Source organism: Alosa alosa, chromosome 9 (assembly GCF_017589495.1).
Source record: "Alosa alosa isolate M-15738 ecotype Scorff River chromosome 9, AALO_Geno_1.1, whole genome shotgun sequence".
Taxonomy (NCBI): Eukaryota; Metazoa; Chordata; class Actinopteri; order Clupeiformes; family Clupeidae; genus Alosa; species Alosa alosa.
The window spans coordinates 19261803-19332973 of record NC_063197.1 but is presented as its reverse complement, the minus strand read 5'-3'; the positions used below and the strand labels follow the sequence as shown (position 1 = coordinate 19332973).

The 71171-nt window shown below is 42.7% G+C and overlaps 5 protein-coding genes across 7 annotated transcripts in view; 1 reads left to right on the top strand and 4 right to left on the bottom strand.

The window, feature by feature from the left end:
• Positions 1-16073, bottom strand: part of LOC125300223 (cadherin-11) — a 26562-nt gene extending 10489 nt beyond the window's left edge. The window contains exons 1-6 of the mRNA XM_048251954.1: positions 15947-16073; positions 9918-11028; positions 3993-4287; positions 3383-3502; positions 2954-3121; positions 1-164 (exon numbers count right to left, since the gene is read on the bottom strand). The exon at positions 1-164 is cut by the window's left edge and continues 18 nt beyond it. Coding sequence (XP_048107911.1) covers positions 1-164; positions 2954-3121; positions 3383-3502; positions 3993-4287; positions 9918-10742 — 1572 coding nt within the window. The 5' untranslated portion in view covers positions 10743-11028; positions 15947-16073. The remainder of the gene's footprint in view (positions 165-2953; positions 3122-3382; positions 3503-3992; positions 4288-9917; positions 11029-15946) is intronic.
• A 1043-nt stretch (positions 16074-17116) lies between these two features.
• Positions 17117-19273, bottom strand: LOC125300226 (proteasome subunit beta type-5-like). Its single transcript, XM_048251958.1, has 3 exons — positions 19006-19273; positions 18070-18376; positions 17117-17578 (listed from the first exon to the last, which is right to left on the bottom strand). The coding sequence occupies exons 1-3, from the start codon at positions 19216-19218 to the stop codon at positions 17292-17294; spliced, it is 807 nt and encodes a 268-aa protein (XP_048107915.1). The 5' UTR covers positions 19219-19273; the 3' UTR covers positions 17117-17291.
• A 1014-nt stretch (positions 19274-20287) lies between these two features.
• LOC125300225 (protein sel-1 homolog 3) lies at positions 20288-35073 on the top strand. Of its 3 annotated transcripts, none has more exons than XM_048251955.1 (24): positions 20288-20436; positions 22518-23076; positions 23188-23314; positions 23964-24085; positions 24344-24459; positions 24820-24884; positions 24985-25108; positions 25282-25414; positions 25554-25691; positions 25827-26044; positions 26445-26624; positions 27538-27660; positions 27749-27889; positions 28254-28316; positions 28535-28699; positions 28820-28947; positions 29274-29357; positions 29604-29685; positions 30925-31000; positions 31252-31361; positions 31564-31691; positions 31860-31983; positions 32362-32425; positions 33706-35073. In XM_048251955.1, the coding sequence occupies exons 1-24, from the start codon at positions 20347-20349 to the stop codon at positions 34005-34007; spliced, it is 3462 nt and encodes a 1153-aa protein (XP_048107912.1). In that variant the 5' UTR covers positions 20288-20346; the 3' UTR covers positions 34008-35073. The 3 variants fall into 3 exon arrangements, with proteins under 3 accessions (XP_048107912.1, XP_048107913.1, XP_048107914.1); XM_048251956.1 differs by lacking the exon at positions 20288-20436 and adding an exon at positions 21634-21930; XM_048251957.1 differs by lacking the exon at positions 20288-20436 and having other exon boundaries at positions 22986-23071.
• An 8401-nt stretch (positions 35074-43474) lies between these two features.
• On the bottom strand, positions 43475-49576 carry slc34a2b (solute carrier family 34 member 2b). The gene is made up of 13 exons (XM_048253744.1): positions 49492-49576; positions 48795-48852; positions 48559-48696; positions 48338-48466; positions 47994-48137; positions 47750-47861; positions 47369-47564; positions 46882-46977; positions 46432-46552; positions 45285-45452; positions 44827-44943; positions 44535-44659; positions 43475-44279 (listed from the first exon to the last, which is right to left on the bottom strand). The coding sequence occupies exons 2-13, from the start codon at positions 48847-48849 to the stop codon at positions 43746-43748; spliced, it is 1935 nt and encodes a 644-aa protein (XP_048109701.1). The 5' UTR covers positions 48850-48852; positions 49492-49576; the 3' UTR covers positions 43475-43745.
• Positions 49577-61352: 11776 nt separating this feature from the next.
• On the bottom strand, positions 61353-69812 carry LOC125300478 (chymotrypsin-like elastase family member 3B). The gene is made up of 8 exons (XM_048252447.1): positions 69736-69812; positions 69288-69376; positions 68784-68881; positions 68377-68505; positions 63296-63432; positions 62567-62709; positions 62054-62206; positions 61353-61451 (listed from the first exon to the last, which is right to left on the bottom strand). Exons 1-8 carry the CDS (start codon positions 69776-69778, stop codon positions 61434-61436), a joined length of 810 nt encoding a protein of 269 aa, XP_048108404.1. The 5' UTR covers positions 69779-69812; the 3' UTR covers positions 61353-61433.
• Between the last annotated feature and the right edge of the window lie 1359 nt (positions 69813-71171).

Genomic DNA, 71171 nt, shown 5'->3' with positions numbered 1-71171 from the left:
AGCCTCTTGGTTTAGTCCACTGATGTTAAACGTGTCCCCTCCATCGCCATCCACAATGGAATATTCCAGCTTGGCATTCTCCTCCAGATCAGCATCTGTCGCTGAGAGATGGCCGACCTCCACCCCTGGCATGGCCAGCTCTGACACCGAGAATGACCACACACCTTATAACACAACAGAGTGCAGAAGGGTGGAGGTGGGGAGAGCGAGAGAGGGAGAGGCAGAGGGAAGAAAAGATGAAAAGAAAAACAAAGGGAAACAGTGAGCCAGGCAGGTAAAAGGTGAGCACAAGAAAAGATGAAAGAGCTTTGGCCCTACACCTGAGAAGCTGCACGTGGCCTAGTGTGTGTGTGTGTGTGTGTGTGTGTGTGTGTGTGTGTGTGTGAAAGATTCACTCATGTGTTAGCATCCCAGTTTATGTCACAAACACGGACCCTTGATCATTAGTGCGTAGACTGAGCTGGAGGCAGCAGGGGGGGGGCGGATGCTGGTTGGTTTGATTTACCCAGGGCAATCTTGTCAACTAATAAGTCACGACCTTCATTAATGCAGTACAGAAGAGGGAGATATAAAGGCTAATAAAAGTCCATTGCACTCTGGGAATACAATATGGCTGGAAGAGCTGTATATTAACAGTGCATACAACAACAGAGAGAGCGAGAGCGAGAGAGAGAGAGAGAGAGAAAGATGGGCTGTGAGAGGAGGAAGAAAGATAGTAAAACCAGAGTGAGTGCGACAGTCAGAGATTGAAAGAGGAGGGGAACGCGTGAGCGAGAATGAGAGATAGAGCAAGGGAGGGGGCAACAGGGAAAGAGAGAGAGAGAGAGACAGACAGAGAGAGATGTATTGTATGTCTTGAAGCGTTATTTTCTGCAGAGATTTTTTTCGCTGTCTACTGAAGCAGAAAGCGCTGAACTTTAGATGAAATATTAATAGAATGGATTAGAGACTCCCTAGTATGGGAAGAGACTGATATTATCCGTCTCTGTTTTTTTTCAGTGGGGGGGGGAAGACGCCTGACTGACATTCAGACGGAGAGACCTGGCAATTAGTCAACACTCATTACCCTCTTCATAATCATCGCCTGTGCCACCCTCGTCGCTGCAGTCACCATCACCATCACCATCATCATCATCCTAGTCATCATCATGAGAGCTATCACTTTGATCTCGGAGATAAAAAAAAAACACACAGCGAGCGAGACGAAAAACGAAGCAGATAACATCCGTCATTCGGCTAATTACTTTGAGCAGTGTGGGACGCTGGAAGAGAGAGTAGTGTTCACGGGGAGACGACGTCCAAAGAGGACTTTTCTCCACCACGGGAGGGTGCAGTCATCAGGAGTGATGTATAGTTTCAATTAATGAGCTGAAATGAGGGCTCCTATTAGAGTTAGGCCCTCTGATAACCCCTGCGGTCATGCATGCTGGCGATCGAATCATTACGAAATCTTTTCAGGAACTGGACAAACTGATTACACACACAAACACACACATATACACACACACCCATGCACACACACATACACACACGCACACATACACACACACAGACACACACACACACCACACTCACGCATACAAACACACACACACTCATCCACTCAACACCCAGTATGCTTTTAGCACTTTGGGGGAGAGGCTCGGTCCAGGCTCGGGAGAGGCAGAGGACAGCTGTATGTGGGTCACTGAGCAGGGTTCACGTCCGCAAGACTCTTGATCCATAAGAAATAGGCAAGTTGGAGTGTCTGTGTTTGTGTGTGTGTGTGTGTGAGTGTGTGTATGCGCCTGTGTGTGACGGGGAGTGTGTGTGTGGGGGTTGGTACTCGTGATATGGCTTCCAGCAGGGCAGAAACTGACACCTGCTATGACACCAGGCTGAGGAGATGACAGCGCGCTCCACACGAGCCCGCGATGCATGAGCGACGCCTGGGCCGTGCTCACAGATCACACGCACGGGGACATCCCTCACATGTGTGCCTCCATGTCTTACATCCCCCCAACATGCGATGCCATTTACTGCATATGGACATCCAAACGGTGCCTCGGGGCGATAATTTCCACTCAGGGATCCTGACTTTTTGCTTGAAGGGCCTGGCGACATGACTGCATCAATATTGAATGTGTGTTTCTTGTTAGCACTTCCTGGATACATGCTGGTGGTAATGGCTGACTAAGCTGTTCCCTTTCATTTACTGTTACAGAAGCCTGTGTGGGCTCGTGCTCCCGTTTGCACACTCATGCTCATTCATAGTCACATGAAAAGGCAATCTACCAAAAAATGCTGTCATTCCAAGAAGGGGCTAATTGGAGTTTCTTGGGGTTTTTTATGTTTGTTGTTTCCCTGACGCTCTTTCCGTTGCAGTGAGTGTGTGTATGTGTGTGTGTGTGTGTATATGTGTGTGTGCGGTGTACCCATGTGATGCTAGACAAAGCCACAGCTTTCTTGTCACAGCCCAGGGATGAATACGCTGATTAGTATAGCAGCCTCGAAATGTACGCATAATGAGGCAGCCTGGAGAATGCTAACTGCGCAACAATAATGAAGCACTGTTCCCGTTTGTAGTAAAATAAATGCTTAATTTCATACAACTCCGGACTCTTTGGAGAGTCCCCTCGGAGAGATGGAATAATGCATTCACACAATGACACTTCGGGAAAGGAGTGAAAGAGAGAGAAAGAGAGAGAGAGACAGAGAGACAGAGAGAGAGAGAGAGGAGAGAGAGAGAGAGTGCTCTCTTTGACAAAGTACATGGGGGAAAATAGGCAGTGGAACCGAGGGAGTCCATTACCAAAGGTTACATCATGCTGATACGGAGACACACAGCAGCCTCGCAAACACAAATAATGCGCGCGCGAGAGAGAGATGACGAAAAAACTGGCACAAAGGAGAAGCCATTTTGACGTTTTAACGTGAGGCAGGTGCAACAGTCCCCCCGGAAGAGGACACTCACTGTGAGCGAAGCGCGGAGGGTTGTCGTTGACATCGCTCAGATAGACGGTAACGGTGGTGGTGCCCGTCAAGCCCCCCTGGTGGCCCCCCATGTCTCGGGCCTGGAGGACGACGTTATACTGGTCCTGCGTCTCCCTGTCCATCTCCGGCACAGCGGTGCGGATGATACCTGCAGAGCCAGACGAGGAGGATGAGGAGGATAAAAACGGAAGAGAAAAACCTCTTTCACCAACTCTTACTGTGATCTTCTAAAAGCGCTGTGAATATCCGGCGAAAAAGAAGCAGTGGGGGATGTGACAGCCTCATCCATCTGTGTCAGTTTTATCAATTGGTACAGAAATCAACGTGCCGACGTGCGTCTAAAGTTGTGTTCGCTGTGCTGTACACGTGGATATTTTTGTCAGGGGAGAAACAGGAACAGGAGGCCCACCTGTCTGCGGATCCACTGAGAAATACTCGTGGCCGTGAACGAGAGTGTACACCAGCTTAGCGCTGTTCCCATACGTAGGGTCATCTGCATCTGTTGCTGTCACCTGGATTACAGATGTGCCTGTGAGACAGAGAGAGAGAGATATGTAAGGGATAATGGACGATGCGGTTCATGAGCTTTCAAAGAGGAAATACAGCCACAACGCTGGGCTAGAGAGATGGATAGATATACGCATGAAAGGAAATAAAAAAGACAATAAGATCATAGATGGATGTGGTTGATACAGATAATTCATGCCATAAAGCCATTGCAATGCTTGTGATTTGTTTTTAATGAAAACTGACTTGGTAAACATTTTAGACATAATTAGGGTGGGTTTCTGGTATGTTCTTTGCAATGCTGCAATGATTAATGAAGTAGTTGTCAACTATTGAATTAATTACCAATAATTTGAGAATCAATTAATAAAGAAATAGAGTTCTGCCTCCAGCTTTCTTTACTCTCCAATGACAGTAAACTCAACATGTTGTGTGGCATGCTGACAAAATGAATAGACCAAACAACTAATTAGTTGCAGCCCTGGCTCGCTGTAATAGGAGGGCAGCCGTACCGATGTTGGCCATCTCCGGTACAGTAGCACTGTATGGCCCATCCAGAAACAAGGGCGGGTTGTCATTGATGTCCTGCACACGGATGATGAACTGCGAGGATGGCTCCAGGGCACGTCCAGTCTGATGGTCAGTCGCCGTGGCGATGAGACGATACTGGTCCTTCTCCTCGCGATCCAGGGGCTTTGTGACATGAATGTTGCCCGTCCGCCCATCAATCACAAACACAGACCCGGCCCCTTCCCCTTTCAGAGTATACTTTGTGCTGCCATCACCTTTGTCCACACTTGAGTGAAGCTTTGGAAAAGAGACAGCAGGGGAGAAAAAGAGAAACGAGAGAGTGAGAAAGACAGAAAGGAAAATGAACAGAGTAGGCATCACCGAATCGATCCCCTCAATTAGGAGCGCCAGACAAAATCGAACAATCTATAAACCCTAAATAATAGTGGACTAAACCTTGGGGCTTCGCAAAAGTGCTGGAGAAACTTTAAAGGGACACCAGGCAAGCCTGATGCTTTTTCTCTACGAAACTCCCCCTCGCTCGGTCTGAAGCTCTTTTCCTTTTCTTTGCGTCTTCTGTCAATGGTTTTCGCTGCTTCTTCGCAGGCTCTGCCATTATACACATGTTTGCAACAATCTCTAGCGTTTCGTTAGCCTCCCTCTGTGCTGTAAACTGATCCTGCTTCGGTCGGCGGGTAGGATACACCGAACTTGCAAGTGGGATATTCTTCCTACAGGCTGTAGGGGCGGGCGAGAGAGCCTTCATTCGCCCCGTAATGAGTCATTTAACCATATACCGACTTACGAAGATGATTAATTAACACGAAAACGTTGCCTGGTGTCCCTTTAATTTGAGCATTTAATGCACTCAAACGAACAGAGCGGAAAGTTCTGGAAACTTTTCAGCTTTGAGACGTGCTGTCCATCCGGTCCAGCCCACAGTGAAATGCACCAGGTGTGTGGAGACCAACTGGGACCTCCGTGAGTGATGAGGCATGGCGCTAATTAACTCACTGGACCAGGCCGGCCACTAGGGGATTGTTTGGAACATGAACACACAAATGTAGAGAATCACCCTGAAACACTCAGGTGTGGCATTATGTACACAGAACACACACAGGACACAAACACAAACCCCACACACGTGCACATGAACAAACACACACACACACATGCATGGACACACATACACACATGCTCATGTGCACACTCTCACACACAGAGAAAAACACACGTGTGGGTGGCACATGGAATTGAAATCACATACACACACATTCTGACAGCCTGCACATCCATCTGTGTATCTCTCCAACTCTCTTTCTTTCCCTCTCTCTCTGTCCCTCTCTCTAACTCTCCTCTTTCTTTCTTTCTTTCTTTCTTTTCTTTCTCTCTCTCTCGCTCTCCTCTCTTTACCTCATCTGTTTGCCTCCATGTTTTTGCTCTCCATCTGCCTGCATCTATCTTTTCCCCTCTCAGTTAGTCTGTGTCTCCGTCTGTCCGGAAGATTCCACTCCTCATTCTCTCCAGGAGACTTGCCATCGCTCTCCCCCTCCTACCCTAATGTAGCGCTTGGCTCCATCTTTGTGGCAGTCTCTCTACCTCTGTCGTATATGTGTCAGACAGTCCACTCCACTAACATCCTCTCCTCTTTCTTCTCCCCCTCCTCCATCCTCCCATCCTTCCTTCCTTTCTTTCTTCCTTCCCTTGCTTTGCTAGCATGGGAGGCTGCTGCATGTTGGGGGAATTAAGATCTTGCTGCTGAGCTGGGTCAGGCTAAAAGCCCACGGACAGGGAGAGAAAGCTGAGAAGATTACACAGCCCTCAGCCTCAGCTCACTCTCTCTCTCTCTCTCTCTCTCCAAGCTGAGAATCTCAACTCCTCTCACCCACAGCCACACATGCACATAGACACACATACGCACACACAAAAACACACACACACACACACAACACAACACAACACACGCACACGCACACACATGCACAAAGCCACATACACACACCCACACATTCACACAGACTGACACACTCACACAGACACACACACTGACACTCACATGCACACATTCACACTGACACACATGCAATATTCCTCTCTCATGCACTCTCTATCAGTCTCACACACACACACACACACACACACACACACACACACACACACACACACACACACACACACACACACACACACACACACACACACACAACCTCCCTTTGTTTCTTTCTCTCATGCACGCATGTGCACGCGCACACACACACACACACACACATTCACAGACAGACAGACAAACACACAAACGCACATAGACAGACACACGCACACACACTCGCACACACACACACACACTGAACCCCCCTGAGACTGACTCATGCGCTGCACTGCAGACCTCCCCAAAAAAAAAAAAAGTGGAGACATAAGCAGTCCATCCAGCCGGCGCCCGAAGCCCTGTTCGCAGTAACGGAAGATGGCATTTCTGAAATTTGACTGAGTAGTGCGGTCTTCCTGCATCTCCTGTCCTCTCCAGTGGCTCTCTCTTTCTCTTCCCCCTCTCTCCACGCTTTATGGCCACCTGGCTATCTCGGGCGCACAACAATCTCAGCATCACAGGCTCCACACACACACACACACACACACACACACACACACACACACACACACACACACACACACACACACACACACACACACTGTAATGTGACAGCACGTATATTTAGATCAATGGATTAGCTGGATAAAAAAATCTCTTCATTTACATGCATCAAACTGTTTAGCAGGCTATATGCAGGGGGGTGGGGGATAAATGGAGTATTAGACAGTGGAAGCTACATGTGGTATTTGCAGATGCTGTCACCAGGCTTGGCACTCGGCAATGTGTGTGCAAGTGTGTGTGCATGTGTATCTCTCTCTCTCTTTATCCCTCTCTCTCTTTCTCTGTGCATGTGTCTCTGTGTAAGTGTTTGTGTCTGTTTGTTTCTCTCTCTCTCTCTCACTCTCTCTCTGAACAACGGCAGAGGAGATGAGGATGGCTGATGAGGAGTATGGTCATATTTGACTTATGCTAAATAAATCAATAAATTAATCATTTAATCTCCAACTACAAGAATAATATGACTAATAACACAAGTTCTGATACTAATCGAGTAGTAGCCTAACAATAATAATTATTATAATGATAAAAATTATTCTAGTATCTTTATGATGTTGCTTAAATAATTAATTGAAATATAAATTATTACAGGAAAAAACTACATCAGGAGGGAAAGGCTTTAGGTAACAGACAGGTGGGAAGATGCTATTTTTATTCTCCCCAACCTCACCTTGCATTCACTTAAGACACTGGGGGGCCCCCGATTCAGCTTCCCAGCGCAGTTCAAGGTGAAATGCCCATGCATGTTTCATTCTCTTAATGTTCTCGCCTCTTTAAAAAGAGCCATTTGCCGCTCCAAACGGAGGATATGCAGCACCTTCAAAGCCAAGGGGTCACAGTGAAGACCATTTCAGTGAGGTTCCATGGCTCGAAGGATTCACATGACTGATCTCAGGATAGGGCTAAGATGACCTAGCTTTGAGTCAGGGAGAGAACACTTTGCTGCCAGATTCCCTGAGAGAGACACACAGCAACTCTATACCCTTGTGTGTGCGTTTGTGTGTGTATGTGTGTGTGTGTGTGTGTGTGTGTGTGTGTGTGTGTGCTGTGTAGGTATGGAGGCGACCACTGAAGCTCTCTGTGGCCCTATGCGTCCGCATTAAAACTGTGAGTCACAGTGTGTATCATGGCCCTCCAGTCATCATGTGTTTGTCCCGCTTGCTTGTGCATATTTTCCCAGCCAATCCCAGGTGGTGAGACGTCATCATGTTCTTGCAGCCTTTTCTGCCCTTCGTGTGTTCATGGTCTGCGGAAGAAGTCACTGTAGCAGCCAGCCTGAGAGCCCCTTTGCATGATGCGTGGGAGTTAGCCAAACGTGTCAGCGTGCATGCTAATTTGTTAAGGCTAGCTGGATCTGGCAGGATGGGGGGTGGGGGGAAGGAGGGCTGGTTAGCCCACTGAAAGACTCAGGCGCGCCAGTTTACAGTGGGGAGGAATCACTCAGACATGGCCAAAGAGAACAAAATGCTAAAAAACGCTAACTCAGGATGCTAGGGAGATAAACACATGCCTAGTAGATACACTTGCTCAGTATATCCCTACTGATCCCTCACCCTGCTTATCCTGTCTGTGTCTTGCTAAGAGTTTTCCTTTCACTGCCAGCCCAAAACACACCTTGGGATGCCTTGTTTCTTCTGCCCCGGGGATTTGTGGTAGAATAAAGTGATGACTTAACTCCTGTAACCCCTTCGATTTTCCCATCACCGCGGTCCATAACTCCCTGCCTCCACTCCACTTTCTGCTCAATTTTTCAAACCAGCCTTCCCCCCGTCTCTCAGCCCCTGCCTCGACCTCTCGCAGTCCAACCTGCTCTCTGTGTGCTTACAGTTTCTTCACATTTGCCTTGAGTCCTCAACAGTCTCCTCAGAACGTTCTCTGTTTTGCTCATCCTCCACATTCTCTGTCATCTGTTATGCTTTTCTGTCTCTCCTCTCCCACTCTTTCTCTCTCCTTCCATCTCTCTTTCACTCTCTCTCTCTCTCCCTCCCTCTGTTTCTCTCTCTCTTAGTTTCTCTAATTGCTCACTCAGTCCTGCTGTGCATCAGCCCATACGGTAAAATATTTTCACTGTGGGGATGAAATTAATCCAGTCCATATGAACAAAACAGAAAAGGGAAAAAAATGTTAGAAATTATCTCTGATGAAGTTCCCAGCAGGCTACTCCCACTCCTCCTCTTCTTTTTCTCTTTCCAAACCAAACCAAAATGCCCTCCCCCTCCCCACCTCCGTCCTTCTCTCTCTCTCTCTCTCTCTCCCTAAGTCATCTTCACACTTTCATTTGCAGTGTTATTTTCATCTTCGGTCTGTGCATATCTCCCCTTTGGTTTCCCACTACTGGGGATTCTCCGCTCAACTCATTCAACAGACTCTACTTTTATCCGGCCTCTGAAAGCCCCCGCATCCCTGCAATACCCCCCTCCTCCAACCCCTCCAAGCATGTTGATATATCAAGTTAAGCCCACTCTCAGATCACAGCTCAATAAAACGATCCTAAGCAATCTGTGTGATACAAGGCTGTTACGAGGCCCTGACATCACCGCTCTGATGAGCAAAGTGCTTGGGAGAGCCGTGAAATCTCTGGACAAACAATGAATAAATAAATAAATAAATAAATAAATAAATAAACAAACACAAAAACGCAAGCTATTTCCCCCCACCTGTATCTTCACACAATGCCAAACGGGAACAAACAAACAGGCATAAATCTCAGCCTACTGGATGAGTCCCCCGTAACGATATGTAGGCATACAGTCCGACAGCCAGGAAGAAGAATTTAAAATTTATAAGGCATTCACAACGCTGGTAAGATTCCAAACAGCTTAAAATACAGTAGGCTGCTCCACTGACTTGGCAGGAGTCCAAGCCACAATTGCAGCTAATACGATCCATCAACAGAGCTTGTTTCTCATCTGTGTACAAGTTGCTTATGGGTATCCACAAGGCATGTAATTGGATACACTGCCATGCCATATCTACATATAAATCAGTTTATTTTTATCCCTTGCCATACACTGAGTTTAGTGGCATAGTGGGACCAAACTAATCAAATAGCCACGATTTGCTTGTTATTACATTTTTGAAATACAACTCATTTTCCACTTCCCCTGAGAGCTTCCCGCGGAAGTCCTGAAAATGAGTTTACGCACTTCGATTATGAAGTCATAAAATATTACCACTGCTTTTTCGCTGAAACTTTTACACCTCCCCCAACTCGAATAACACACTCCATCACGTTTACTGCCATGCAACCAGACAGCAGGAAAGACACAGTGGGTCTTACCCGCCCAATCAGCACTGGCTCCGGCCCGCTGTACTCCTCAATCACGAAGAACTGGTTCCAGATCCAGCTCCTTCGGCCTCGCGACCGGGGTTGCCCCTGGCCACTTCCTTCGCCCGTTCCCTCAAAGACCATGCCCCATCCACTGTGGCCGCTGTCTGTGGGCGAGGGGCCCACCCAAGGGCCGACGGTCTCCTCGCCATCATTCCCACCCACCTCGGGCCGCAGCCGGAGAACATGGCTGCCTGTTGCCGTGGCATCTCCGTGCGCCCCGGTATCCGAGAGGATTTGGGGTGTTGCAAGGACATCATCGGCTAATCCACTTTGACTTGCTGATGTATTATAACCCAGCGTGCCTCCCGAGGCCCCTTCCACCGTGGCGGGGGACGCTGGGGTGTCTCTGATTTGAAGGACGGCGCCTGGAGGTCTCTCTGATTGGGTCGGACGCGGGCTCCCGTTTGATGTTTCATTGTGAGGTGCGGAGTGTGCACGGGCAGGGGATCCCAGAGAGCTGTCCGCGCTGCCTGACAAAAGCTTAGCTCGCGCCTCAATTTCACAGGCCCTTGACTCCACTTCCACCCCGGGGCCGCGACTGGTCGAGTCTTTCAGATGTGCCGAGAAGTTTTCATTTTGTGCGGCGCCTAAACCTCTTAGTTCGGCCCGAGTTTCCAGTCGCTCAGCCTCATTCAATGGCGGCTGCTGCGGCACGCGAGAGAGGGAGCGCTTGCTCGCGGCTGGGAGCACTGAGCCGGCGCCCCCGACCTCCGAACACATAAACAGGCCAACAAGAAGCAGCCGAAACAGCAGCAGCGCCGCTGGGGAGGTCATAGTACAAGGCTGTCTCACTTATCCAGCAGGATGGCTACAGGTGATGCAATCAGGCGGCGCCGGGTGATGACTGGCTGACTCCCTCTTTCATCCTCGCTCCCGCGTCTCTTTCCTGCCGCTGTTGCTCTCTTCCTGGGATCTCATCCTAATTCCCTCACACAGCCCATGGATCATTAAGGTTTGATGGTACCTCACCTCCCTTCTTTGGATTTCCTCTATTTTCTCACCCATAAACGTTCATACGGTGCACATAAGCTGAGGGACTCCCATAGTTTTCAGTAGAACCCTGAAAGGAGAGATAATTGGATGACATGATTAGAGTAATCAGCTTTGTCTTTAATTAGGTGAGGAAGTAGAGCTTATGAAGACAGTCAAAAAAAGATGTAATTTCATGGTACACTAATTAGAGTCTACGGACTGTTGTTAATATTTAATGTTGTTTTTTTGTGTAATCATGATCAAGTGTACCAGGCATTTTTGAATTTGCCCTCAGGATAAAAGGAATCTACCAGTAGATATGAATGGGAAGGTTTGGTCTCATTTCTGTTAACAGTCACATATAAGTAAGTAGCCTTTAATAACTTATTCATTACAGTGTACTCGCACATGTAATAAGTAATAGGTCTACAATACTTATTACAGTGTACTTGCATAAATACTAGTATACATATAATTACATTTACCAACCCAAACACCGACTCAATGGCAAATTGTATAATGATAATTTCATAAATAGCATGAATGTGGTCATGTTTTGCCTGTGGTACTTTTCATGTTGAATGTAGTCCAATAAGGCATAGTTGTACAAGCTGTTTTATACAGAAAAAAAAAAAATTAAAAGCCCCCCCCCCCCCCATCTCATTCACGTTAGAGATCAATAGCACAGAATATTAGTTGCCACTGTAATCTCCTTAGTGAAGTATGAAATTATATAAAAAAAAGGCAAAAACAAATAAAGGCTTTTCACGCCAGTACAACATTAATTCCTTTAAGAATACTAATGCACTCTATTGTTATGCATGGCTGGCACAAACAGCTGTTTTCTTAACAACCTTGATGCAGTCATAAATGATTAAATGCTGGTGATATGTGATTGTTTATTCCATGGCAAATTGCAATTAGACTACATTAAAAATACATATTGACCATGAGATGCGCTCGTGTCAAGCACCATACAATGAATATTTGATACAAAGTCTCTGAACCTGAAATGGACACACCATTTAAGTCCTGCAGATTTAAGGAAATTGTGCGTTGGATAAAAGGTACAGCACATGCAGTTAAAAGGCCTTTACATTATTTTTCTGAAGTGGCAGTCGTTCTGTAGTACAGAATGATTAGGAATAAATGAGGTTAGACTGGGCAATAGATCTACAAGATGAGAGAAGACCATGACCCAGCACTTGGGTTGAAGAGGTTCTCTCTTTAGAGAATTCACTGTTGTGCAGCACTTCAAAGGGGTCAAATACTCTCTCTCCATCAGCCTATATAGGGAGGAATGTGCCCTCCAGAAAAATGGCCTGTTTCCCATTTACTACAACGCAGAGGTAAGAGGGGATCTCCCTAGGGTTGATTAATTGGACCCATAAATGCTTTAATTAATTTCTACCCTTCTCGCCCAAAAGTTTAACGATCAGAGGTTCGTTAGCAGTAGAGTCATGTCTGAGCCATCGATCTTTGAAGCCTGATGCGATGAGAGCTGTCGCCAACTTAACGAGACTGAAAATGTACAATTATAATTCATCCCTTATCCCCTGCCCATCTCGCCCTTCCACTCATCACTCTCTCTCTCTCACACACTCGTTTTTGTCCTGGCCCTTTCTCTACCCCTTTTTGAGAGGTGTACAGGGTCACCTGCCCCAGATTTAAGGGACAGTCAGAGACTTATTTGAAACAATTCAGCTTTTATTTACTAATTAATGTTTTTATTAATCTCTTTGACCTAGAGGAGACACAATGTACGTATAGAGAGGAGAGTGACTGAGGGAAAGACTCGGAACATCCAACGGCGACCAATGTACGCGTGCTTTCAAGACGTTCACTAAATATAGTAACGCTAAAAAGCTTCATTAATGATAACAATCCAAGTGGTCAGTTCTCTGTCGGCCATTAGACTTTCTAATCCTTTTTCTTTGTTCTGCTGCCTCTCACTCCAGATAACAGCAAGAGGGGGTTTCTTTGACAAGGATTATGTGAGTCTAGACTAAACTGATGGTTTTTAAATGGGTCTCTTAAAAGTTAATATTGATATTTTTACCCTTGGAATATTATGACACTATTAGGGGCATTGAGGGTATAGTACAAGAACAGACAGAGATACACATCACAAATCAATCAAGAAATCAATAATTGACCAGCCGCCATTTCTTTATCAGTAATAATGCTCTGTAATTACCCATTTGGAGTAAGTGAGAGAGGGATGGAAAGACAGGAGAAAGGGAGAGTGACAGAGAGGGCGAAAGAGAGGGAGAGATTGCTTTGTTTATTGCAATGCTTGCCTTTGATACAACAATCATTTACGCGGAACACAACTGCAACTCACAAGTCATTACTGTTTCTGTCTCATGTTAAACTTCCTTCCAGATACATTATAACAAACCCTTAATGGATTCCAACTACCGCACTTGTATGCTCACACAAATATCCTGTACCTCCATGCATATGATTCATAATTGATTTACTTTCTCTGATCTGAACATCTACAGACAATTAAAACAGCCTCAGTTTTAGAACAGAATCCGTTAATTAGAAGACAAACGAAGTGAGCTTCAGTCTTATGCAGATCCACCGGTGTACTCATCTGTGCCTAACTGATCCATACTGGGGTATTTACCAAAGGGATGTGAAACGATACAAACTTCCATTTATTTTCATAATTTGTCCTACTTCTTTTTTTCCAAAACTTCGCCTGGGAACAAAGAAAACATTTGGAGCGTTTGATCATGAGACATTTTGTTTACTTTGTTGCCCGATCTCCCCTTTCACTCTGCAATTCGCCTGCTACTCATCTCCCTGCTCTTTTCAGCAGGGAGACAACTGTGAAGGAAAAGGATAATGCTGTCTTCTCCACAGCACTTAAGCTCACATTAACACCATCTCATCAATATTAAAACAAATGCCCCTCTCCCCCATCTCTCCCCCTCACAAACCATGTTCTCAGTTTCTTCTCATCTTTACCCCATTTCATCTCTTTTTCTCCCTCTGATGCTCTCAAGCACCCCCCCCCCCCCCCCCTCTCTATTTCTCTGCCTCCATGGCACATACACGCTTCTTTTTCTCCTCAGCTCGGCACGTGTGTGCTTCAAGTTGGGTTTGGGGTCTATCATGTAGTGTGGTTGAAAAGAGGGCCCTGGCCTCACATGTGCATCATACTGATGAGACGTGCAGTCCGGGAGAGGTGGAGGTGGGTAGGAAGAGAGGGAAGCAAAGGGAATACAAGAGTGATAAATGACGACATGCCATTGAGAACGTGTGTCTGTGTGTGTGTGAGAGAGAGAGAGATGGAGGCAGAGTTTATGTGTGTGTGTGTGTTGTGTGTGAGTGTGTGTGTGTGTGAGAGAGAGAGAGGCAGACAGACAGACAGACAGAGAGAGAGTGTAGGTGGGTGAGAAAGGGATTGGGAGACTGTGTGTGTATATGTGTGTGTGTGTGTGTGTGCACGTCTGCCTGCGTGTGTGTGTGAGAGACAAATAAATAGCAAAACAATGAGAGATGAGTTTGTGCGAGAAGAAGGACTGAGAGAACACGAGAGCGAGAAGAGAGGCGATGCGATGTGAGAGATGGTGTCGGTGATTCACGAGTGCCAGCTCAGAGAAGGATGATGAGTGGCCGCACACTTCCAAATGGCAAATCGTTGTTTCAAACGAGATGCTCTTAAAAATAGCCCACTTTTGCATGCCAGACATCTCAAGTGTGGTCAGACAGCAATGGGAACAGAACAACTGAGGGAGAATAGGGTGCCCATCCATTTAATACATTCTCAATAGGTATTTACAATCTGTCATTATGCATTCTATACAGACACTTAATTCAATCTTAGTCACACCGAAGGGCATTTACTCAATATGCCTAAAAGTCCATTATCTCCTTGACATGCTCCATCAATATCTGTAGGGGAGAGCCATCAGTCTTGTTTAGTTATCACTGAAATCATTATTTTAATGGGTTAACATCAGTTTCATTTAAAGCTGTTTAACCATAGGCTATATATGAATGTCACACTATTTCTGTGAAACAGAACAAGAAGATTAAATAGGCCAGTCATTATAAAAAAAAAAAACATTTTACCCTCTTATGCTTGGTCACACACACACATACACACACACACACACACCAAAATACGCTTTAAAGCTGTTCATTAACATAACATAGACACATTGCCTTCAGCCCACACTACAGCCTCGTCATGTCAGTGAACGCAGTGCGCGCGGTGACCCATCTGACTCGAGCGTTAATGTGATTTATACACATGGACTAACTGTAATAACTAAAGCTTGGCAATGTGCTCTGCTGGCAAAACGATGCCGCACGCTTAACTTTCAGTGAATCTCGTGCACATCCGTATGAGACCCGCGCGGGCTGCAGGTGAGCGCAGTACGCGTTCTCATGGAACCCGGTAACCGGTGCGCCGAGGCATTTTACCATCACGTTGGCACCATCTGTCAGAGCTTTTTGTGCGGTTCAGCCAACTGGAACATCTACAAATTGTTCTCTCTTGATGAATCAGTTGGATGGCCAAGAGAGGATTTTTATGTCTCTATTTTCGTTTCGGGAATTACATTAAATATATCCAGCAAACAATCTTGAGAGCAGCTGTTCCGATCCCAAAGGCAAAATTCTCACCACATGACCGTTCTATCTTGAATAAGCTCTAGCCCTCTGCAAACCCTCGACGTTTATATAGAAAAGCAACAAACCTAATGTTTATGAGACAAATGCGATACCACTAAAAGACCCAAAGGATAACCGAAATGGGCTATTCAATAACAGCAATTTACTGTTTTATTTACTGTTTTATGCGCATCGCGTGCAATTATGCTTGACAAGAATTTACTCTCGACTCTCGTCGAAGAAACAATGTGGTCTAAGTTTGAAGGCTGTGGCGACACAACGACTCAAAATAAAACCAATAATTAACCAGCAGACTGAGCTAGTATTTTTTTGTAAATAGCACATATTACTGACATGCTTAGAGGCTACCTTACCCTATGTTGACTATCTTGCGCTCCTCCGGTGTTTATCCTACTCTTGGTTTGAGGTCGACGAGATCCAAAATGCGAGTGAATTGACTGTCGTCTCTCTCTCGCTCACCCTCTCTCAAACACACACGCGCACAGACACACGCACTCCCCCCCCCCTTCCTTGCATGCATAGCACTTCTTACCCCTTGCCCTTTCACAATTGCCTTTTACTATGATGCTACGACCAAAAGAATTACCCCAATTCCTTTCGCAATCAGTAGACCAAAGCACTGTATTTTTTTGTCTCTGGGCTTGTCGAATTCTGGTTGAGTTACTGATACCACTTAATTTGTAGAGCGTGTTCCACTAACACGACAGGGACTTGGAAGAGTCCTCCATGTCTAATAAGTGAGGGAGGCAGAGGCGGTATTACTGCAAGGCACACGCATGCAACGTCAACCAAAGGAAATTAGTTTTACAGTGGTGTTACAGGATTTGTTTCTTGTCCCTCCTTAAGCCACCCAAGTTTTAGCACGTGTGCTTCCATGGAAGCTCATATTTATTAGGTGTGTCCTAGTTTGCAGTTCAGTATCTTTCAATCTCACTTCCCCTCCCTCTGTCTCTATTCTTTCTCCTGGCTGCCAGGTGGCTGGTGACAAGAGGTAAGAGGAAAAATGCTGACAATGAAGCTTCACAGAGAGGAGAGAGAAAATGAGGACAGTGTTAAGAGATAGATTCACTTATATCCTGTGTTTTTCTAAAGATGCACACAGGAAGTGCAGGGATAAATAGGATGTCCCAGGGGAGACATTCCAGCAGGTTCTCCTCCGCTTTCTTTTTAAAGCAACAACCTTAGGGGCGCGCAGGAGGGAAGCCAAATTAGTTCTAAACGTCTATGAAAGGAACCATAACAATTCGGTGGGCGAGTGAGTCACAGGAATGAAAGCCTGAAGACATGAGGCCAGAGATGCGGTTCAACACTGGAAGGATGCAACCAGGGCAAATTTATTTTTGTGCATCAGGTATGCCTTTTTTTTTTTTTATTAGAAAATGAAACCAACCATTTTCTCTCAGCTAATAAATATGATTTACAAATGATTCATTCCAAACATTTTGTTAATGAATAAATGGAAATGTTTACACATCTAATACAAATGTATGTACTATGACACAAAGAAATATGTAGACATGAAATGAGATCAGAACAAAGGCATTTATTTCCAAATATCTTAGAACATCATACAAAACCATTAATGCATTTGTGTAACACAACAAAAGCCAATCAATGAAAACTATGCCTTGAGGGCAACAGGGAGATTGGACATATACTATCAGAGGTATTGTTCTCCTGCCTTTTCTGGTTCAGCACCTACGCATTGTTTTCAGCGTAATGTTGGTGTAGCTTCAGCACATCATCCTGAGACACCCGAGTCCAGCCTTCACTGTGGACGTGGTACAGATTGACTTGGCCTCCGCTGTAGGCATCTCGGTAGGTGGCCTGGTAGATCGCTCTGCGTGCCAGCTCACAGGCCTCGTCTACGGTAAGGTCTTGGCGCAGCCCGCTGTCCAGCGTCCCGTAGGCATACATGGAGCCCGAACCCACAGCAAACAGGTCACCACACACACGGTTCCCCTCAGAGTCGACATAGTACAAGCCTAAGAAAGGGAGGGAGAGAGAAAAGGTGGGTTATGAGAGACCATGACAAAGGCGTGGAAGATGAATGGGAAAGGGATAGAGGTAAAAACGTGTGGAAGTTGGGATGAAAGGGCAAATGGAGAGGTGATTGTTCAATAAGATAATCATCTTGTAGCAGTTTAAGGCTATGCCTTCACAGAAACAGATGGAGCTCCCTCTAGAGGAAAAGAGGCCATATTGCTGCCATAATTCAATGCACACACAGGTGAACTTGTACATCATTAATTATTTGGATAATTATTTGGATCATTACACCTGAGTTAAGATTAGTCAAGAAGTGTCTGCTAAATGTAATGTAAAGATTATCTTCGTGTTTACTGACACAAACAGTGAGATATATCTATCCGAGACATAACGCAGGTGTGAGTACCTTAAATAAGTTGTGGCCAATTAAACAGCTGGGTATCACTGTGCAAACAGGATAATCATTAAGGGAAAAAGGCACACATACCTGGCCCTGTCTTGTCCCATCCGCACACCATGGTACCCATGCTGAGTCCCATGCCTTTATACTGGTACACCATGTTGGCAAGCAGCTTGGAGGCTGCCGCCACAGAGATGCGCTCCTTATTGCGTAGCTCGTAAACGCGGCACTGTTTCGCCAGCAGACGCTCCCAAAAGCTGCAGTCGGCGGCTCCACCGGCCATGGTGCCCAACAGGTATGGGTTAATCTCAATCACCTTCTTCACAGTTTGTGAGGCGATGTAGGCGCCAGCCGTCGCACGAGAATCCACAGCAACGATGACACCATGCTGGAACTGAGCGGAATTTTGTAATGTTAGTTTAGTCAAGCACCCCAAATGCGCATTTCCCCAGATCCATCACTCAGAAATCAGAACTGTTTAACACGAATGATCTAATATGACGTTAACAGGATACGGTCAACCACAACACCGAGATACTTATAAAAGCAGGATTAAGTCAAGTTTAGAGGACTGGGAGGCCTCGGTCTTTGGATCATTTACAAGCCTCACAGTTAACGTTAGCCTAGCGTTAACTGTCGAGATTTGATAACACGCAATTGTTTTCATTTATAAGCTTACTCTGTACGAGTAAGTGACACTATGCACGTGTTAAGGATATCCACTCGGAAAATCATTATTAAGTTAGCAAGATGGATCAACAACAATATATAACGATGACACAGCAAAAGTGTACGTTAGCTGTCGTTAGCTGATATTAATGTTAGCCACGCAAGATATGATGCAAGCAGCAGCCCCTCTACCCAGCGTTAAGTAAACATACAACATGTATTGCTTTTACATCACCAAAGAAAATATTAGCGCTTGGTCAAAAATGTTAATCTTGGCAGAACTCCATTTTAGGTAAACTAGCTCGCTAGCTCTGTTGTTAAGCTAACGTTAGCTGGCCATCGTTTGCTACTCACTTTGAATGCTAACGTGGTGGTCCCATGAAGGAATTCTATCTTTTTCTCCACTCCGTCGTCACAACCGCCGCCTAAAGAAGCTTTCAATGCAAAATTGTTTCCATCTCCGAACTCCGATCTAAAGCCGATGTCATTTTGACCAAAACTAAAACTTAGACCATGTGGTCTTTGAAAATGTATTGAATCACCATGGAGTATATCTGCAAGTGCCATTGTATTTAGCAGTCAAGTTTGTGGCTAGTCATCCACTTCCGCTGTTTTTCCAAACATTTCGCCGATTACGGAAATACGTCATCCGACAGCTTTGGCATTATTCACCTTCGCAATTTATGGTCGCATCCCAGCCTATGATCTCAGCCCACTTGTTAGGCCTACTACGAAAGCTTTACATGATCTTTACTGAACATCCACATAAATAGACCCCATCAATAAATAAATAAAATAGTATATATAAAATAATATTTAGGCTAGGCATCTAAATACCCTAATTGTATTAAACATTATTTATCTAGCCTATCTAATTTTGACAGTCTAGCCCAGTGGTTCTCAAAGTGTGGGGTGGGCCCCACTATTGGGGAATAGAGACATGACGGGGGCACGATGAACGGGAAGAAATTGTTTTTTTGTTTTGTCCCTAACTTTAATAATGCCTCTCTTTTTGACAAGGAAGGAAGATCATAGATACAATTTTGCCGTGTTGATGAGGTCCAGTGGGGTTTGAAAATTACCCACCTCCAAAGTGGGGAATGACAGACAAAGTTTGAGAACCACTGGTCTAGCCTACCACTATGAACTTCCGTCTGCTTCCTCACTTTTTCTTATCCTTTCAGCCATCTCTCTCTCACGGGCCTTTTCCCTATAATACTCCTCCTTCAACTCCTCCCTGTCTCTCCGTTTCCAGCCACTGGCAGTGATATGATAGAGGTCGACATTGTTGCCCGAGTAGGCATCTCTATGTGTGGCCCTGTACACTGCCTCTCTTGCCAGAGCCACTGCCTTATCCACACTCATCTCCCAGCACACATCTCTGTCCAGGATAGAGTAGGCATAAGGTGAGCCAGATCCCACAGAAAACAGCTCTCCCTGTAGGCGAGTGCCATCACTGCATACATAAAACAATCTGGGACCAGACAGCTTCTGCTGCAAGTTTACAGCATTCACTTCCATTGTTTCCTGCTGATTATTTTCCACTGGCTGGCAGAATATTGTACAATCCTCGTCTGTCTTGTTCCCACAATCCCAACCACAGAGAGTTGCCGCCACACACAGCTCTGTGCCCTTGAATGGGTGCAGCATGTGAGACAGAAGTTTGGCAGCACCGCCTGTGGACAGTCTCCGACGATGGCGCAGCTGGTAGAGACGCAGCTCACGGGCGAGGATGCGCTTCCACAGGGCACAGTCAGCCGAAGTGCCCGAGGTGGTGCCCACGAGGTGAGAGTGGATGGGCAGAATCTTTTGCGAGGCCGGGCATGCCACGAGGCCAGAGCAACTGGAACGCGTGTCTGCGGCAGCGATGACGCCACCCTGGAACTGGAAGGCCAGGGTAGTGGTACCATGAGACAGCTGGAAAGGTAGCGGAATGGACGAAGAGTTTGATAAGGGGATGGCTGTAGGGAAAGGAAATAAAGGTAACGAACAGTGCTCAGGTCGGGCTGTAGGCTGAGGCGTAACATTTGGCCTTGCTTGGCCAAACTGTAGTGGGCTCTGCCTTAGGTATTCAGCCACTGGTATATAAAGCTCCAGAGGAATCCCACTGCTGCCAGAATAGAAACCTATGTCTGCATTCTTCCCTTTGTGGAATAAGATGTCGTCTTCCAAAGAGGCTGAAGATGGAATATTCCGTTCAGGGTAGAGATAAGAGACATCGTTGAAGCCACAAACCTCCTGTAACGCCATCAATTATAAAACAAATCTATCACAGGCACAAAATGATAACTAACCCTGGGCTATAATTACATTTTAGCAATACACTGTAAACAGCCAGCAGTGTGATGTCACCTCTGAGAGACCTTTTGATTTAATGAACAAAATTTGGTTAATTAGTATGGGTGCCCTGAGCAAGTCAAGACATTTCAGTCCAAATTGAACAAGCAAACCCTTTTCTTCGAACTGCGAATGTTGCCAAAAACGATTTGTTTCTATCGGTCTATCGTGTTTGATTGTACATGTTTTATTTTAACACAGTCTACAATCTGGTGGTAGGCTACAGATAGCCCACGCACTGCAGGCTTAGTGTGAAAAATCCTGTTTATATATTGTGTTTTCCAGAGAGTTCCATGACCATGTAACATTATCCTACCCCATATTGTGAAAGATAAAACTGGCTAGAGAATGGTATTTCAGTGAAGCGAAGAAAGACTCCATACAGTAAGCATAAACAAACGCTGATGCTCACAGCCTATTCCTTCCGCCTTTTTCCCTGGACAAGGCTTATATGCGCGTCCTTACATGCGCATATGACCTTTCTATTTCAAACTAGGGGCACATAACATCTTAATTGTTTTTTTCTTCTAAAATGCTAGCGTGCTGAAATGGTTTTCAAACGGACTCAGTTGCCTGAGCTGTTGTCACAAAGGCTACTTTGGCTTAGGCAGTAGAACCACACAGGTGACAGCTGTGTCGCGGACACCTGCCACGTTCCGACGGGAGAGAGCGCGTATGGTATGCTCCCACCAATAATGTAGACCAGAGAATCTGATTAAATGCCTCAGTAAATGTCAAGTTATTCGGAAATTAAATTCTTCTGCACGTATTTTATAGTCTTACAGATTTGGTGGGCTCAAGGGTTGTAGAGATTATGCTAGTCTACATCGGTAACACGGTATTGTGACATCTGAGGAAACTGAACTAAAACAAACTAAACTCAAAATGAAAGTTTTAGAAAGTTTATGCCTGATCATCAGCTTCACGACGCATCTATCTTTGGTAAGATATCAAACTATTTTCAAACACGCATTAATCTTTCTTGACATGGTGCCATGTTTCATATGGGATCAGCAACATTTCATTTGCAATTCATTTTTGTGAGTTATTTCCGGGTAGCGAATGATCTCAAGAAAACAGAGGAAGATACATTGTATGCCAGTGTTACTGCAATATAATGTGTGAATGAACATAACAGATCCTTTTATAAAAGTTAACATTTCTACAATGTTGCAGAATGGTGATGTCTTCACTTAGACTGACACCAGACTACCAGGAATGATAGAGTATGTGAAAGGCACATGGCTAAGGTGCATAAATGGATATGGCAGCCTCCTGGAAAGAAGGAATATTCACACAAAATACCTAATACACATTTTGGTAATTGGTCCAGTGTAAAAAGGCAGCAGTTGTAAATGTGTAAAGTCTTTTTTTTTATGTAACAAGAGACCTTCACTGTGTGTCATAGTAGGGCTATATCAAATTTTACTGTGCCATATATCATGGACAAATGTATTGCTGTTGAACTGAAACAGCCCTTCAAACAGCACTTTTATCAGCTTTCCTTGGTTTGTTTCTGTTCTTTAAAGATTCACTGTGAGTTCCTGTCACCCATTACACCCGATCAAGCAGAGGATGTGGACGGCATCTACTTTGTGCAGTTGGACTCAGTACCTGAGGTGGTGACAGGAGGCAATACTACGGCACGTGTCCGCTACCAGTGCCCCAGAGCATGCAAGGTCAACCTGGAGGTCGTGCTCACCTCCCCGCACAAGATTGAGCAGCTGGTCTTCAGAAGGACATGGACCAGTGTCAAAAACCTGGGCTACCCCAGGGTCCGAATGGTGCCGCTGAAGTTCCCCGCTGCCATCATATATAAGCAGGATTTTTCCCGCAGGCACTCCATAGACGGCCATGAGGTGATGATAAGAGCTTGGCTGGCCCACATTGCCACACATGCCATGGAGACCCGCCCTGGGGATGAGGACTATCACGGCTCCCTGGCACACACTTCTAAGCTTCTCCGCACGGTTCCGCCTGCCGAACGTCCAGCTTCACCACACACAGTGTGCACATCATGGGGGGCTGAATTAATGCGGCTGCTGACTAGGGGCAGAATTCACCGGCAGGACACTCCCTATGAGTCAGGTGCCATTCTGGTTTATTTCCCCAATTTCATTGGGTTGCTACAGTATTTGAGGTGTTTGAGGTGTGATTAATTGTCAATCTTTTTTTTTTTTTTGCACACAATGATTACAGATATTGTGGATCTGATGCAGTTCCCCATGGCGAGCACTGGAGAAAATTACGGGGTCATCCGCACCTTCCAGCCATTCGTTAACAGGGAGCTTGAGACGGCTCGGCGTCAAAACATGGAACATCCAAGGTCTGTCTTTTAAACGGCTTCAATCTGCACTCTATTCATTTGCACAGGACTTCTTCAACACAAACTTGCACAGTAACACCGAGAGTGTCTTTCAGTCCCTCATGCAAAGCTCTCTCATTGGAGGGCAGCCAGACAGTTCTGTACAGCACAGAGCCATACCCCCAATGGGGTTGCCCTGCAGAATACTAACTCACACAGTCTGTTTGACTTCCTTTAGCTATGCTCATCTTAACTTCCTTTAGGATTTGATATGGAAACCCATATTATCACGCCACACTGATGGAAGTCTCAAGGACTATAGCCCTAAAACAACAAATCTTTCTATCCTATTGGTTGTTTCAGTATATAGGCTATATAATGTCATTGCAACATTAGATAAACCTTTACAGAATGTGATGACTTCTGTCACACCCAGTTTATCCAGGTCATAATGGAATTGCATCATGCAGTATCCTTGCCTCCGGTTAAAAAAAATCCTACACTTTATTTATTCATTTTGGTCCAATGGTCCCATTAGTTTGTTTTCTGTGTGACGTTAGTGATAGGTCTGGCCTCGGTGGAATGCAGTGTTGGGGTGGCTTGGGTAGTGTGCCTGGGGGGATAGCCAGCCCAAACAGATATTCACATGCTTGTCTTTCCCTGCTTGTAGAATGGCCATCTCAATGTGGATCTACCTGTTGAACTGGTGTAGAGGTATGCGTTGTGGGATCATTAAGCATGTTAATGAGCGGAGAGACTATGGCACACCCCTTATCCTGCTGACAAACACAGGTACAGGCCACCAAACTGGTGTAATCAGAATTGGTAATTTGTGTTACTTCATTTTACAGACTATACATGTGTGTTCATGTGTAAATGCATGTGTATGTGTGTGTGTGTGTTTGTGTGTGTATCTGCATGTATGTAAATTCAAAAGATGCATTCATAACCCTACTTCTTGTACAAGATTTTTCAACAAGATTTGAAGTTATGTGCTTGTAATGGATCCCTGCATGCTGACAGTAGTATTTTTTGTAATGTATTATGAAGGAGATATAGTGATTCAGGTGCGACTAGCTTCAAGAGTCGAGCGAGCCTTCACATCTTACACTGCCCTGCCTATCCAGACATGGATTCGTTTGGACTGCTATGTTCAATATTCCCAGGTACTCCATCTAAGCCAATGCCCTGGAACCTTTTTCTCATTAAAGGGGTGCCTGTGTTAATTCCAACTCAATTTCTAGCCACAGTGAACCCAATTAAAGCCCATAAAATCACACCTGTCCAGAGTCCAGACCCGGTCTGCCTTTGCTAATTAATAGCATTTATTTTACCTGTCTCCTCCTTTAGAATTCCTCAACCATAAGCCTCAGATACTTACTCAGTTGAAAAGTTCTATTCCTCTGAGTGTCCCTTGTTCTCTCTTGTCTTGCTTCTTCTTTGTGTAACTTTAATGGTTTCAGCTGATGTCACAGGTAATATTTTTTGCATCGCATGTAATAAATATATGATGTTTTCCTTTCAAGGTGAACCTTCAAGTAAATTATGAAACAACCTCTGAAGAAAAGGTTGATGTAGTGCATGCTTTTAAGTAGGTATTGCAAAAAAGTGCATGTCACTACTTTCATTACGTCTCTTCTTTAATTAACTGAAGTGGTGTGAGATTAACATGTTGATGTGGCATGTGACAGCTTTCACGAGGACATTCTGTGCAATGACACATCGGGCTACTTAGTCATTGGAGGGAGCAGATACATGGATGGCTTCCATGGCTATGTTGGACCAGTACGGTATTATCGTCTCGGCACAGAAAAGGTGAGCACCCCATTGTGCATCCCATGTGTCCATTTAATTAGCCAGTAATTGCACATGAAGTAAGTTATGCCAACTAATGGGATGTTGTATTGTAAGCATATTAATTTGTAATCAGAATATTATTTGAATTTGATGACATTGTTACTCACTCTTTACTAACGTTTGTGTTGCAGGTAAATAACCCACTGTCTCCCTCAAAGACACTGGAGGCCTTAGACAGGACCCACTGGGAGTGTGAGGAGATGAAACTGGTGATCGCGGGGTTCATTGACGAGCTAAGACATCATAGAGAAATCTCCTTGCAAGGTAATTAGTTGCTTTTCAAAGAAAAAAAAAAATACATCCCCTTCATTTCTTCGATATATTTTAAAGATTAATTTCCCTGCAGTGAGCACTTGTAGTGCATGGCAATGTCATTATTGATATTTTATGTGTTTTTTTTTAGATAAATGTCACTCATACTATGTAGTTCAAATGAGAAGATATGGACAGGTGACTTGTGCTCAGATGCTAAACTGGGACTTGCAGAAGAAATACCAGACTGTATTCAAGCTGATAGAGACTCAAGAAGCCCTCAAGTCAGGTACCTGAATAAACTACTATGGCATTAGTGCATTTAATCCATAAGTGTGATTGCATGCACTATACATAATACATATACATGCATCCATGAAAGCATTCTAACGCTGACAGGGAATTATGGTATATATATCTCAAGGGGAGTGGAGCAGCTCGGCAGCTAGGCGCCTCGGCAGCTGGTTCTTTGAAGATGTGGTGAGCAGAATAGCCAAAGGGGAACCTGTAGCTGGACCAGGGCCTACGCTCTCACCCGTGGCTCTGCTCAAGGTGTCCTCTTGCCTCGGACAGCACCAGGCCTCGCTGCTGCTGGCTGCAGTTCATCTGGCTAGCTTTGGGGTCCCCGAGGACCTTCAGCAGGTACACAGTTGAAAAGAACTCCTGTCCTTTCAGCCTTCTGGTTGTTATAGCTGGTGCCAGTGTTACTGTATCTTTTCAGATGGTTCAAAGCTGTCTGGATGATGTGATGTGATGTGTGTGTGTGTGTGTGTGTGTGTGTGTGTGTGTGTGAGTGTGAGTGTGTGGGTGTTTGAGCGAGAGAGAAGGAGAAAGGGAGGGAGGTATGGAGAGTGAAAGAGTGAGATGTGTTTCTGTATTCTAGATGATTTTATGCTCTTTGGTTGATGACTAATGTCACTGTGACCCCGCACTGTATTGAGACACACTCTGGTATTACCTTGTCAATCTCCTGGTTGCATTTGGCTTCAGTCTCTATGATTACTCTGTCAGCTGTTCGCTCACAAGCGCCTTCTTTTGTCAGGGTCATTTGTACAGTTTGATAGGAGCCGCAGCAGACAATCGCCTGGCCCTCCTACACCTGGGCTACAAGCACATGTATGGCCTCGACGGCTTCTCCAGGGACCACGCCATGGCATACAATTACTATGCAAACATAGGAAGGCAGACCAGTATTGACAAAGACCAAATCGAAGATTCCCAGGTGAGATATATCTATCACAAGTACATAAAAGAGAGATACTATTCACATTCTTGTGTCTGTCTGATCAATGCTTTTTAATGGAAGTCTGGTTCTCTTCATGCAACAAAAGAGCCTCTTCACGCAAACAGGGAGATGAGTTCTTCAGTACAGTGAGTTTCTCATTGATGTGTCCTCTAGAGCAGTCGTGGCTATTTTACATATGTTACAGGCTCCGGAGCTTGAACAGCTGCCTGTCTCTTTGAATATACATTTTCACAAACACTCTGGAACTGAAATGCCCTAGCCACTGCGCTTGTGTCTGAATGGAATACATCAGTTAATTTATTAATCCATCTCTTCATTAAAAGTTGAGTCAGTGATGCTCATTTGGAACAATTTTTGTTATGTTAAGCAAAATATTCTGGCAGCTGTCAGTATTGTATAGGCTATTCCCCAATTCCCCATGTTCTTTACAATAGGGGAGAAAATACAGTGGTTTGTTCAGATTCAGCCAGTCAAGACAAGGAATCATCGAAGCAGTATGGACAATGATCGGCCTGTCGATAATCTGACAGCGCACAGATAGAAGGGAGAGGCTCTTGGGAGATTAAGGAAAGAATGTATTTGCTTGGCTGCTTTCAAAATGGCCAACTTCAGACAGGATTGCTGACTCCACTTTTAATCCAACCCTATGTTAGTTTGTATGGTTTTTTTTGCATAACTTTTTCAACTGACTCAGCATGTTTCACATCAAGCTTCTAATAGTTTCTCCTAAAAGAAACTCAGTGACAGAAGACCATATCTAAGGCTGAGAGAAGTACAAAGTTGCACCATTTGGGACGGTTTGAAGCCTTTCTTACCTCTTCCAGTACACTGCACTCTTCATCCATCAGTCTCGTAGTATACTCACATATTCCTGTCATTTGCTTTCTAGCAATACATAACAGACCCCATCCACATCAGTGTCGAGGAGGAGCTGAATACGCAGATGGGCGAGACAGATGATGTTGTTCAGTACATCAAACTTCAAGCTGAGAGGGGAGACATCGAGGCACAGGTAGCAGCTGTACTATCTGCATTATGCCTGCAGTCCATTTGCACTTGGAGTGCATACGCTTAACAGCATTCCTGCGCTTCTCTGACAGAAACACCTGGCCAACATTCTCTTTTGGGGATTGAATGGTGTGTCTAAGGACGTGGCGACTGCTGTGAAGTGGTATGCCCGAAGCGCCTTGCAGATGACTGATGCCAAAGCCATGTTCGACTACTCCATCTTACTAGTCAAGGTGAGTGACCCCCACCACTCTTAAGAAAACATATAGACAATATAAAAGATGTAGAAACATGCACTGCACATTTTTCTGATGTCATCCTACGGTTGCTGAGTGTCATTCAAATGAGTTGACGGTCATATTGAAAATGAAGAGACCACAGCAAATTTGAATATGACCGTCAACTCATTCGAATGTCACTCAGCAACCGTAGGATGACATCAGAAAAATGTGCAGTGGTCTCTTAATATATATAGAAGTAGAGGGGAGGCATAGATATTACTGCCTACGCCTACAGAGGGGTGGAAAGGGGATAAAATGCTAGATGGATGAAAAGTTAAAAGTATCTTCTAATCCACTAATCATTTCACGTACACAGGGCCAAGGTGTGAAGAAGAATGTAACCATAGGACTTCAACTTATGGAGAAAGCTGCGGCCATGGTGTGTGCGTGTGTGTGTGTGTGTGTGTGTGTCTGTGTGTGTGTGTGAGAGAGAGAGAGAGAGAGAGAGAGTTGATGAAAGAGAGTTGGTGGGTTGGTTGATGCACAATTTAAACTGACATCATTCATATTTAGTGGACCATCATTCATTCAATACACATCATTCAATACACATTTTATTTATCCATGATGTTGCTTATGCTTTAATATGATCACCAGGGTAGCACAGAGGCATTGAATGGGCTGGGATGGTATTACAGCACCATCGTGAAAGAACCCAAGAGAGCTCTGAAGTACTTTCAGCAGGCGGCCCAAAATGGAAGCAGCAATGCCATCTTCAATATAGGAGTCTTTCACCTACAGGGGCACCCCGTGCGGAATGAGGTACGTACATGTAGGGTGGGCACCTGTCCCAGGTGACCCCAACCCTATAGCATGTTTGATCTCACCTTAGCCAGGTGTGTGAGTAGTAGATTGAAGCTAGTGCTTTGGCCACTTCCACAGACTGCTGCATTCGAGTGCTTCCTGAATTCCTCGTACTATGGTCACGTGGACGGTGCTCTAGAAGTGGCCCACCACCTCAGCATTGGGATCCTGCCCGGAGTCACACGGGACCCGGAAAAAGCTGCGATGTGAGGGTTTTTTTTTAAATTCCCATGGGCGCATGTCGCAGTCTCTCGCAGTTTTTTCCTTGCTAGCCCTGGGTGATCTCTATCAATATTGCATGGGTTTGGATGAAATATTGAGCACATTAAAGTGCCTCTGATATTGTACCACATTAGCGGGTAGATCTGAGGCGTGTACGCCCCGGCCCTTTCGGCACTTTCTCGTCCGTTGCTTTCTCCTCTCCCGGGTGCGCCGGCTGCTCTGGCGCCCGTCTGCCGGGGACGGACGGACGGTCGGTCGGTCGGTCGGTCGGTCACGCCTCACTAACCATTAATTTCCTCTGGTCACCCAGCCTGCTGAAGAGGATCAGCGAGCAGAACGGACACCTGGGATACGCCAACAGGGAAGCCCTCCAAGCCTATCTCCAGGGTGCCTGGTGAGGGACGGCCTCTCTCCTCGCCTTTCATCTCAAATCCTGTTTTTAATTGCCTCCACCATTTGCTCTCCAAATAATCCGTATGTCTGCGTGATACAGTGTATGTCCAGAATGGAGAGAAAATAGAGAGAGAGAGAGAGAGGAGACTGGACAAACCTCGCAACTGTGCAGTCACTGACCACCAATTTGTTTTGTGTGTGTGTGTGTGTGTGTGTGTGTGTGTGTGTGTTTTGTCTGGCGCTCCAGGGATGAGGCACTGGTAAGGTACATCATGCTCGCTGAGACGGGCCTGGGAGTGGCGCAGAACAACGCTGCCCATCTGTGTGAGGTCAGTTGTCAGAGGCGTCCGGCACTGCATGATGGCTTCCTGTGGTTCTTTCTCTCTCTCACACACACATACACACACACACTGACCTACAGTACACATACACATATACACACACACACGCGCACACACACACACACACACAGTGACCTACACATACACATATACACACACCATATACACATATACAGAGCTTGGTTGTCTTACAGTTTTTTTTCAATCGCTAACAAGCTCATACCCATACCTACAAAACACAACTGGCCAAATGGATAATTTTTGTTAAATATATTACTAATAATATATTTAATTAAATAATATATATTTTGTTAAATATATTACTAACACATCTTTCTCTGCACACACTAACTTTACCAAAACACTGGAAATATGACTCAAAATGAAATTATTCTGTTTTCACTTCACAAGGTACATGCAGTCAATCAAAGTACACCAGGTTTCAAAGTACTGGCTATTGTTGACATTACAAAAACTGCATAGACTTTTATGTTTCAGTTTTACAGGTATTTGCATGCAATTTGTACACTAAATTTCTTGGTTGGGAACTGTATGTCCACATGTTATGTTCACATTCAAAAGCATTCCAGTAAAAAGCAAATCAGTTTTTTTTTCCTTTACTGTTTACTACAGGAGTTACAATAGAAATACTGTTTACAGTATGTTTTCTGTGTTTCCTTTCCTGTTTCTGTTTCTAAAAACATCACTCCTCAAAGTCCTCCTTTTACTGTATAAGTGCCAATGTAATAGAAAAAAACAACCCCTGTCACTGAGTCTAACCCAGACTGGAATCAGCTGTGGTTGGCCCAATTTACCCAACATAAATCAGTTGTGTGTCAGTTATTCAATTGTTTATTTATTATCAGCTGAGATATATTGTTTTTGAACTGATATCATTGCAGAAGCAGAGGTGTTTATACTGTGTAATATTGTTTTTGCTATTGTGGGATGTTGTGTGTTACAGTAACATTCGTAAATACTGCAAGAACAATCCATAATTTTGTTGGGAGGTATAGCTTGTCTATTAAGAAAATGTAAGCATTGTGGAAATGTGTTCACTGACTGCATATTGTGTGAAAATGACATGAAATGTGTGAATGGTATGGCCACAAAAGACCGATGCTGTGCTGGTTGTATTTAGAGTTTTGAAAATTTGACAACTGGTTGGACAAACGCTTGTTAGCGACTGAAAAAAACTGTAATATGTTTCCTATCTCCATGCAACAGGAGCTGAACCACAGCAGTGTGTGTCATTATCGATATTACAACCACTCCATCTGTAACCATGCCCCACACTACTCCGGTAGGCCTCTGTTTTGTGCAATATCGCAGCTGTGCCAATGTGAAGGAAGGATGTATGTGGCCTGTATGTCTCAGACTTTAAGGCGTATGGAACGAATATAGATGATTATTTCTTTCTTCTTTTCTGTTTTTTATCTGTTTACTCTGTCTCTTGCCCCAAACAAACAAATAAACTAAACACACACACACACACACACACACACACACACACACACACACACACACTCACACATACACCATTACCCAATGCAGGCCTGTTAAAGATGGGTGACCTATACATTCAACACCACGACGTAGTGACGGATGGTATGTCTCTGGCCATGGAGATGTACAGCAGAGCTGCGTTAGCTGGCAGTCCTCAGGTAACGTGTTTACACATCTGAACTTTCTCTGCAAAGCTGTACGCATGTTATCGTATAAATCAGTAATAATAACACGTTAATTATTAACGCTTATGCATGCGATTTCTGTATAAGTTGTCAGAATGAGGTCTTTTTCATGTTGTTTGACTAGAGGCCTCCAACACTATATGGGTTAAAAAAGTAGTTCATTGTGTTGCCCCAGGGGATATACAACTTGGCAGTTTTGATAGAGGAAGGACAAGATATCCCCCAGAGCATTCTAAACAACATGGGGGCTGCCGCTGAGAAGAGAGGCGATAACAGTGCCATTGTGCAGCGTCTACTGCAAAGGTATTTGATGTACACTCGCGTGTGTCACATTTTCCCTCTGTTTGAATGTTGGATTATGGTGCAGCGTGGTAACAATTCTACAGTAAAATGCTGTGTTTTACAGTAAAATGACTGTAAATACACACACGTTTGGATATCTATATAAGCAAAGCAAAATGTTTCCATCAGATGTGTGGAGATTGCAGAGGAGTGGGAGGGAGACACTTTAAACCCATGCGCTCTGGCCTTATTAAGAGTCAACATCCAAACAGCCTGGAGGGACTTCACCCAGGACACACTGCAGTTAGCAATGGTAGGCCAGCCTATGCAAACAAGATAAACACACGCCACGAATCCTCATCTTACCCCCTTACAAATACACCCACAATAGGGACTACACTGAGACTGCATGCAAACAGTACAGTACAGGCTTTGAATCCATTAAATCCATCCATGTCTACATTCGTATAGATGAAGTTTAATTGGTAAGATCAATAAGAATTCTACTAAAATGTATATACACTATATGCGTAATGTGCACAGTAGACCAGGTGGAAGTTTCATATTTATGTCTGGTCTTTATGTGGCTTATGTCATTAGTTTCAGATTGTGAATGCTGTGACTTGAATGTTCAAATCTGCTCCTTTTTTGTCTTTTGTCTTTTGTGTGTTGCATTTTGTTGTGTCTCCAGGCGTATGGAATGCTCGGAGGTTTTCTCATTGTTCTGGCTTATGTTATTGTGCAGATTACATTAGGTGAGTCCCAAGTCTCCTAACAATAATGACACCTCATGTAGAACTGATTGAATTTGCCAAATTAGCTGAAATGGCACTTGGTAAAAAGAATGGGAAAGAAAACATAAAGTGTTTTTTTTCCAAAATGGCAAATGACATTTAATGCACAATTAATACAATGTATATTGTATGTTGTAACTAGGGATGTAACGGTGTGAAAATTGAACCTCACTGTTATAGTGACCAAAATTATCACGGTTTTCGGTATTATCGCGGTATTTTTCAAAATATGTTCAGAAAGCTGAAAAGTGTCCCGTTCACTTTTTCCTTGGTCATGTTTAATTGGCTATATGCTTATAGCTTAACTTACCCTACCATGGCTTGGAGTTTGCTATTTCTGTTATTTGGATCCAATGAGTGAGACCAAAGTAAATGTTCGAAATAAAACTTAAGACTACTGTATTCTCCTGATGACATGAGAGGAATGGATTTAATGTGGACGCGAACATAGAAAAGACGCAGAGTGGCTACATGATACAGTGCACGTTTTGTGGTGAAAACGTTCCGCCTTTTAAAATCAGGTGTAGCCTAATCCGAATCCCAGTTAAAACCATCAATTAGACAACAGAATCAGTACCAGTTTTGTTTCATTGTACCAGGCCTACTGTATGTCAAAAGCAGGCTCGGATGAAGCTGGGAGGGATTAAACACACGGTTTCCACAATCAACCATGATAATTATGATATGATATCAACATTTTTATCGCGGTTTACCATTATACCGTATGGGAGATTTCTTTAATGTCTTTAGTATTACACTAAACTCAGACACTATGAACACTACTTCCTCTGACAACCTCACTTAGCGTTTTTTTGTCTGTGTCTGGTTGAGAAATACTGTAAAGGCAAGGATCGAGCTAAACTATTGTTGTGGAAAAATAGACTAGCACAGGCTAGAGTGTAATGCATTTTTAATAAGCAGAAGATGGCACGCAAAGACCAATCACGCAGTTTCAAAAGTTTGTTATGTTCGGTCTCCCCTATTAAATAAAAAATCAATAGACACACACACACACACACACACAGTCACACACACACGCACGCACACGCACACACACACACACACACACACACACGCACACAGACACGCACACACACACACACACACACATATACACACACATCTAGTAAAAGGCAAAGGTAATAAGACACAGTGGTATAATGAGCTGCGGAGTTGATTAGATGGATAGCCAGGCAGTCAGCCATGTGTGAAGACTATTTCCCTCCGGTATGTGTCCCCAGGGCGTGGCGGCGAGGCCGTATCCGCCTGGCAACGTGACGGCGCATTAGCCGGGTCAGAGGATTCAGCACCTGTCCGTCCGGCTGACAGGCAGCCGAGGGATGAAATGGATGGCGCATCTCGAAGAGAAATGGGATCCCTCCGAGTCAATCCATCAGACCGGTCGGCGCAGCCAGGTGTGTCGCCGCCGCCGCACCAGAATCGGCGGGTGCGGGAGCTGCAGGAGGGCATTGACGCGGTCATCACGGTAGCAGGGGTATGCCTGTGCGCCCTGGCCACTATGATTCTCTCTCACATGCTGTGACGGGACAGAACGAAATGGTACGGGACAAGGAGTCCAGAGTTTTTACGTGGACGGACTTGATCCACATGTCCTTCCCCGAGTTTATGTATGTAGTGAACATGGACAGAACTGATGACCAACTGAATGTCACTATTGGTTCAAAAATGTACTCCATGAAGCATGTGTATAATGCAAGAAATGGAAAGCAATGGAGAAGACCCCTTTACACAGGCTTGTGTTAGGCACCAGTACACTGCTATACAAAAGCACAACAATATTGTTATGATTTTCTGCTCTTGGTGGAAAAACAGGTCTCAGTGCTTCTGTTTCACCAGACATACTTTTCTTTGAAATACTTTTTTTTCCATTCCTTCTGGGTAAATCTTCTTCAAATGTATTATCATTAATAAACCACAAGATGGCAGAAACTGCATTTACACATCAACAAAGGCTGACACTGACAACTCCATCTTGCATTTCGCTTTCCTGTGGAAGCATATAGCTCAGAGGCTCTACCGACACACACATACACACACTGTTTATTTATAAACATATTTGATGATTTGTGATATAATCACAATCACTAATTCAGCATTCAAGCATTCCCCCCCACTGAGTGGGAGGCCTAGTGTTACATTTGAGAGATGGAATAGCACTGTGTTTGCAGTACAGCTGTGGCCTGCTTTAAATGCTTGGGGCCAGGCACCTGGTGTTTTAGCAATGTTTCATGGCTTGAGAAAAAAAGTGCTTGCTTTCATTCTTTTTTGTTGTCTCAAAAGTGACATCTAATGGTGAACATATGCACCTGCGTGTGTTATTAACTGAATCCATCTGCCACTGCCAAGCAGCCTGGAGAAAGTGGCCTGGCTTGTTTTTAACACATCACTGCAGATGTGGGCCAGTGTTCCTCAGACTGATGTTACTGCTGCATCAGGACCTCTGAGAGGATGGGTAATTGGTCGGAGTGGGACAATCAGTGAAGGAAAAGTAGCTAATTCAGCAGAGGGATAGCACTGGTGTGGAAGTCATCTTCTCACTTCTACCATGTACACATCTTTGAAGGAATTTAATAAAAGACTTGACTGGGCTGCAGTTTGTGCATTCTTGGCAGGAGAGGGGGAAGTTACAGAAATTCACATTTCAAGCAGCAGTGATTTGAAAGAGGCTCAATACAAGCAGCAGGAAGCATGGAGAGACATGGTTGTGTGGACAGCTGATTTTAGAATCCACGATTTTAAAATTCAACCATTCTAATTATGACCGCCGCGCAGCGAAGCGGCGGTCATATAGGTTTAGTCAGATTTTTTTTTTTTTTTTTTTTTTTTTTTTTCGCATGCCCAAATTTCCGTCAATGATTCCGGGACACTGAAAGACCGGGGTACACAAAACTTGGTGGACATGTAACCCCACATGGATAGCATGGAACCATCGTTTTTTCGTTTTGATCTGTAGCCCCCGCTGAATTGGACCCCCGAAGGAGGGTAGGGCAGACACAGTTTTCTGTGAATATCTCGAAAGCCGTAGGGTTTAGGAGGACCATTTTTTTTTGTATGTTGATCTCAAGGGGCCATGTCAACCCATTCCATAACCACTCATTTCATGTATAGCGCCACCTAGTTAAACACAAAAAAGTAAAATGAGGTGGTGTAATTGAAGGTATCTGTGACCTAACATAGTCAAAACTGCACGAAATTGGAAGTGTAGGATCATTATGACACCCTCTGTATGCACGCCAAGTTTTGTGGAATTCCGTTCATGGGGGGCCACACAATAAATTAATTTATGTTACTATACACCAACTGGCCCGTGGGTGGCGGAGACAGTTTTCTGTGAATATCTCAAGAACCGTAGGGCCTAGGAGGTCCACCTTTTTTGTATGTTGGTCTTAAGGGGCATGTCAACCCATCCCATTACCACTTATTTCATGTATAGCGCCACCTAGTTAAAAAAATTAAAAGCAAAAAATTAGGTGTTTTCATCTCAATATCTCTGGCTGACAAGGTCAAAACTGCACGAAATTAAAAGTGTAGGATCATTATGACACCCTCTGGATGCATGCCAAGTTTTGTGTACTTTCGTTCATGGGGGGCCTTACAATAAAATAATTTATGTGTACATTTAGTGACGTACACCAACAACAAGGATTCCCGGGACACTGAAAGACCGGGGTACACAAAACTTGGTGAGCATGTACCCCCACATGGATAGCATGGAACCGTCATTTTTCGTTTTCATCTGCAGCCCCCCCGAAAGGAGGGTAGGGCAGACACAGTTATCTGTGAATCTTTTATGGTATGTTGGTCTCAAGGGCCCACATCAACCTGGCTCATAATCACTCATTTGTGATTTGCCCCTGGTAAAAATGAAAATCAGTAGGATTAAAAAGAAAGCCAAAATAAATATTCATCATCATCATCATGGCTGCATTTTCAGTATTGGCGAGAAGTAGTCGTTTGTCCACTAGATGGCGATCGTTGCAGTGAGGCGTAATTTTGTTGGAAGTTAAAAGTGGGTTGGAAAAACAATGGACGCTTCATACAAGGACTGTAATTTACCGCAGCAAACATCTAATAAGGATAGGACGATGTTCACATGAAGTGTAATTCCCATTTCTTCTTGAAGCGAAATAAATCTGAGGATGTTTATCGGACATGCTTGGTTTTACTGCAGGTGCGTTAATCTTGTAATATCAATAAGGACCTAGGTAATGTTACCGTTAGCGTTGGTTGAGTGATGGAGGCATTTGATTTATTGCATTTGTAGAAAACTATAAATGCGGTTATACCAAGCAAATGTATAGCAGCACTGTTTGTATCTTTCGACTGTCATTTATTGCACGTGCTACAAAATCATTCTGTGCAATGGAAGATTTACCAACGTTACACCGGTCTGATACAGTTTTGCCTATACATGCGTGAGACTGAGACGCCTGTTTATTTTGTTTTTGCGTGCAGGGTGTGAGAGGGGAATCGATGTGCTTTGATTACAGCTTGGTAGTTGTAGTCTGTGAAATTAAAAAGCACGTGTGTGTGAAGTATCCAAACAATGACACCTTCATTTCATTATGGCTGCTTTAGCAAAACACCTTAAGCTACTGTGTAGTGGGTCCCATTTAGAAGTGGCTACTTCATTCGCGCTTTCCTTGACTCATGGAGCTGCTTGAATGTTATTACAACTTTTCGCCCACGATATGACAGTTTAAGTCCGCTTGATACTGTAAGGCGAAGCCATTGGTTTCAAAGGAGATTTTATTTGTGTTAAGCCAGCATAGCCTATTGACAATTTATGTTGTCAATAGGCCTACCTTATAATCCTACCTGTAGCTTAGGAAGCTAACAACTTTCTATTAGGATCTAGTTTGTTAGTTACCGTTTTGTCATAACTCCCTGATGCATTTTTGCATTTAGAATAGCCAGAGCGTGTATATCTCAATCGGAAAATTAAACAATATCGGGTGCCTATGGACTAGGCTGATCTGCCCGCTATTTATTTTTTGATTTCTTAAAAGATTGAGCTTGGTCTGATGAAAGCCAGACTAGCCATGGACCTCAGTTAAACAATGCAAGGGAACATGAATCAGCCTATATTTGCACTAACAATAACGGACAAAAGCTCTTCAACTTTGGCCCGTTAAAATGTGTATGAACAGTCTAGCGGCGCGATTTCATCAAGGCCCATTTGGACATGTCAGTTATTTGCACCACTGGTTAGATGTAAAACAGCATTTCGTTTCAGACTAGGCTACTGTTACTTAATTTGTGCATTAACAATAACGTTTCAGACTACTGTTACTTAATTTGTGCATTGACAATAAAGCATTACATGAACTAAAGATGACTAAAATCATCATTCATCAACATTCACAAAAAATCCATCCATCCAAAAATGACCTTTGTTTTTGATAGCTGTTGAAAACGGCATGGAACTGACAGAGATGTTTTTGTTTATAAATACATAATAAATAAATAAATAAATAACATTATGCTGATCCCTTTTGCTTTTCCCAAATACAATGTAGCCTACAGGTGTAAGTGACCTTTCATCAATCCAGTTGCAATGGATGAACTGTGATGAACTGCCCTACTTGTGATTGTTTAGAGATTTTAAAGGTTTTATAACAATTCTACATCTTCTTTGGCTATTCTACAATCTATTCACCTTTTCAGCACCAGTAGGGTACTTTCTGTGCAGCCGCACACACACACTCAGGCATGCCAAACAAGCATACACAAAAGTTTCAAGAGTGGGGGATGGAGTAAAATATGGAGACAAATTGAAGTGTGATTTATTTTCGCGGAACGGATGTACAGGACTGAGCGGCGGTCATATTTTGTACCGCTATGCGGTACATCTAGTTCTAGAATTCATCCATTCTGGTTTCACAAACAGGAAGACACCCTTATCAAGAAAGACACCCTTATCAAGAAACAAGACAAGGTCTACTGGTATTGCAACAAGCTTTTGGTGAGCTGTCCTCTGCATTGTACGAGATGTAATAGAAACAACAGGATCCTGTGTGCTTACTGTATAAGAGAACTCACAGGCTGTCACACAGGAGAGGGGAATGCACAGCCAATTTCATGGCCTCATTCAAACAGATACAACAAGACCAGGAATATACTGCACATTCTTTCGCTTACAGAAAGATTTCACTACCCAGCTCAAATAGTGTGAGAGATGCTTTGAAAAGAAACAGTTGCTGGAAACGATGAGGATTGGCATTTGGCCCAAGGCACAACAAATGACTCACATCTTGTGTCTGAGGCGATTTCACAGAACAAGCTCGACTGTAATTTCAACCTTTGTCGATGTGACAAAAACATTGATAGCTGTAATTTACTAAAGTCTGGCCCGATGGGTCAAAACAGCTGTGATTGCTGTTTATCTCATGGACTCGACAATGCACACGGCAATTCCACCTGCCCAAGATTCGGAGTAAATGTCCCCTCAATTGACCAGACCTTGGCTTCTTGTTGTGATTCCTCTGCCCGCATATTAACCCTTATCCTGAGTTTAGAAAACAACAATTAAACCAAAGCAATATTATGATGTATTGATGATAAGAGACAACCGAAGTATTTTAAAGTCAAATTCAAATGTCTCTGGGCAAGGTAGGACATTTAGTAAGAAATTATGTAACTGTATTAGCCAAGTAAACGTGGTTTGGTCTGACACTGCATGGTCAATGGACACTGTCCAGCAATGACCCCCACTGTGAAGAGCAAATCAGATAAGAGTACAAATGACAGCAATATAGGCATAATTTTAGTAATAGATGGTGATGGTCAGGCAGATTGCTACCGTTTCAAGGAGTCCCTGTGTTCCAATAGGTAAACCATTAGGAGTGATGGCCTCTATCAGCCACATGTGAGTAATAAAGGCTAATTGAGCAGGCCTTGGCGAGCTGGTCTGCTGCTGATCACCATGTGGGTGTGTTTCTCTGTGTGTGTGTGTATGTGTGCAATGCATCCAAAGTCTTCTTCCATCTAACCTGGCGGAAGTTGCCCCCCTGATATCTGTTGCTTTGCAGTTGTTGCAGGAAAGTGTCATTTAAGCGTGGGTGGAACATCAGTAGTACAGTAGGCACTGTCTGAGTCCTTATCATCCATGCCAAACAATTTAGCAATGTTTCAGAACAGCTTGTTAGGAAGAGTTTGGGAAACGTGTAACATGACAGGAGATATTGGTAAAGTTTGGACTTAGTCACCACTTTGCACCACTTTCCAGAAAAGCCACAATAGAACAAAGTCTGTACCTTTTGCTGGTAAAGTGGACGGCCCAATTTATTTTTGCAATCTGACTTTTTTTTTATCTGTAAGACTATGCACACTCAGAGTCATTCTGCATTGTCATTCAGTCTGTGAAATGCAGAAGCGTAAGCCATAGATGTTAGTTTCAGGGTTTGGGTAAAGTGCTGTGTTTGGTTAGAGCCAATATTTGTCTGAACGATTGCTTTATATTTACATAATAAGACAATGTTTGATAAATTAACTTTATTTTAAAGTCCTTTTAAAATTCTCAAATCGCTACTCAGAACAAAATATGGGAATGCTATAAATACAATGAATGATATTAAGATTTGGAAAAACGTTTTAAAATGTAAAGGTAATCAGTGTAAAAATGAAATGTTGCTGTCTAGTCCCTGTCTGCTTCATAAAGTCTCACTTAAACTCCGATTATGGTCTTGTTCACAATTCTTGATAAGTTTCCTGTCAATTTCTCGTAAGCTTAAAGGAACAGTTAGATAAGATGATAGATACTCTTCTCGTCTGTGCGTTTTGTAACTCAATCTGACACACTCACCATTAGCCCAGCTTAGCATAGTTCATTGAGGTGGTTGGAACCAACTACTGTAGCTATTTACATATTGTGATTTGTATAGTTGTAGTTGTAACATGTACAAATACCAATGCAAAATGAGACAGCGTTTTTCTAAGCATATACATACTTGGAACTATATTCTTATTCAGGTGAAGCACTGCTACTCGACATTTGCAGAAGTAACAATGGGGATTTTCAGGTGCTGCATGCTTTGGCTGAATGAGAATACAAGAATAAAGATGACGCGCAATGGTATACATACCGAGTATTTTATGAAATAATAACATTAACAAAGATGACATTATCTAAGGTAAAAGAAGCGTGATAATGCTTTGTGACACTTCAAACTGTAGAGGCTAATACTGTAATATCATAATGCTTTATTATTACAGTTATAAGTATGTGTAAATAGGTCTACTACTAATGAAAATAATGATGAGGCTTTGTGAATGGTTTATAACCCTTTATCCCAATAAGCTTTATCCCTGACAAGACATTAAGACAAGACCGGAAATCAGTTGCCTATGTTCTGTCTACACTGGACCATAAATTAAATGTACTGGCTTTGAGTGAGACAAATACTAATGTGCTGTACAAGATCTAACTGCAGATGATAAAATGTGGAGGTTTCAAAGTTTAATTGATGCCTTACCTATCCTAATGAGCTTCACAAGTCTTTATGTGTCTTATCACTTAATGATTTAATGATTGAGATGACCTTCATGTTCGAATCATTAATCTTCAAATCATTAGAACTGTTATGCAATGTTAGCAGTAAGAGAAAGGCAGAATCCAAATGTCCAAGAAATCCAAGGTCATTGTACCTTCAGCTTAAAAGATGTTCAGTTCAGTTCTGTTCATGTTCAGTTCCAATCAAGGTTACTGAATTGCGTCCAATGTTCAATTGTAGTTCTGGTCCTACATATGATAGGCGCAGCATTGTTGTATGTATGGAATTGATTTAAAGGCTCCATGACATTGTGTTTGTGTAATAATTCTCAGGTTTGAATTCTCTTCAAACAGGTTATGTTGTTTGAAATCAGCCATATCAATCCGATGCCATATCAATCAGAGCAAAGGCCATTTTCCTGTGGTGCCTTTGTGTGTGTGTGTGTGTGTGTGTGTGTGTGTGTGTGTGTGTGTGTGTGTGTGTGTGTGTGTGTGTGTGTGAGAGAGAGAGAGAGAGAGAGACAGAGAGAGAATATGAGAGGGTGACCTGTAAGTTTCCTATCAGCTTTAAACCATCCGTGTCACAAAATTAAACTGCAACATTGACAAGCCACTGACAAGCCATTGACAAGTTCTGCCATATTTTTATGAGGTGGGAAAGTAATGGCAGAGATGTGAAAACTCCAGCTAATGAGGGGCCATTAAGCACTAACTTTTATCTACCTCACCTACGCTTCTACCTCCAGAGCCTAGATGTTCCGTTCAGCCCTTGTTCATTATTTCTTAAACATATGCAAACATGGTTTAATGAGGCGTCTGTAAGTGTGGTGCGTCTTCGCTAATTTTCTGTGAGTGTATCTTGTCACAGTTGGTAGTACCCCATGAGACCTCCAGGAGCTCACTTAACTATGTAGCTAACAGCATGAGGGCTTTCCCTCAGAAATAAAATCTGCACTACTGAGGTGGAGAAACATTTGAGATGAATGTAATCCTGGCTCATTCTCTGAATGGTGTTACTGCTACGCTCAGTTGGACTATAACTGCTGCTGTACTGAAGATTTAGCCACGGGAAGTTGAATAGCTCACCGTGTGATGTGTACATGTTTTCACCCATGAAAAACACGGAGGAGTGTATCATTGAAATATTTGTGTGGTTCTTGGTTCATGGATTCCCATGGATAATGAATCTGATGTGAATTTTTATATATATATATATATATATATATATATATATAATTATAATTATATATATATATATAATTCACATCAGATTCATTATATATATATGCATACAAATAACACATTGAATATGCTGTGCTTTTACTGAACCAATGCATCTGATCTGCACAAATAGCAAGTTTTGCAAACTCACAGTCAGTGATTACAGTGTTACTGCGCATGCCTCTGGTTCATGGGAGTCACAGCCTAGCCTTGTGTAATAGACGTCAGCATTCAGCATAATATGCATCTGCTACTGACTACATCACAGAGTCATTGAAATTCAGAATTATCTCGAGGGAGGGTGAATAGGGGAACCAGTCATTACAGCAATTCTTTTCTGTTCAAAGATAAACACGTACAGTAGGACACACACACACACACACAGGGAGGATTCAGAAAGGGTGTCACTTTTGTGTGCTAATGGCAAAAGAGTGAGTCTTTGTCTCAGCATCACTGACACACATTCAAAGTCTATATCAGATGTCACTGTATGTCATTGTTAAAGCAATGTAAGGGCAATGATCACACTAACGTGAAAAGTTTCAGACTTCCAATTTTTTTATTTGCAGCAATCACCGGTCATAGGTCATAAACAAAAAAATACAGCTCTATTTACATTTGAGTTTTTTTTATTCCTATGAAGTCTAAGACCCTGATGAATATCTTCAGCCACACATACACATTTGCAAACGTCAAAACTTACAAAAATGGAAAAGATTACAAAAAATACACACTATTATTTAACACATTTTAAGCACAGCAGATTTGTTACTTCATCCATATGCAAATTCAAACATCTTCATATGGTTAGACTTAAAATATTAGTACAATCGAAAACGTGATTTTTACAAAATATAAAATACTAATATTATCAAGCCTAAGTGATGATTGAAGTATACATATGACAATCCAAAATAAACTTATTCATCTTTAAGTACCAAGATGAGGAAAAAGTATATTTTCCTATAGAAATGGATATGTTACAATAATAAATAGAATCAATACCTCTTTGATGTGCCTTCCTAGCCTGGCGAGCCAGACCCACATTAAAATGTAGGGTCTGGGCACTCACCGTTCGCAGTGCTCAGTCCGAGGGGCGGGATAATCAGTTGTCTTTCAAATTCCCTCTGCACGCAATAGGATGCAATAGAATATTTGTTTTCAAGTAGCAGGGAATTCAAGCCAAACCGTTGCAACTCGATCATCAATCATTATGTTAAGCCCACCAAACGACTCAATACACGATTTCAATGTCCTGATTAAGTTTCGATTTATGGAGCTCACAAGCCAACGGAGAGTTGCTAGACTAGCCCTGGCTGCCGCTAGGGGCGCGTCTAGATTTCTAGGCTAGTGCCTTCCAAGAAGGAATATCCCTGTTCTCCAATCTCCTGTATATTTTCACCCATTTTACATAGTGGGATCAGTCCAATCAAAGAGAGGGATGTGTGTGTGTGTGTGTGTGTGTGTGTGTGTATGAGAGAAAGAGACAGAGAGAGAGAAAGAGAGTGAGAGAGAGCAGCATGAAAGACACACAAAGACACAAAGCAGTTATAATTGTGTCTGAGTGGGCGCTTCGTCTGTGGTGAGCGCTGGGTTGTCGTACATCTCCAGACTCTTGCCGTCCTTCTGGCTGGCCTTCTCCTCGTCCTCACCTTCCCCTCTGCGGCAGCACTTGCAGCAGCAGCAGCAGCGCGCCCCACAGAAGGCCATGGCTGACGTGACCACGTGGTCCCACGGTGCCAGCGAGTGCAGCGGCCGCGGCAGGAAGTCCCAGCTGCGCAGCACCCCCGGCAGGTATTGCGGCCGGCGCCTCTGCAGGACGTTGATGACCACCACACACACGACCAGCACGATGATAGGAACACCCACACCGACCAGCACCTGCCAGCCGGCGATGGAGAGCCCAAGCACGGTGAGCGGCATGACCAGGAAGCACAATACCAGGTAGACGGCGGCGAACCAGCGGTACTTGGCTGTGTGGTCCCCTAGGCCCTTGGCCAGGCGGATGGGCACGCGCATGAAGGGGATCGGGTACCACAGGAGGATCCCGAAAATGTTGAAGAAAAAGTGACACAAGGATATCTGTGGAGAAGAAAAAAAACGCAGGACGGTGTTTTATGCAAGTTAAAAAAACAAAACCATATATTAACTGCCCCTGTGTATTAACCTCATAGCTGAAGAAATTGAGCAAAATCAATGTGTAAACCTCTGCTAATAGTTGGGAAATTACAGTATTCAGGAACACATACAAACACACAGAACTTTCTGTCTATCTGAAAACAGCACGGGATTGTTGAACGGTGTGTCTTAAAACTCCGATGGTCTACTGTTACCCACCTGCAACGCATTTGCCAGCGTCTCCCCTGGGCTGGCCAAGGCTGCAAGAATGGCCGTCGTTGTTGTTCCTATGTTCGAACCCAGAGTGAGCGGATAAGCCCTCTCAATGCTTATGACACCAATACCTGTGGTCAAGAACAGAGCAACCCCTGATATGAGTGAGTGTTTCTGGCCTCTTTTATGCTTTTACAAATATTGGAAGCTTTGGATAAGATTGGTAAGTCTGTGACTGGGCTACGTTGAGAGATAACAGGCAGTGGCCACATAGAGCAGTGCCCGGCGAGACACGTACCCACAAGTGGAGTGATGGCTGACGTGAAGACAGAACTGCTCTGTACGATGAACGTCATTCCAGCTCCAACAAACATGGCGATGTAGCCAGTTACCCACCCGAATGGGTAAGGGAAATCTGCACACAAACACAGAGATAGAAAATGTTATTATCTTTTATGTTTTTTTACATGGCCCTTGTTCAGAAAAATAAATGTGCTTCAATTAGTAATAGCATTGTTCATAATATGTGGCATTATGTGCCTGTGCTTTATGTCACACATTAAGACTAAAGCACCTCCAGTGACCGCCAAAGCTACAGGGTCAATTTACCTGTGCAGCTCATCAGATAACCGAACCAAGTGGCCTGAACCGACAATCAGACTGGGTGTGTGTTTGTGCGCGAGTGTATGTGTGTGTGTGTGTGTGTGTGTGTGTGTGCATGCGCTCTCTGTCTGTAACGTGTGGGACTCCACTCACCTGTGTTGAGCACCTTCTTGATGACCACGGCCACCTGTCCCTTGAGCATGGAGTTGAGCAGCTTGACGATGAGGATGAGGCATGTGCAGAGGATGGCGAGCGAGAGCCCCAGCAGGATCAGCCCCACAGCCAGGTCAGGCAGGTTGGCATTTGCAAAGATGTGCTTGCCTGTGGCGGACCCCGTGATAACAAGGTTACTACTACTCATCACTCCCAACAGTGGACTCATTACGGACAGTCAGCTCAGAGTCAGCACAGATACTTATCAGTGAGAAGCTTATAGAGTCAGTATGAATTAACTGTCACTGTTTGGAGCACTAACAGAATTAATCTACAAATAAGCCTGATATGTTCTAGCAGGATTCTAAAACAAAATCAATACTACGATCAGAATTTTTCGTGAGTGTTTGGCTTATGATACACATCATAAAGTACATAGCATTCAAATGGATCCTGCATACATGTTCTTGCATAGACAGAGAAGAATCTTATATGGTGCTGAGCAAAATGCTCATTCCCAAGGCCAACAAGTGCTAGAATTGATGAACACAGTCAATGACCGCCACCCCCAAAAAAAAAAAAAAAAAAACTCAGGTATTTGAACAACAGATCTTACATACTGATAAACCTGTTTTGCTCCCCTTTTATTGGCTAGTTCAGGCTAAGGACCACAAGATCCCTTTTTTGATTGGCCCTTTCTTCTTGTCTGGCTCAGTTGAACCCCGGCTCTCTGACTGAGCAGGAAGAAAGGCCCCATTGAGTGGGTAGAGAGGGTAGTGGGGCGAGGAAGTATGCTGAGTCACTATGAAGACTGAATTGAAGTCATTGTCCTGATATCGTAGTGCTAAGGTGCCAGCAAGTAAAGATATGGGGTGTAAGCATGTAAGAGACAGAAGGAGGAAAGAGAGAGGGAGTGTGTGTGTCTATGTCCACTTGTGTAAACTGTGTAAACTAAGAGTCAACCCCCTGAACCCCCTGTGTTTGTGTGTGTGTGTGTATGTGTGTGTGTGTGTGTGTGTGTGTGTGTGTGTGTGTGTGTGTGTCTGTATGTGCTGCTGATAAGAGAAGGATATTCTCTCAAGTCTTTTGGCAGTGCACATGTATGTAACATCCAATCAAGAGACAGATAAATGCTTCTTCTACTTACATCTCGCCAGGTTTATCGTCTCTGACACATTCTTCTGCGTCCATGTCAGGTTGCCTTCTGTCCAGCACAAGGCGCCCACAGTGCAGTTCTCTGGTCCAGGAACAGTCACGTTTTGAAGAGTCTAAAGGTCACAACAGTCAAGAAAGAAGAGTCTAAGGGACACATGACAAGAAAGAACACTCACAAAAGAATACAAAGGAAGGCTAAATAAGTCTGGGAAATAGTATATTAATCTATAACCGGACGGTGATAAGAACTCCCATGTTGGCTGAATGCCCCATTGACATAGATTAGCAAAGTGAGCTCAACCTGAGCCTCTACTTTAACTAAAAGACAGTTAAATATTAACTGCAGAGTGAAGAATTAGTTTGGCTGAGAAAAAGTTCATACAAGGTTGTGTGCAAAAGAATCATTTGTGTAGGTTCAGATGTTAGTGTGTATATTCCTTACTATCACGGTCTCTGTTTTGCACCAGATCTTGATCAAACTCTTGTTCCTTGCAGCAGGGTCCCCAGTGGCAATGCCACTGATAACAGACTTGTCCAACTAAAAGAGTCAAAGTGAGAGGAAGCTTTTATGTGCAAACAAACCCATTAACACTATCTATCAGCTTCACCAATCACTCAACCACATACATTCCATACAGTATCTGTGTGTTATCGCAGATATATCACGCCGTTGCACATATATTTATTTTGCCGGTCACAAAAGGCACTTCCTTGATGCGTTGCTATCTGTCTTAGGACTGTGTCATTTACACAAGAAAAATACTGAAATACTTAGAAAGCTACAGGTGAAGCTATAGGCTATAGAGCATATTTTAGTTGCAAAACTTCTCTTTTAAGTACATAATAAAGAATAGTGCTAATAATTATATATAATATATAATATTTATATAATAAAACATATATTTATGCTGATAAAAACATTGACTGACCTCAATGATATTTTTTGTCAGGGGCTCTGTAATAACTTTGAGAATATCGGGAGCATCCTGGCCAGTTTGAAGGTTGAAAGAGATGATGATAAGGTCAGTGAGTTTGTAGAGGACGCCTGTGGCCACCTCTAGAGGAAGCAGCACAAGCACAGACAGCCAGTTGAAGAAATCGTGAACCGTAGCTCCACCGAAAGCCCTGCAGGTTTGAATAACACAGTGAGTGGCAGTGTACTTCTCTAGGATAGGTTTTCCCAGGATAATTGATGGGTAGATGCTGAGCTGAACACATGTTCACAGACAGGGGAATGAATTGCCATCAATATGGTAATATGCTCAGAGGCACCTTTAGAGACCCTTTTGAGGGAGATGACCTTTACTTACCTGCGGAACTCATTGCGGTCCCCGGCCTGCATCATGGCCACAATAGTGTTTGTGACGGATGTGCCAATGTTGGCTCCCATGATGATTGGCACAGCAGACCTAACCTCTAACACTATAACAGAGAGACACCGTAATTTACATTACACCTTGGCAAGTGTGTGTGTGTAAGAGAGTGAGGGAGAGAGAGAGAGAAAGAGAGAGGAAAAATCCAAAAAGTGTGTGCATGTTGACCATGTGCACTTACATCCTGAGGAGACCATGCTGACCACAATGGAGGAGGATGTGCTGGAGCTCTGCACAAGAACCGTCACTAAAACCCCAATCACCAGACCGGCTACAGGGTTGGACAGGACTACATTGTCCTGAAAGATGTCTCCAGCTGCCTTCCCTACAGAGGACATGCAATGTTGGTAAGACTTTACATTAAATCATTTAAGCATTTAAATTATTTAAGACATCAAATCATTTCAAATAAATTACTTTTACAATATTGTGGACTTTGGGATGAGACCCATGGTAAGAATTATTTCAATTCCTCATTAAACATAGGTAGTCTACAATGACAATTAAATAAAGAACGCTAAGTACCTCCAACCAGTTGAAACGCGGAACTGAGAACGTCCAGAGAGCAAACAAACATGTAGAGAAATCCCAGCAATAAACACAACTTCCCAATTCCTGTCACAATCCGGATCACTTTCCCCTTGGTATCCAAATCTGTAAGGTGTACATGACATAGCGTCATCAAGGCGTTCAATAACAACAATATTCTCACATCAACAAGGAAGCATCATTCTTTCGTAGCACACCTGACCACTTCACGCCTGTTTCTTGGAGCGCAGGAAGGTCCCAAGGGTCGACGGCCGATTCCTGCGCCACATCGTCCACCAGAGCAGCCGTGGAATAGGCAGGTAACACCACCCCATCCTTAGACTTGCCAGTCGCGTCTATTGTTTCAAAATGATATCAAATGTACAAAGAATTACCCATTTGGATTCGATTGCACTGTTTGAGGTGTACAGAGTCGATTTCACGGTCGACATACCATGGTCTAGGTGAGTTTCAGAAGTCCCATTCCCAAGCTCAGGCCGAGGAGCCATTCTCTGTGGAAATAAACAAGTCAAATCACACACCAATTACATAAAACAAGCGTAAGCAATATGACATATATGTTTTCCGCCTGCCAGTCTGGATAGCAACTTCGAAATGTATCAACATACTTTCATGTTTAACATGCAATCTTGTTACGCATTCCTAACATCACACTACAAATAAGGTTGTTTCCTCATTAAGTAGGCCTACACTATATCATCTTCCTACGCAGAAAATATCACGATCTGATGCTATGTCACGGGAAATCACCACAATTTTGCAATACAGTCTCTAAATAACTTTTGAGAGAGAGAGTGCAATTCATCATGATGTTAGCTTTTTCATTGTCATGGACTACAGCCTACCACACATACAGGTTTATGATAGAGCGAGATGCAGCCTAAGGCAACTTTTGAGGACTTTTAAGGCACCAGTGAGGACATCAGAAACCAATGCAATATGCAAGGAAAAACAATAAACCGTAGGCACATAGGTGCCAATACACCCCACTCTGTTAAAATTCTGCTATCATCTTAGTGCATCGTCCTTTTCATGAAAAAAGGCAATTGATCCTTGATTGATCTTTTTCCGAAATATTTGGATGGTAAACACTAGCGATGATAAGCTAAAAAGAGGCACCCCTCTCTCACCTCTTAAACTCTTGTACCGCGTTGCGATATTCCTGACTTGTCTCGGGCGAGAGAATCCACCTGGGCTACCTGCAGCTGCCTCCACAGGTGTCCAGCTTTTATACACCCGCCACAGGACTACCCCCGCGCTTTCCTGCTCAAAGTCCGGTGGCGAACTGAGGTGCTGCCAATGACCTCATGAAGATCCTTGTTGCATCTAGTCTACTACTTAACAGCTACCTACATGCATTTTAAGTAATTTCGCATTGCGTGTTTCTTGCCCGGTGAATAAACTTAAAACATGAACTGTTATCGGTTTCAGTTACCTATGCTAATATTTTAAATAAAACAATTTTACTTCTCCAAGTTTATGATCCAAACAGGAATATGGCATAGCGCGTAAATAATCAGTTAGTCATGTCATGTTAGCCTACCATGATGACATTAGAGGTTAGAGGGGAATTGTCATACAAGTTCGAATGGATGCCACTTTCTCCTCTCATCTGATATCAGCAGCAGTGTCCACAATCTGCACCTGTCTTGCCTTTCTCTGCGAAATACGTGCGGTGGCTACTGTCTTATCGACATAATCGTTGTAAATCAGCACCGCGCCCTTCAGTGATTTTTATTTTTCATAACATTACTCAATTGCGGTTTGGATGTGAACAGTAGCCTACTTTTGCGCACACGGACACAGGCGCCTTTTCGGTGTTTGTATTTATGAGAAACGCTGCCATCCATTGGGAGGAGAGGGTATTACAGAAAACACAAATGACCCCTCCACTGGTGCCTGTAGACTGCAACGTCCAAATAAATACAATCAAAAACAGAATGATGGCCATTTAAAATAAAGACATTTATCATGAAGGATTCATGTCCGTTGCAAATGCTCATATAGTGGTACATTTGAATTGATATTAGATTAGGCCCACATGCAACCATGCAAACACTATATTACGCTGTGTAAGAAGATGGCACCTAGGGTTGCACATGTATAGAGTAGGCCTAGTTATTAGTAAGGAGGTGCTGACCTCTGATGACAAACTTAAAAATAAGAAGAAAATGTTGCACACTCTGGCTTCAAAAGTATATTTTATTGGATAACGTTACACACATATATACATATATATATATATATATATATATATATATATATATATATATATATATATATATGACAATGCACCTGATTATCCTTTGTGGATAACATGACCATTAAGGTTGTAAGATTTCAACAGATCAGCACAATTTAGGTGTGGTCCACCCGTCCAGTGAAAAAGTCTCATGTTACATGCCATTTCACATAATTCTAAAAAAGACATATCTATTGATGTGTTCTATAGTAAAAAGTTAAAACATCCGTTCAAATGAACATATTAGATAACTTCTATATTCCTAATAAAAATAATAATTAGTTTACAGAAAACATTTTAGTTCATAATTAATATTTCATCCATGAGGTGATAGAGATAGAGATAGAAATCCATCTATCTATCAAGGGGCGTAGCCAAACAAATCAATAAAAAATGAATATATAAATATCTATAAATAAATATCTCTCCTAGATAGTAAAATATCAAAGTGACCCTGACTTGGATCTTCCCAATACCTAGGAAATAGAATGGTTAAAATATACAAAATGTGCTGCCACTGGGTAATTCATGTTTTGCACCTGATGGTGCTTCTATTTCTGCTATACAGGTCTTCAGTGCTCCACTGGTCGCACCATCATGACTGCCACAAGGACAAGTGATAAGATAGATAACTGATTTGTATTGCAGGAAATTACTTCGTTTATAGGGATCTCTTTACCTGAATGCTGATGTTTAAAACTCGTGCAATGATAATTATAGTTAGACTGACAACACCATCCACGGTGGCGACTGCCATCCAAGATAAGTGCCCAAGTCATTTGAGTGGGTTGAGAATTAGGTAAGTAGTATGAGTAGGAGGTAATTAAGATTGTACACGTAGGTCTCTTAAATTCCTACCTCTCTTGTTCACCATGAGAGGTTGTTCTTTGAATACCTCATCCAGTTGGTGATCTGATTTTAATATATGTGGTTTGTTATATCTCTTTAATTGTTCAGCACCTTTGCAGTATTCAGTTGTAAATACTATGCATTTATTTGATTTATAGGTCTATTCTCCAGCAGATCAGACCTTTGTATGTAATTTGTTTTAGTGGCAGCATAATTTAAAACAGATTTGTATAACCTCCTCACGCCAATTTTTACCTTACTTCATAAACTCCAGTCAAGCACAGCTTAGGTAGCACCTTACACGAACACTAACCAGGAATCGAGCTATCAGATATCAACTAATAAGTTAAGATAAGATAGATAGATAGATACTTTTATTGTCATTCTCACAACATGGGAGGAGAGCGAAATAAGAACTCAGGTCTCGGTGCCGACCAACTTCTATAGTGATTATTAAATAAATAAATAAATAAAAAAACTTTTCCTCATTAGTCCTATCCTTCTAAAAGCAATCATATCCTTCTAAAAACATAAGAACAACACATCACAGTGTTTTAGAAAAGCAGCAAGTAAGTACAATAAGTTATCCATCTGTTAGTTATCTATTGTGTTTACTAACTCACATCTTTAAAAGCATCATGCCAAATCGTTTGGAACGTTTGCAAAAGTGTCATAAAATGATACAAGGTGATAAACAACAATACAATCATGCACAGTGTGAACAGTGAGACAGATGAGAACAGTGTATTCTCATTGTTCTTTAAGTGTACAATAATAAATGTTAATAAGAAAAGAACATAAAATTGCATATAACTCATTTACAGGTAAGCATAAAGAGAAAGTCATTTTGTTGCTATATGAGATAAGAGAGTTATAAACATATAACTGGATCAAATGATATGCTCGGTATTGTTTACCAGTTAGGAACCATAATGGAACCATAAAATCATAACTAAATGATCCAATTGGAGTGTTATCAAAGTTGACTGGGTTCAGAGAAAATCAGTTGCTCACCATAATTGGGATTGTTCCGTAATAAATTGCTGGAAACTTTTCCTGGACTAAACAATGGACCAACCTATGTTTATAAAACATTGTTTTCCCTTTAGCAAGTTGACCTATATATTGTAAACCCCGTGTGTGTGTGTGTGTGTGTGTGTGTGTGTGTGTGTGTGTGTGTGTGTGTGTGTGTGTGTGTGTGTGTGTGTGTGTGTGTGTGTGTGTGTGTGTGCGCGTGCATGTATATAGATGTAAAGAAACATCAATAAAGCAATGGTAGATCTAAACCTGTGCGCAGAATTTCTTAAAAACCAAAACATTTCCTTATGATGTCTGTATGGTAAATGATGTCTGTATGGAGAGTACTGAAGCAGGTGAGTAAAGATATTAATGACATCAAATTGAATCCAATCAGTTCTGTGTGTGTGTGTGTGTGGGGGGGGGGGGGGGGGGGGATCCACAGCCTGTTTAGTGTTTTTCACGAAAAGTCATCATCTAGTTTTATGGAACAGTAAGTCTTGAGGTAAACTAGCCAATGAGAGTAATTGTGTTAAACATATTCCAAAGTGGCAAGAAAAGAAGAACATATTGACACTGCAAAACAACCTTTAAATGCTAATATGGTGATTGGGCTGCTAAAAGTCTTGCAGAGAAAGCAGCAGGCAGTAGGCTAAGGCAGCTTAAATAAGGCTGGATGATCTCCACTACTATAAGAGTAGAAGATGATCAGCTGAACAGTCAGCTTTATAATCAGCCACTCAGAGAAGCTGGCAAGACTCGGTGTCCTGCCTGAACTGATACTATGCTCCATTTGTGCTCATAATGGTCATATCAATAACTTATCAAGTGCAATTTGATACACTTTTAATTTATATACTGGTGATACAGAATTACAGTGATATTGACAAAAAAAATATCATCATCACAAAGATATTGCATATGTTGCCAGCGTTGTATTGCTCTGCTATAAACAAATCTCCGAGCAGCATTCTTGTCCTGCCTAGTTTATACGCTAGGAGATAAAAAGCCACCTTCGCATATAACGTTTTGGCCTTTAATGAAATAGCACAGCTGATATTTCACCTTAAGGGTAGTGCGAACATGTTATTGTCCACATTTCAGCTGTATGGGGTTCTTCCTGTCTTCTGTTAAAGAAGAATGCAGGCATTTGATTTCACTCTTTACTCTCTCAAGGACAATGTCATTATTAATCACCTTAATGAGGGCCCTTTGTTTAATACCATAATTGGACAGGCGTTTCTCATGACTATGAATAGTATTATATAATAATAATAATAATAATAATAATAATAATAATAATAATAATAATAATAATAAAAATAAATTTTGATTGTTCACATGCAACCTAAAAGCCTCCCAGGTTTTTTTGTCAGTGGTGGGATGCAACTATTACGTAACAAAGTGAATGAGAGAATTCTTTAGAGAAGTCCTTATATAGTACATTTACATTTACATGTATTCATTTAGCAGACACTTTTATCCAAAGTGACTTAAATATCGTCACCTTCCTAAAATAATGGCAAAAGTAATTTTTTTCAGGTTTTTCAGAAAACACAAAAAAGTTTATTGAATGATGATCAATTAATGATGATTTAGGCAAAAAAAACCGATGATTTAGGCGTCAAAATATTACGCATTCCATTATTTTTAGAAAGGTGACAATATGACAATTATTTTACAAGGGCCATTGTCCCTGGGATTAAGCGCCTTGCTCAAGGGCAGAGCTGTGGAAGCCGGGTATTTAACCCATAAGGGGGAATATTTGTGTATATCTGTAAATGCACATTCCACGATCTACAACATTTGTTTTGCAGTCCAATAAATCTGGCTTAACACTTCTTTCTATGATGAAAATTCGATCAGATTCAATCCACAAACAAATAGGTCTTTTCAGCTTTTCAGGCTACTGCATGCTAGCTCAGTCCTTAGCCACTACGCTACCACCACCCCATATAGTAATAGTCCACTTCAAAAATAGAAATACTGTTGTTTGTATTCTGTATGAGTGCAAAACTATATGATAACACTACCCAGGTTAAGATGATATAACACTGCAGTGTTTGCTAAATGCTGAAACCATTTATCATGTTATCTATGCCCAGATTAAGCATAATGACTCATCAGCAGAGTGCCTATGATTTGCTGTTCATGTCATGTAAATACAAGCATATTGCCTTGTTACATGGCTGCAGAGCTTCTTTATCTTCTATTAGAGGTAATTCATCTGTTCAGGGCATTCACCCTGGATAATTTAGCTCCTGTGTTTTCATGGTATGAGGAGATAATGTCCTTGTAAATCAGTAATTGCTTGCTCAAGTGATTCCTAGAGTAAATTTAGCTCTGAAAATTTTAACCTAGCAAATGGAATGTTTCATCCTCTTTAATAATGGGTGCAATGGAATGACATGATCTTCTTTTAAAAACGTCATGCCTTACAGTTACTGTATATTTAGTATACCTGTTATTTATCACTGTGATAAAAAGGAGGAGTTTTACGACTGACTATGCTGATTCAGCATACGGTGAGGAGGGGATGAGGTCCAAGTAGGCCAGTGAGTAAGAAATGAAATGGCACGCTTTGTCATAGGACTGTTGAGCAGTAGGAGACCTCTTAGCCAGGGGTGTCACTAAACCCAGAACTCTGCTGGGGGGCACAGTCCAATTTAATGACAATAATAATAATCTGCTGCAAAAGAAGCAACATAGCTAGTTAAAAACCTTAGCTTATTTACTTGGCCACATGCAGTTCAACATTGGGGCACATGCCCCAGTAAAATGGGTCTAGTGATGCCCCTCCTCTGAGCATATCCATACTATCCACATCTTCCAGTTTACAGAAACGGTTGGGACACTGTCTAAATTGTCAGAGCATGCTGAAGAAGGGTGCCTGGTCCTGGAACGTCTGTGGAGTGATTAAAAAAAACAAGTTGGAAAATACTGATGAGTGCTGTATTTGATTCAAAAAGTTATCATGAAGAGGAGGATTCAGCACCCAGTACAGGCAGTTTAGATTAAGCTGTTGAGCGCATTATTCCTGTTTTTTGCATTTGATGTCAGTAACACATTTAAAAACAGGGGCATGCTTACCACTGTATTGCATCACTTCTTCTTTTAACTATAGTGCCTAAACTCTTGGGAACAGAGGGCATCAGTTCATGAAGTTCTGAGAATGAAATGTTGTCCGATTCTTGTCGGATGTAGGATTTCAGCTGTTCAACAGTCTTTTTCTTCCCATTATGCACCAAATATGAGGTCTGGACTTAAGGCAGGCCATTTTAGCACCTGGACTCTTCTACTATGGAGCCATACTGTTGTGATATATGCACAATGTAGTTTTGGCAAGGTCTTCCCTGAAAAAAGATGTTTGATGGCAGCATATGTTGTTCAAAATCTGTATCATTCAGCATTAATTTTGCAATTCCAGATGTACAAGCTGCCCATGCCATAGGCATTAATGCACCCAATACCATAATAGATTGATAGATATGTAGATAGATGTCAAAATGGTGTGTTGAGATCCAGTTATGAAAAATACATTAAATAAATTACTTGAAGTAAAAACTAAATATTATTTAAAGCATTTAAAAAAGATAAATAAAAAACATTTAGCCTGTAAACAGCTTTGTAGGAAACCCATCTAGTTTGACTGAATTCCCCTTTTCAACTGAGGTTCTGTCACATATATCAGAAGGAACTCCTAGAGCCATAATGTGCAGCTGTTAGGGGATGCACTATTAGGCAGGGACAATGTTCTGTTCTAGACTCAATTTCAAAGCTGCCAACACTGCAGGCGGTTACTTATTTACCATCATATATTTCAGAGCGTTATTCAGTAATATAGGCTTTCCTAAACTTTTCCCAGGTGTGCTTTGATGTAGCTATGGATGGCTGCACTTTTCAGCCAATTGAATTCCCATTTCTGCATTTTTCACATTAGAGTATAATGTACCAGTGGTATTTTACATTGCAAAATGGGTCAAAACTGTTGCAATTATATAATGTATTTCAAGTAATTACAGCATGTGACTTACTTTCCATATTGGGACCACAAAACATGCTCACACACACACACACACACACACACACACACACACACACACACACACACACACACACACACACACAAGTTGTGACGACATCAAGAGGCTGCAGTAACATTGGGTCAATTGCCTGTATGCAATCTGCATGGTTACAACAACTATATGCCATGTCATATCATCTTAGAAAGGCCAATATTTCACGTTCCAGCTGAAATAGTTGGCATAGTTTTATAGGACTCTTTATATTTTACAATCAACTCATTTCACTCAGGTCAAATATTAACAGCAGATAACAGCTGTTCAGCTCCACGCAGTGGCGTATTTTTCCACCGTGTGCCGCGTGGAGTTGCCTTTACATGAGGCATCAGCTGGGATCATTGAGATGGAGTCTCGCTCTTTACCCTTTGGAACCAGCCCCAGAGACATCCACCCACACTCGGACAACAGAGTGCTTTAAGAGGCTATCTTCTCACCACTCGCTTATTAGGTTCACCTCATCAAGGGTGTTACTCACATTATGATGCCTGTATTTAAAGATGGTAGAATACTTTTTAGGTGTTGTGTAGCCATTGTAGGTGTTTATTGTTATTGTTTTGTAGTGTTTTTAGGTGTTGGTATTCAATATGTGTTATTGTTATTATTATTTTGTTGTTGTTATTGTTATTGTTGTTATAATGTCTTCAAATTTCTCATTTGTATGCAATTAGGTTTTGTTTTCATTGCCATGGTAGCATGATAGATCATTAACAGGGTTCTACTTTGAAGTGGCCATGTGTATATCACATCTTACCATCTGACACGCAGAGGGTCAGTGAGTTTCTTGTATTGCCATCGCTACTTCTAACCTTTAATACTAAACCTTGGCTCTGCCCAGCGTGGGTCCATGAAACCATAAACGTGCCACAGCTGGAGCTTGTCCTAACTAGTTTGCTCTCGCTTGGCTCAAGAAATCGATTCAAGGTCGCAACCATGTCGTGGAAATTACCTTTGTGTTTGACTTGCGAGTACATTGTGTGGCCTATGCTGTGCCTTATAGTGTCCTATTATAGATTAGTTTCATTGCCCTCAAGTTGCTATTCTTTAATCTCATATGCTTAATTAAGAGTAATTCAATAAATGTTAATTTGGAACAATTTCTCTATATCTGTTAAAACATTTTAGTTTTATATTTGTCATCTTCCAAGTATAGTGCCTGACGTCAATGTTTCATACCAAAGAATCAATGTATACCCAATCAAACATAATAATAATGTGTAATGATATATTATTACATGAAATACAATACATCCAAGAGAGGTCAAACACATGTAATGTTTGAGCAGACCGTTAATTTATATGCTGTGATCAGTTCAGGCAGAATGCAACCTGATATGCGTCGGTTATAGAAGTATGGCGAGGCTGGCACCCTACTCAAACATTATGTGTATAGAGTCATCCATCAGCATTTCCAGTGTGGAAGGGCTGCAATGATGCAATACACTACAGCATTTCAAAATATATCAGCTCCCTTTGAAACTCGCTAGAATAAATAGCTGAAAAAGGGTCTACCTTTAGAATTAGCGATTTGAGCAAATACTGGGAATAACCATATGGCATCTATCACATACTCCTGTATTAAGAACAGATGATTAATAAATTATCTTTGTATAAACATGTACATGTAAATGTACTATGTACATTTATTTATTTTTTTAGCATAAATGTAAAGACAGATGCTCCCTATATGTATGTATCCTATGAGTTACTGTAAAATGATTGTATGGAATAATGGACATGTGAAATTTCCACATAATCCAGCAGAGGACGCTGTAGGGCTTTTGGTCACTCTAGGGCCCCTAGCCCTCACCCACCCCCCATCCCCCACCCCCAACCCTCATCCACTGAGCAAGCCCCCCTTCCCAGGCAGCCGAGGGTTTGGTGTTGTCGTGGGGTCAGCCTGTAGCTCTGTAATGCTTCTATGTCACGGAACTGCACAAGTTCAAAGGTAAGGGTTAGGTGTCCGCACGACTCCTCCACCATGCTGACATGCCTATTTGAGGCTGACGAAGGGAATTGGCTTTCTGCTGAACGCTGTTTGGTTGTCACTGGAGGTAAAAAGTTCAAAGGCCCTCATTTGGTTTGAGTTGCTGTGCTTTGACACGGCGTTGTAGTGAAAGGCTTTGGTAAATTTGAGCAGAATGGATTGTGGTTACTTGGGGGAGCGCGTAGAGTTTTTCAGCTTTGGGTTAAAAGGCCAGCACATCTGGAGCGGGTATCAATATGTCACACACACACACATGCACACACACATACACACACACACACAAACACAAACACAAACACACACACGGACGGTATCACACAGGCGGACGGTATCAATATGTCACACACACACACATGCACACACACATACACACACACACACAATCACAAACACACACACACACAAAGAGAGAGAAAGGGAAAGAGAGAGAAAGAGAGTGGTGTAAAGTGTACATGTTGCAAAAAGGTGAAACAACACGCTGGATGTAGTAACCCAACTCTTCAGTCTTCTAAGCCTAACGCAGCAACACAGCTTAGGAAGTAGTATGCATCATCAATTACCAACTTCCCCCTTGTACTGATTCTTCTCCCCTAAACCCATTACTGGCCGTGGATGTGGTGTGGAGCTCCGTTACGAAGCCCCTGGAGCTCAGAGCTGAAACCCGAAGCACAGTAGCCGACTCGGGAGAAAGAGCATCGGGGGCTGCAGCTCGAGAGGACGCCGTGGCAGGGCCGAGGAAAACAGTTCTGACAGTAATCGTGTCACACACACCAGTAATCCCTGCACACACACACATTTAGACGCAGACATAAACAAATATGCAGGCAGACAGACACAGACTCAGACACACATTATACACACAAACAGACAGACACATACATACACACACCATGAATGCCAATTTCACGGCAGTGGAAAAGAAAAACCTGAGTAAATGGGAAAAGTGAAAAAAATATGTTTTTCCATGTCAGACGCCCATTTTGATCTGACCTCGGTGGCAAGCAAGTGGTAGCAATTTCAAGTCAAGGTTTGCCATCAGCACCAATTTATCTGTTCCTTCTCACCCCCCACCGAAAGTCCCCCCCACCCAACTAATACACACACACACACACAGGGTCACAGGCTCCCACATAACTGACCTCGGCAATGATTGATCTGGGACACCTCTTGCTTCCGAAAGCACGTTCCCTCCGACACACACACTCGTTTATTCTGAGTGCTTGAGACGCAAGAATATGAAGTCATGACTCTGCAGCAAGCAATCTTCATTTTCGCCCACTAATCTTATGAACTGGAGGGATGCACTCATATTTCTCCCTGATGATATTACTGTTTTTCTACCACGATTCTCTGCGTTTTGGTAAAACACATAAACAGACATAAAGCTGTTATCTTCATCCACAGGCCACAACACAGCATGCAGTGTACATTTCTCATTCTGCTATGTGTGGCTATATTTAATCGAAGGTTATTACGGTAATATGAATTAGAAAAGGATCACAGAGAACACATTTCCCATATATTTATTTGACAGACATGGAATTACACAGCACTGAATATCGACTGTGTTTAAAATAATAGCAACTGATTGGTGTAGTGTTTTTGAGTTTATAAATAAATGTACATATATATATATATATATATATATATATATATATATATATATATATATATATATATATATATGAATATTGAAAACAGCTGAAAACAAAAGGGGTGAATCCAGCCTTTAGGACAACATTAAGTAAGGAGTAATCCTGTCATTATTGTCACTATTCCAATTACGGGGCTGATTTACATACGGATATTTTGTCCAAACTATGAACAAATTATATGATTTATCCAGATTTGTATTTATTATGTAACATTTTCTATGATAATGTGTTGATGATCTGTTAAAATGTAACCTACTTCTTTTTCCATTGTCAGAGTTAAACAGTAGAAGTTAGAGAGGCTACTGGAATCCCATGAACTTTGCCCGAATATTTACAAAGATAACATTGTGATTAAGTTGAGTGTCATCAAAGGCCTTATCTCTTTGAAATATGGCTCCTAATGTTTTTCTCAGCCTTGTTGGTATGAAGTCAACATGTAGCTATGAGCTCATCACATGAAATCCACAAATTATTACCATAATTATTTAATGTTATCCTGTCATTTTCAAGGAACGATCTACTTATATTTTTAATGAAAATAATATCCACTTCCTTCTAAAATTACAGTATCAAATTTCACAGTTTTGGGAGAGTGTACTGTACATGGTAAGGAGTGCAATATCTATAATCAGAAGTTCACTGACTGAAATCTCAACCAGGTTGGCAAACAAACAGTCCATTTGCATCATGTTGATTGAAAGATTAGAAATTGGGAAAAAACATCAGTGTTTTTCAAATAGTACTGACTGTACAACAGGGACGCGGTGAACCCTAGCATGCCAGAGTTCTGTCAAATATGGTCTCCTGGTCCCACACACAAGGACGTTTGAAAAGCCCTCCAAAGGTTGTTTTGTCACTGCAGTTCAAATTGACTAAGACATCAAGTTAATATAAGCTTTCCCATGACTGCTACTCTGTGCAGTTGCGGAGCACAGAAAGGCTTTTTAATTCTTTTTCATAAGTTTGACTGGCTGGCCAGATCAATGTCAGCCAACATACTAAAGACTCATAAAAGTCCTGACTTCTCATTTTGATCAAACTAAAAAGCTCCACTAACTTTTGGCCAAATAATAAAACCGAGCCTAAAACCTATGTGCCGCAGCTTCATTTTCCACTTTTGTGTGATTAAACTGATTTAGAAAAGTTATGAATCAAACTCATATTTGACTTGGTCAGTACTGTTTTATTGCACTTCTGCCACTTTGTTGTCTTGTGAGCTGCTGGGGCAATCTCCCATCGATGCTTAATAATTCAGCATGACCTGAAATGAAAGAGCAAACTGTGAGAGAACATTTCATGGTGTGTGATCGCTGATCACAACTCAACAAGACAAACTGAAGCCTCAGTTCAGCTCAGCGTGTGGTATCTGGCAGACAGAACCAACATAGAGAACATAATAAAAAGACAATTTTTATCCTCTTTACTGTAAACACTGATCCAGCTGAGCTCAGTAAGCTGGCCAGAGGCTGTGGGGTTGGTGTCTGTGATGAGGGCTGATAAGTGCGATAGATAGATAGATAGATAGATAGATAGATAGATAGATAGGTAGATAGATAGATAGATAGATAGATAGATAGGTAGATAGATAGATAGATAGATAGGTAGATAGATAGATAGATAGATAGATAGATAGATAGATAGATAGATAGATAGATAGATTTACATTTCTACATTTAGTCATTTATTTAGCTGACACTTTTATCGAAAGCAATCAAGGCACAGTGTAATTAGGACATGTTAGTGCAGCAATAGGTACTACTTGCGTAATAGCTAGCTAGCTAGCTAGCTAGATAGATAGATAGATAGATAGATAGATAGATAGATAGATACAAAATCTGTCCATATGACAGTGTGTGCACTCACATCGCTGAGCCAGTCGGTGAAGGCGGACGTGCGGGTGAACACTGTTGGCTTTTTCACCTCGTTGCAGGTGCGGGAGGACACAAAGCTGGTCACTCCCTGGATGTACCACTTCCCATCCTTCCCCTTGCAGTTCAGAGGACCGCCAGAATCCCCCTGAAAGGAGAAGGAGGTGTAGGGAGACCCGAAAGAAAGAGAAAGAGAGAGAAAAAGAGAGAGGGAATATGAGTCTCATGATACGGCATGGCATTTTATGATATATGCAAATGACAATTCAGATTTTAAAAGACATACTATGATATACATATCAAAACAATTTTACAAGCTGCCACTTTGCCGAACGCCTCAAACCATGGCATTTTAATTCACACTGAAGGCATGCCAGAGAAAAATGTACTCAGACACACCATAACAGTCACGATAATGTAACATAACATACAGGAACTGACAAAAAAATGTGACCATGTTTCCTTCAAATCAGAACCGTGGGTGCTTGGCATATTTATGGGGACTCACATTGCAGCCAGACTGGACGTCTCCGCCGGCACAGACCATAGTGGGCTTCACGTAATTGCCCCACCAGTCACTGCGGCTGCAGACACTGTGTTCAACTACTGGCAACAGGGCCTGCTGCAGCTTATCAGGCATGGGTCCGTGTGCTGGAACACACACACAAGCACACAAGCACACACACACACACACACACACACACACACACACAAACACACACACACCACAGACATATTGCCTTTTACACACATTTGCATGCATTTGTTTCACATTGCTTTTATGTAAAGCAGCTGACAAAACAGGGGGGAGGGCATGTATTCTAATCACTTTATGCGTGCCCTCAGAAACAAATCCATGAATTTTAATTTGTTGGAACCTTCCTCTGAGCTAAAGGCACAAAACAATTAAACATTGTAACCTATTTAAAATGGCAAACATTACATTTATTCAGTTGAGAGTCAAAATATAAGTGAGGCACAATACAAGCAAAATGCCACTAACAGAACACAGAGTGCTAGTTCTGTTAATCTATTTCTCTAGGACCAATTGGACGAGTGGGAGAAGAGAGATTACCAGACACTGGACGAGTGGGAGAAGAGAGATTACCAGACACCCACCAACCCCCCCCCCCCCCCCCCCCACACACACACACACACACAGTGCTAGTAATTTTAGGTGAGCACATTTTCAAAAAGATAAGAAAAACAAGCCAGTGCTACTAGTATACTGTATTACTGTAGAGGTTGCCCCAGCCAGAGATGTAACATTGCTCGTCATGGGCAGGGATCTCCCCAGCCTCTGGAAGACAGGCTGGCTGGACGTTCTCATTCATGATGGGGGCCTTGTCCAGCTTCAGCAGGGCCATGTCATTACTGTACAAACAAACACATGTCAATTTATCAGAATCTCACTGCTGTTGAGTAGGAGGCATTTATGCTAAACAGTGTGTCCATGAGAGGACCAGGAGGGGTGATATGCTACGTCACCGATTTTGATGAAACTTGGCCAGTTTGAAGGGTCCACTTAAAAACTCAAAAAGCCAAAATAGTAGATATGCGCCTTACAGAAATAAATGGCATTTTTTTTATTTAGTGATGAAAAATGACCTTTCTGCGCTCCATATCTGTGACACGCACTGATCTGACCTGACTTGACCCGAGTTAGCCTGTGTGTGCGCTATGCACTCATAATGATTCCCTACAACAACTTTTTACTGCATTGCCATGAACAAAGTAGAGGCAAAAATGGGGTTTCTTTGTTGAACAAATTGGGATGCAATGTGAGCCTTGAATTGGATGGCATGCAGGAATTTTCTAGGATCTCAAAACCGGATTATGAACATGCTTTGCCATTGAGAAACACACGATAGCGTTGGATTATAAATATGCTTTGCCACAAAAACAGACAAAAACGTGGGGTAAGTCCAGCTTTATGAAGTTATTATTTTGCTGTAACTTTGTCTGTTCTATAACCCAGAAGGATGCACTTGGTATCAAATGATAGCTTTGTGTCTCCTCTTTCATCTGACATGCGTGGCATATCTATGCGATCACGGGTTCGCAAGTAATTCAAACGAGAGTAATGGGTGTGCAGGTGAACGCAGACTGTAAATATGGTGCAATTTGATTTAATTTCATGATTTCTTTTCCATACTTGATCGTCCAGACAAGTGCGTAGTCTCGTTGGAAAGCCCCACTTCTGCTCTGTCACGCATTAAAGGTTTCATCTCGCTGCGATGAACAGTTCCGAAGCAATGTACAAAGAAGAAAGGGTGTGTTTTTTGAGCACTTTGCGTCAATCAGGTTCTAAAAAATTAACGCGTATGCTTGGTCCTTACTGCATCGCGATTAACATGTTATGGCAGCCCTAATTCAAACATAACGTTAACCATCTCCTTGCTTAACTAGTTGTAACTGTCTCTAGCTAGCTGAAGTTTACTGTCGTATAGATGTAGCAAACCATCTTTCTGCCAATTAACATTAGCCTACTATAACTTCATTGAGTAGGCTAAATGCCAAATCAGTGGCATTGGAAGTGGAGTTGCGGGGGGTGCGGCCGCTCCAAGACATTGTCATTCTCCGTGTACACTGGACATGCAAAGTGTTCTTTACCCAAAGCATACAGTAGGCCTATGCGTTCTCTGTCTATGATCTGCAGGGTTAGGGCCTCCTCGACGAGGCGATTACTGGTCCGCGGATAATTTCTGGCACAATTAAACGGTATCATTGAACCGCGGCCGAAAGAAAAAGAAACTAAACATTTCGCAGAATAGGAAACATTTCTTAATTTATTGTGATCAAATAAAGAGGCATAGCATTAGGGGACAGTGGTGTGAGCGCTCATTCTTGTGTGTGCGCATCTTTGTAAGTTAAACAGTCACCACTGGAGATACTGTAATGTGGGTAGCAGCAACAAACAACGTAGCCTTTTTAAAACAACAAACGAAGCGGACTCTTGCTGTCCTTGAAAAGATACTGACTAGATCTTGTTAGGCATCTTTAAGTTAGGCTAATGAACATGTTGCATTCTATACAGCCTGATTATGTCATTCTTTAAGCTACATAGCCTGCATGTCTCCAGTTTTCCTCAATTTGACTAATTAAGAAGGGATAATAGGATATTTGACCGGCATATCATCAAAATGTCCGGAAAACGAAACCTCTGCCGGTCACTTTGACCGGCACCATTTTTTTCTAGCGGAAACTCTGTTTGTACAACAGGACAAGCAGCATGCAAAATACATCATTCAATCTCTATGGACGAAATTCTCGCTTGACCCACCGGCAAACGCGCTGAGACCAGATCGGGGGCCCCCTAGCGGCTCGGGGCTCCAAGCAGTTGCCTGCCTTGCCTGTTGACAAGGTGCGCCTCTGCCTGCACATGAAAGGGCCTTTTCCGAAACTAGCTACACTCTCTCCCTAGCCACTTGTACTCCTAACCAAGTGTTAAAGGAACACGCCAACATTTTGGGAAATTATCTTACTCACTGTCTCTGCCATTAGATAAGATGATACATACCCTTCTCGTCTCTGTGTGTGCAGTACCTCAGTCTGAATTAATTTGAATTTGATGGTCAAAGGTCATTGTGATCTCACATTCTTGTGAGGAATGCCTGTATGTTTTTTTTTTCCTTTCAGATTCGGCACACATAGTCACTTACACTCAAAGATGAACTGATAAGATTTGAGTGGTCAAAGTTCAGAGTTATTGTGACCTCAAAAAACAACAACATGGGCCTACTGTATCTTTACACCTTGAACACAATATCCTGGAAACACCTTGAGGGAGTTATTTCAAATTTAGCACAACGTAAGCCCTGTACACACATACCCAGATATTTTGTGTTTGGGTCTTTCGTCCACACGTAAACAGTGTTTTAGCCCACACAGAGATATTTTTTTAAAAACCTTCTAAAGAGAATGCTGATTTATTTGGATCTATGTGGACATCCAAAATGGAGATTTTTACAAACAAGGACATGATGGTTACTTTGGGTATTAAATGTTCGTATACAGCAAGTCAGTCAGTACTCCTGGGCTTTTCTTGTTTTGTAGCCTACTGTACCTCAATGTCCGTCCATCGTAAAAACAAAACATGTCTGTAGACCCTGCTTACAGAAATTAGTACAAGTTGTTTTAAAGCAGAAACTCTGACATGGTATAACCGCCTAGCTTAATGTTAGGGTCCCACAAGGAAATGTGTCTGAAACATTGAAAACATGATAATGCCATATGACTGTCTGCTGTCTGCTGTGTTGGGCTAATGGAACAGTGCTAATGGAGCAATGCCAAGCTATATTTTCCCATGTTAAAACCATTTATCACATGAAAAATAACAATGTTATTATCATGTGATATTAACAATAATAACAATACCTGTGTTTCCAGGATATTATGGGGTTTTTTGTGAGGTCACAGTAATATTGACCTTTCACCACCCAAATATAATCAGCCACAAAACTTCTGTTAGACTTTTTTTGAGGACGGTCACTGAAAGGAGTTGTAACAGTTATCGGAGGCTGCTGAAAAGGCAAGTCAATGGCTATGGCACTCACATGCTATTTGGGGTCATGTTGTAACCTGAATTGACTCTGAGATGCTGCTGCTGTGTGTCTGGAGTGGTAGTTGTTGGTGCCTACTGTACATCAAGGGCTTGCGTGTCGCTGTGTATGTTGTTGATCAGATCATAAGTGTCCACAGTAATGAAAAGGAATGACTGGAGAATTTATAATATTACTTGGTATGTTGGTATGTTGCTGATCGGATCATAAATGACCATAGCAACAAAGAGGAATGACTGAAGAATTTGTGAATTTGTGGTTGGTAGTTGGTATCTAAATATTTGTTGGTATTTGTTGGTGTCTGCATCAAAGGCTTGCGGTTTGACTGGGTATGTTAATGATTAGATAATAAACCGCCACAGCAATGAAGAGGATTGACTGAAGAATGTGTAGGTATTTGTGGGTGCCCACATCAAGAGCTTACGGTTGGTGTTGGTATTGGTTGGTAGACAACCTTTCATGAATGTGGAGGCAGCTAGGTCTGAGATGCCAGATACCACGGTTGAGCCTTCTGGAGGTCACCAATGAATGACGAAAACAAAGTAAGTGCAAGTGAATATTTGTACCAAATTAAAAAACATCCCTACAGGCATTTATGATATATAATTTTCTCAAGAATGCAAGGTCCTTGACCTCGACCTTTGACCACCAAATTCAAATATTTGTTATCTGTGAGTCAAAGTGAATATTTGTATCACATATGAAATTATGTCAGGGATTTCTTGAAGTTATTCACCATAAAGTGATATATATAAGGTCACAGTGACCTTGACCTTTGACCTTTGGCTACCAAAATGTTAAAAGTTATTATTTGAATCCAAGTGACTGTTTCTAGCCCTGAGAAATGTTGAAGATATCACATTTGCAAATATTGGACCTATGGGTATACTGGTGTATGTCACCCAATGATGTCATTTTGAGCTACCTTAAGGAATATATTGCACTCAGGACATTAAATCTAGCTTGGATTTGATCAGTAGACATGATTGATGATAATACGTATATCTCCATTTGTCCACCATAAATGACCTAAACATTATGTTTCAAGCAATCATTGAAGTAGATATGTATTTGAAATCACTGGCTGGATCACACTATTTAGGCGGTTATAGCGACAAAAATAATAAAAGGCCGAGCTTTTTTCTTTTGATTTATAAAGTCCACAGATGGCCCTTTCATGTGCAGAAAGAATTTTGAAAAAAGGAGGTTGCTCATCGGAGATATTAAGGTCTGAATATTGCTATTTTTGGGGTATTCGCCAAAAGGCATGTGAAATAGTGGATACATGCAATCCTGGACTGACACCAGTCACACCTTACGCCTTCTAACTCCAGTTTTAAACAAACCTTGGATGCACCTTTGATGGCATGGATTGTTACTGTCAACATTTTATGCAATTGTGGGCCTTTTTTTGAGATTTTTTGGCATAAATCAAGGAGGGGGTCGTAACTCCCCCTGTGTTTCAAATTTGTACAATTTTGGCTTTTTGAGTTTTTAGGTGGACCCTTCAAACTGGCCAAGTTTCATCAAAATCGGTGACATGTATCACCCCCACCTGGTCCTCTAATGGACACACTGTTAATGTTTAAAATGGATACTGATATGGACGGAAGCCTCTGTCTGGCCTCTGCCTGTACTTTGCGCATTCATTTCAAGCATATGGATGCAGATGAATCAACGTATGAAACATCTGTCTGTTTCATAGCATAAATCGGGCTTAAGCCAACATAATACTGGATGTAAGGAGTACACCAACCCACAGGCCACACAGTCGATGTTCCAGTTGGGGTGGCTAACAGTGCGCAGCACGTCTCTGATCTGCTCCGTGCCCTCCTGCACACTCAGGTCATGCTCCCCCAGCACCACACGGTACACATCCCCAGGGCTAAAAGAGGAAAAAGGACAACACAGCTGTGATCGCTCGGTTACGAGTTATCAAATCGCGAGGCATTAAGAGCTATCCTTTTTTTTTGTCAGAAAGTGTATCGAATCCGTCATCTCTCTTAGTGCCTGAGGCAGTAAAGATAGCTCAGTTGCCTTGCACTATGACATCATGTATACTCTTTAATTACACCGCAAACACCAGTGAACCGTGAGGCATGAAGTGGCAGCAGGACGGGGATTTTGCCTCCAGGCCGCAGTAAGGAAAACAGAGAAACTTACAAGATGCAGTGGCCGGCCGTCAGGATCCAGCGAGGGGCGATTAGAGTGCCCCCACATGTGTGGTGGTAGCGGCTGCCATGCTTGAACTGCAGGGAGATCTGGGGAAGCCAGGGGCAGAAAGAGAAGAACATATGGTCACATTTTACAGCGCTGTGTCCTTGTTACATTGTACCTAAACTGTAAAGTACAATATAATATACAGTGCTAAACTGAGGAACAGGGAATAATAGCAGCACATTAGCACGGTATACTTACAGGACTAATAAACCAGAGTTTGGGTTAGAGTTAGGATAAAGATCAGTGTTGGGGTAAAGATTGGGTTCAGTGTTAAGGTTAGGCTAGATTAGTCCAAACATTTTGTCTCAACGTTCAGATAATTAGTGTTTCACCACTTGTTTCATGGTCATATGTACAACATACAGTATACACAATATATAGTGTAACCACATATTATTGGATGTAACACCTTATTTAGTCATCAGTAACATTACGAGTCCAGCTCACCTGCCAAGGCCAGCTGTGGGCACGAGCATCCTCTCCATTCACCACCCTGCTGGTATTGGGTTCGTAGGTGGGAGTGCCACATCCATAGGCTAGGACAGAGAGCAGAGGGAGTGCAAAACAGCCTCGGGTTAGTGTCTGTATCAGTTATGTATCAGTTATGGGTCATTGAGTTTGGAGTCCAGAGAGTGGAAAATGTGGCAGCGGAATTTCAACCCCAACAAATTCATTTGTAATCGAGGGCAACCCAGATTCACACAATTCTTGTAAGCGAAAGATAAAATCCAAAACAAAAGGTTGATCATCTTATCTAATCATTTTTCCTCAAAGCCATCAAAGACAAAGGTCCCCGCATAATCTTGATCTGGCATACAGCACTGGGCGGAGATGGCCATGTCAGGTTTGTGACTGGCACCGTACCAGGGTCTGTGTGATCATTTCACCGACTCACCGTACGCCAACAAGAGCAGCACGCAAGCTAGTTTCATCAGCATGACGAAGGAGGTGTGTGTGTGTATGTGTGTGAGCAATGATCACCCTCTGGAGGTCTTATACCTCACTGGCCTTCCACTAGCCCAGACGACACTATCAGCCTCCTGCTGCTTATCGGCGCCCACTGCTAATATTAGCTGGGAAGAACCTCCTGTGCTGCACATGCAAACATTGCACCATGTCCTGACATTGAGGTGTGATATGGTGTAATGGTAAATAGAGTAGAGAAAAGAGAAGGCAAGGAAGAGCGGGATTCTGCAAACGTAGGTTGTGTTTGATTTGCACAGATGCATGTTTTTCCACCTGCTGTATGTTCAGGTCACTAAAGATACCAGTGGAGTGGGATAGGACATGTTGTTCCAGAGATGGGTACAGGAATGGAGAGTGGGGGAGAAAGAGAGAGAACATGTGTAAGGAGAGAGAGAGAGAGAGACACTCAGTCGGATTCTCTGAAGGAAGCTTGAAAAAACGACCACAGAACTGGATCCACTCGGGCTCCTGCTCAAGAGCAACAGTCCAGTAACAGCTTTTCTCCTGCCCTAATAAATAACGTGCGCTGTAGACCGGGGTCCGGCCTCTGGGGCCCCCCCTTGCTCCCGGTGAACCTGGCTCTGATTCTCTATGCTACTCTGCCTGACTGTATCTTCCCTTCCTAAGGGGAATTAGCCAGATCCTCCCAAAGAGCCTGCACTCAACCATAAATCCCCCTTTCTTAAAGAAGCACGGCAAATCGATGTATGGGCCCAACAGCTACATGGATCTGTTTGTTTTTGCGCCGTGTTAGACAAATTCTCCACGCCAGATATTGTCTGTGCTGATTTATGGAGCAGACATGTGCAATGTGTTTACATAACGACGCTGTGGCATTAGAGAAAACTAATGTTAATGTACCCAGGGACAAACTGTCCACGGTTCTCCAATGTGAACCTGGCAAATAATGTCAGTTCCCGGGTCGAGAAAGACCTGCAGGGACTGTGGACGATGTAGCTTCCCACTGATAGTAAGTGTTTGCAATGACTAAGACAGGTGTGGACCTTTTCATATATTTGTATTCACAATAAGGCTTGTGATTCAAATTTCATGTGTGTAAGTGTATTCATAAGTATGTGCACATGTATGTGTGTGCGTGTGTGTGTGTGTGTGGGGGGGGGTCAGTGTCTGCAGATGTGAACACATGTGCAAGTGTATATCTGCCTCATTTTCTCGCCGTCTGTATGTGTCTGTGCGTGTCTGTGTGTATGTATATGTGTTTGTGAGTGCACATGGTTGTGAGTTAACGGTTCTGTGAGCGATGTGGTCATTTGCGCTGACTTACAGTCTGCACCATGAGATTATCTGATACATCAAGTCTAAATGATACACTGTGTTCGATCCAAGCAGTCATTCTTCTAAACA

Excerpts from the sequence above, each read along its gene's own strand:
- LOC125300226 (XM_048251958.1), bottom strand. The coding sequence starts at position 19,218 with ATGGCACTTGCAGATATACTCCATGGTGATTCAATACATTTTCAAAGA. Across the intron at positions 18,377-19,005 it reads CCACCACGTTAGCATTCAAA|TTCCAGCATGGTGTCATCGT; the intron begins GTGAGTAGCAAA and ends AATTCCGCTCAG. Across the intron at positions 17,579-18,069 it reads ATGGGACAAGACAGGGCCAG|GCTTGTACTATGTCGACTCT; the intron begins GTATGTGTGCCT and ends TCCCTTTCTTAG.
- LOC125300225 (XM_048251955.1), top strand. The coding sequence starts at position 20,347 with ATGGCGCAGCTGGTAGAGACGCAGCTCACGGGCGAGGATGCGCTTCCA. Across the intron at positions 27,661-27,748 it reads GGGGAGACATCGAGGCACAG|AAACACCTGGCCAACATTCT; the intron begins GTAGCAGCTGTA and ends CTTCTCTGACAG. Across the intron at positions 28,948-29,273 it reads GACCCGGAAAAAGCTGCGAT|CCTGCTGAAGAGGATCAGCG; the intron begins GTGAGGGTTTTT and ends CTGGTCACCCAG.
- slc34a2b (XM_048253744.1), bottom strand. The coding sequence starts at position 48,849 with ATGGCTCCTCGGCCTGAGCTTGGGAATGGGACTTCTGAAACTCACCTA. Across the intron at positions 46,978-47,368 it reads TGACAAAAAATATCATTGAG|TTGGACAAGTCTGTTATCAG; the intron begins GTCAGTCAATGT and ends TGACTCTTTTAG. Across the intron at positions 45,453-46,431 it reads GACGATAAACCTGGCGAGAT|GCAAGCACATCTTTGCAAAT; the intron begins GTAAGTAGAAGA and ends GGTCCGCCACAG.
- LOC125300478 (XM_048252447.1), bottom strand. The coding sequence starts at position 69,778 with ATGCTGATGAAACTAGCTTGCGTGCTGCTCTTGTTGGCGTACG. Across the intron at positions 62,710-63,295 it reads TGGCTGGGGCAACCTCTACA|CACACGGACCCATGCCTGAT; the intron begins GTAATACAGTAT and ends TGTGTGTTCCAG. Across the intron at positions 62,207-62,566 it reads ACGTCCAGTCTGGCTGCAAT|GGGGATTCTGGCGGTCCTCT; the intron begins GTGAGTCCCCAT and ends TTCTCCTTTCAG.